This window comes from Aspergillus affinis, assembly GCF_023601865.1.
Source record: "Aspergillus affinis strain CMG 70 chromosome Unknown NODE_127_length_104248_cov_91_105759, whole genome shotgun sequence".
NCBI classification, from domain to species: domain Eukaryota; kingdom Fungi; phylum Ascomycota; class Eurotiomycetes; order Eurotiales; family Aspergillaceae; genus Aspergillus; species Aspergillus affinis.
The window spans coordinates 1-68,141 of record NW_026515908.1 but is presented as its reverse complement, the minus strand read 5'-3'; the positions used below and the strand labels follow the sequence as shown (position 1 = coordinate 68,141).

General features: G+C 48.5%; 19 protein-coding genes across 19 annotated transcripts; 12 read left to right on the top strand and 7 right to left on the bottom strand.

Annotated features, from left to right (window-relative positions):
* Positions 1–1,590: 1,590 nt before the first annotated feature.
* KD926_001348 (alpha-mannosyltransferase) lies at positions 1,591–3,054 on the bottom strand (the record flags this gene model as incomplete). Its single annotated transcript, XM_053105046.1, has 1 exon — positions 1,591–3,054. The coding sequence occupies one exon, from the start codon at positions 3,052–3,054 to the stop codon at positions 1,591–1,593; it is 1,464 nt and encodes a 487-aa protein (XP_052951751.1).
* Positions 3,055–5,314: 2,260 nt separating this feature from the next.
* Positions 5,315–16,363, bottom strand: KD926_001347 (polyketide synthase 3; the record flags this gene model as incomplete). The annotated part of the gene is made up of 2 exons (XM_053105045.1): positions 5,315–14,602; positions 14,663–16,363. 2 exons carry the CDS (start codon positions 16,361–16,363, stop codon positions 5,315–5,317), a joined length of 10,989 nt encoding a protein of 3,662 aa, XP_052951750.1.
* An 864-nt stretch (positions 16,364–17,227) lies between these two features.
* On the top strand, positions 17,228–18,046 carry KD926_001346 (thioesterase domain-containing protein; the record flags this gene model as incomplete). The annotated part of the gene is made up of 1 exon (XM_053105044.1): positions 17,228–18,046. The coding sequence occupies one exon, from the start codon at positions 17,228–17,230 to the stop codon at positions 18,044–18,046; it is 819 nt and encodes a 272-aa protein (XP_052951749.1).
* An 887-nt stretch (positions 18,047–18,933) lies between these two features.
* Positions 18,934–21,581, top strand: KD926_001345 (NAD(P)-binding protein; the record flags this gene model as incomplete). Its single annotated transcript, XM_053105043.1, has 4 exons — positions 18,934–18,962; positions 19,111–19,999; positions 20,404–21,395; positions 21,455–21,581. The coding sequence occupies 4 exons, from the start codon at positions 18,934–18,936 to the stop codon at positions 21,579–21,581; spliced, it is 2,037 nt and encodes a 678-aa protein (XP_052951748.1).
* A 1,653-nt stretch (positions 21,582–23,234) lies between these two features.
* KD926_001344 (EXPERA domain-containing protein) lies at positions 23,235–24,069 on the top strand (the record flags this gene model as incomplete). Its single annotated transcript, XM_053105042.1, has 3 exons — positions 23,235–23,439; positions 23,492–23,890; positions 23,969–24,069. The coding sequence occupies 3 exons, from the start codon at positions 23,235–23,237 to the stop codon at positions 24,067–24,069; spliced, it is 705 nt and encodes a 234-aa protein (XP_052951747.1).
* A 480-nt stretch (positions 24,070–24,549) lies between these two features.
* KD926_001343 (uncharacterized protein) lies at positions 24,550–25,005 on the top strand (the record flags this gene model as incomplete). Its single annotated transcript, XM_053105041.1, has 1 exon — positions 24,550–25,005. The coding sequence occupies one exon, from the start codon at positions 24,550–24,552 to the stop codon at positions 25,003–25,005; it is 456 nt and encodes a 151-aa protein (XP_052951746.1).
* A 1,288-nt stretch (positions 25,006–26,293) lies between these two features.
* On the top strand, positions 26,294–27,360 carry cyt19 (putative arsenic methyltransferase Cyt19; the record flags this gene model as incomplete). Its single annotated transcript, XM_053105040.1, has 5 exons — positions 26,294–26,494; positions 26,562–26,666; positions 26,727–27,069; positions 27,126–27,269; positions 27,329–27,360. 5 exons carry the CDS (start codon positions 26,294–26,296, stop codon positions 27,358–27,360), a joined length of 825 nt encoding a protein of 274 aa, XP_052951745.1.
* A 1,307-nt stretch (positions 27,361–28,667) lies between these two features.
* KD926_001341 (arsenic resistance protein ArsH) lies at positions 28,668–29,709 on the top strand (the record flags this gene model as incomplete). The annotated part of the gene is made up of 2 exons (XM_053105039.1): positions 28,668–29,237; positions 29,302–29,709. 2 exons carry the CDS (start codon positions 28,668–28,670, stop codon positions 29,707–29,709), a joined length of 978 nt encoding a protein of 325 aa, XP_052951744.1.
* A 561-nt stretch (positions 29,710–30,270) lies between these two features.
* Positions 30,271–31,613, top strand: KD926_001340 (arsenic resistance protein; the record flags this gene model as incomplete). Its single annotated transcript, XM_053105038.1, has 4 exons — positions 30,271–30,529; positions 30,589–30,731; positions 30,791–30,877; positions 30,963–31,613. The coding sequence occupies 4 exons, from the start codon at positions 30,271–30,273 to the stop codon at positions 31,611–31,613; spliced, it is 1,140 nt and encodes a 379-aa protein (XP_052951743.1).
* A 2,395-nt stretch (positions 31,614–34,008) lies between these two features.
* KD926_001339 (bZIP transcription factor) lies at positions 34,009–34,947 on the top strand (the record flags this gene model as incomplete). Its single annotated transcript, XM_053105036.1, has 3 exons — positions 34,009–34,035; positions 34,094–34,420; positions 34,483–34,947. 3 exons carry the CDS (start codon positions 34,009–34,011, stop codon positions 34,945–34,947), a joined length of 819 nt encoding a protein of 272 aa, XP_052951742.1.
* An 858-nt stretch (positions 34,948–35,805) lies between these two features.
* On the bottom strand, positions 35,806–36,963 carry KD926_001338 (uncharacterized protein; the record flags this gene model as incomplete). Its single annotated transcript, XM_053105035.1, has 2 exons — positions 35,806–36,432; positions 36,640–36,963. The coding sequence occupies 2 exons, from the start codon at positions 36,961–36,963 to the stop codon at positions 35,806–35,808; spliced, it is 951 nt and encodes a 316-aa protein (XP_052951741.1).
* A 185-nt stretch (positions 36,964–37,148) lies between these two features.
* On the bottom strand, positions 37,149–38,199 carry KD926_001337 (RTA1 domain-containing protein; the record flags this gene model as incomplete). The annotated part of the gene is made up of 2 exons (XM_053105034.1): positions 37,149–37,851; positions 37,910–38,199. The coding sequence occupies 2 exons, from the start codon at positions 38,197–38,199 to the stop codon at positions 37,149–37,151; spliced, it is 993 nt and encodes a 330-aa protein (XP_052951740.1).
* Positions 38,200–39,475: 1,276 nt separating this feature from the next.
* KD926_001336 (Zn(II)2Cys6 transcription factor) lies at positions 39,476–41,058 on the bottom strand (the record flags this gene model as incomplete). The annotated part of the gene is made up of 2 exons (XM_053105033.1): positions 39,476–40,946; positions 40,997–41,058. 2 exons carry the CDS (start codon positions 41,056–41,058, stop codon positions 39,476–39,478), a joined length of 1,533 nt encoding a protein of 510 aa, XP_052951739.1.
* A 10,623-nt stretch (positions 41,059–51,681) lies between these two features.
* KD926_001335 (putative amino acid transporter) lies at positions 51,682–53,165 on the top strand (the record flags this gene model as incomplete). Its single annotated transcript, XM_053105032.1, has 2 exons — positions 51,682–53,049; positions 53,106–53,165. 2 exons carry the CDS (start codon positions 51,682–51,684, stop codon positions 53,163–53,165), a joined length of 1,428 nt encoding a protein of 475 aa, XP_052951738.1.
* Positions 53,166–54,911: 1,746 nt separating this feature from the next.
* Positions 54,912–56,600, bottom strand: KD926_001334 (Zn(II)2Cys6 transcription factor domain-containing protein; the record flags this gene model as incomplete). Its single annotated transcript, XM_053105031.1, has 4 exons — positions 54,912–55,643; positions 55,720–55,854; positions 55,903–56,463; positions 56,544–56,600. The coding sequence occupies 4 exons, from the start codon at positions 56,598–56,600 to the stop codon at positions 54,912–54,914; spliced, it is 1,485 nt and encodes a 494-aa protein (XP_052951737.1).
* An 868-nt stretch (positions 56,601–57,468) lies between these two features.
* Positions 57,469–58,416, top strand: KD926_001333 (HSCARG dehydrogenase; the record flags this gene model as incomplete). The annotated part of the gene is made up of 1 exon (XM_053105030.1): positions 57,469–58,416. The coding sequence occupies one exon, from the start codon at positions 57,469–57,471 to the stop codon at positions 58,414–58,416; it is 948 nt and encodes a 315-aa protein (XP_052951736.1).
* A 507-nt stretch (positions 58,417–58,923) lies between these two features.
* Positions 58,924–59,823, top strand: KD926_001332 (uncharacterized protein; the record flags this gene model as incomplete). The annotated part of the gene is made up of 1 exon (XM_053105029.1): positions 58,924–59,823. One exon carries the CDS (start codon positions 58,924–58,926, stop codon positions 59,821–59,823), a length of 900 nt encoding a protein of 299 aa, XP_052951735.1.
* A 1,231-nt stretch (positions 59,824–61,054) lies between these two features.
* Positions 61,055–61,635, top strand: KD926_001331 (uncharacterized protein; the record flags this gene model as incomplete). The annotated part of the gene is made up of 4 exons (XM_053105028.1): positions 61,055–61,085; positions 61,138–61,292; positions 61,341–61,506; positions 61,559–61,635. The coding sequence occupies 4 exons, from the start codon at positions 61,055–61,057 to the stop codon at positions 61,633–61,635; spliced, it is 429 nt and encodes a 142-aa protein (XP_052951734.1).
* A 1,502-nt stretch (positions 61,636–63,137) lies between these two features.
* On the bottom strand, positions 63,138–63,833 carry KD926_001330 (uncharacterized protein; the record flags this gene model as incomplete). Its single annotated transcript, XM_053105027.1, has 1 exon — positions 63,138–63,833. One exon carries the CDS (start codon positions 63,831–63,833, stop codon positions 63,138–63,140), a length of 696 nt encoding a protein of 231 aa, XP_052951733.1.
* Between the last annotated feature and the right edge of the window lie 4,308 nt (positions 63,834–68,141).

Below are 68,141 nucleotides of genomic sequence, written 5' to 3'. Positions count from 1 at the left end.
ATTCTCAAACAAAGTAGAACGTCATGTTTCAAATCACTTTTCGCAATCAAAGAACTCCTGAAACACGTGAAGGCGCCCGATCTTTCATCCTGTCGGAACATGGGTTCTTCCCCTGTCCTTGGGTGCCGGGCCGCACAGCCTTAGTCAGCATCTCATTAGTATTTAGCCTGGCTTCCGGTGTGCATCCGCACCCCTGAATCCCGCCGGTCACATGGTCAGTACGCCGGAGTGCAGAGGCCACAAGTGCTGCTTCACCAGGTGTCAATATCACGTGCTCAGGCACCGACCTAAGGAATGTTGATGCTAGCTTTATAAGGTAGCAACTCAATAGAGGCAAGGGACTCTTGTCAATTCAACTCAGTTCGGTTAATTCTAGTGTTTTTGAGCGCTCGAGCTGAGCTAGTAAGTCACACCATCCCGGAATGCTCATGGTCTAATTTCCTTCCCAGCCTTGTCCTGCGCCGCCGCCATCAAGGGCTAAGATCATGTAGGATAGACGCCGGCTCTCAACGGCGCAGCCAGTGGTGGGTCATGATGTGTCTGGGCATGCATTGGAATCACCAATGATCGCACGTAGATTAATGGAGCCCATCTAATAGACCCACCTTTAATTTCAGGCACAGTCGCAATATCAAGCTGGGTTGACGGTTCGTGAGGGGTTAGTTAGATGACCAGGCCATGAGGGACACTGCCCCAAGCCCCCAATTAAACCATGCTTCTAGTTGTACTTTCAATGAAATGAATACAGAGTAGAATAGAATCCGATTTTAAACGTACACTCTGTAGGGATCTGAATATTGGGTTTCTATGCTCATGGACACCGTTTCAGGAAGGCCTGCTCATCGATGGATATGTGCTCGGGAAAGATGTGATTTTGTGACGTGAAGTCATAGAGTGTTCTGGGTTGGATATTCGGATCCGAAGCCAGCAACTGTATTAGATCTAGCTAAAATAAGGACCAATACAATCACACAAAATCAAGACCATCGGCGCAGGGCTAACGAAGGGTATTGACCCGTGAACCCTGTCATACATTATTCCTTACGTGTGGCCGAGTGTGGTAGACCTAACCGCCCAGATTACAAGGGCTCAGGACCTCAAGAACCCTGTAGGGCCCAAAAAAGGTTGACGTTGGAGTCTGGGACATATAGCTGGCGCATATGGCAGGAAAAATCTAACGAGGCACAAAATTTGAAGGACGTCTGGCTTTTCTCGAGCCCCGCAGCCTGATAGAGCGCAGGGCCATTGGTGCTGTCACATTGCTAACCGTAGATAATGTACAGGGACGGGGTTCTTGGCGACGGCGTAGTTCCGGCCCAGCAAGGCTATGATCAGCCCAATACTAAGGCCCACAGAAAGTCCTAGGGATGAGCCCGATAATCCTGGTGAGCTGTCTTAGATTTTCGGTTCTATTTGTGGGATAGAAAAAGTTTCTAAGTCATGTTTTCCAGAGGTTATCTCTGAGACCTACATAAATCGGTCGATTAGCCAAGGCACAGTCGCAATAAATAGGACTTCTAACAATTGAAAAAGATCAGGAACCAGCCTTTTATTTCATTTATATAGAACACCGAAAGATCCACCCATAAATCAGGTCATCGTAAACTTCGGAACCTCCGCCGATGCATCCTCAAAGACAGCGTCCCAATGGTTCTGAACACCCTCACAAAGTCCCGACTTCGACTTCCAAGCATCAAAAGCATGCTCCAAACTACAAGTAACCTTCTTCACCTCCTGCCATAACGTCCTCTCGGCATCGTATCCAAGACGTTCCAGCGTCTCCTTCGAACTCGTCCACAACCGACTCGGATCCCCATCTTTAGTCCGTGACTTCTCACTCGCCAACAACGCAGCAGCATTAAATTTGGGATTATAGGAATGAATGAAAAAGCCACGGGCAGGCTTTGCCACAGACGGGTCTCTCACCCGCCACTTACCGCGCTGCGTAAGCGCATAATCTTCCCTTGGATCAGCCTGCAACATAGCAGCGCCGATGATGCCCCGATTCCAGCGATCAGGATGACCGAGGTCTGCAACAGTCTCGCTGACGGTATGGTATTTGGCGCCAAGCGCAGTGGCTGCATGGAGGAACGTGTCCTTGTCGCCTTCTCCGGGGGCGCCTTGGTCGAGAAGGGGGTAGTAATAGGAGGGACCGTGGTAGTTGTAGTAGGCGGCCAAGATGAGGGTCATGTAGTGGGTCTTTTTCGAGACGAGGACTACACCTGCTTCTGTCGCTTGGCGGGCGTTGTTGGGGGGTTCAGGTTGACGAGATATGTTAAAGTAGAGGGGGGAGGCGGTGTTCTTCCAGAAATCAGGCCAAGTGAGGAGGCCAGACGAGGAGAAAGGTTCGCAGTCGAGAAGTCGAGCTGGGTCATCTAGAAGGAGAATATCGGCGTCTATCCAGATGACTCTCTCAAACGAAGAAAACAAGATGGCGAACGACTTGATTTGATATCCCTCTATTGGATAGCTGGAATCACCGCTGTCCAGACTGGACAATACTACTGACAAGACAACGCATTTGGCATTTAGTGGTGGTAGTACAATCTCGCAGATATACGGCTCGTACTCCGTCCAATCCTTCAAAAACAGCTCCACGGGAAGTTTTGATCCCGTCCGTCGGAGCAGGTGCAGTGACACCAGAAACGTGGGCAGGTATTTTCCTCCCGCTGCAGACACGATCCCTTTAGTTCGGGGATGGTATGCGCGAATGGCCTTGAGCGGTTGCATGTCGCGCACGAACCCGTCATGCGCTGCCCGCAGCGGCTGTTGAAGCTCGTCTGAGTTCACTATAAGGTCTATTCGAGGCGACTCGTCGTTTGCATCAAATCTAGGTATTCCTGCGGTGCGGCCGAGTAAATTCGGAGACGGGCACTGCGGCTCATGTTTCTCGAGCAAGGCGTGCAGGTTTTGCCAGAGGTTATCCTGAGAGACGGGAAGTGGAGCTTGAGCAATAGGGTTCAGCCATAATATATGGACAGTAAAGAGAAGAACGATTCCTAGTGATGGTAGTAGAAACCTCTGGCAAGAGCGATGTTGAGATTGTTTCCACATGTTGTGACTTGAAGGAAGACAGACTTTGGGGATTTCAGAACCAAAAAAAGTGGAAAGAGGTCCGCTACATATGAGCATATTGCTCTTACCGGGGTCGACAAGGGAACCGCTTTCCCAATAATCGATCAATTAGAGCTATACAAGAGATACATGGATCGACCACTATAGTTAAATTTCCATTGGCAGAGAGAGGGGCTGTAACCGCTGTAACTTGCATGTTGGGGGGCAGCGCTGGGTGAGGTCCTGACTCTAGCGCTTCGCTGGGGCTTGGGTCTTTCGTTAGTTCTATTTTTCCCGCTCTTGTTTGATTGGCTATTGGGCCCGTTCGAGTATCTGGGCGATTATCTGTCATGTGTACGACAAAAATTGGTCCATCAATCCGGCCGAGCCGCAGGGGGCATTGCTCCCGTCTACTACGCCGTATGTACCTCGGACACAGGGCGCAGCCAAAGCCTCTCTGGCTGGGTGCTGCCATCCATGCAGTTGAGATACTATATGTAAGGGCGTTTATTCTCCTGGCGGCGTCACAGCGTGCAGGCCTTGGCAGCGGAATGTCTTCGAGCACGCAAATGGTAGCAAAAGCTGCTCGAAAACCATTGGCCTCCTACTGAATCCTTCGATGATTGATAAACGTGGTCCTTAAGCTTGAACTTGAACTTTGTTCCCGCTTTAATCTAGGTCAATGGCCACTTCAGTAGTATATTATACTGGAGCCCTTGAACACAACCCTTTGTTTTTGGTTCCCTCCACATACAGCGATACACCGTAAACCCTACAACCAACATAGTTAATGATCGGCACTGGTAGGAGTACCCCTCTCCAGCCGGCTAACCGCCACTGAAATTAAAAATACCCAAGCGTCTTGGCAATCTCCAGGGCCGGAATCCTTTGACCGATGCGCAGTCACCTTACAGATTTAGCGTGAACTCGGGCGTTTGGCCTGCTCACACGGCTGTGCGACCCGCGGAACGTGCCGCCGGACCAGTAATTACGGCGTAGACACTGCGGCCTTAATTTTCGTTGCCCAGTTAACTAAAGGGGACTGGTTGACATATCCGGCCGGGGAGAGAAGCCTAGCAAGGCGGTTGAGGTCGACGTAAAAATAGAATTTATAAAAGTTATGCAACATGGAAGCGCCGTGCTTGGAGAACCTGTATATAAATAGAATTGCGGTTATGGGTGTGCTTGGGGTAGGCGACAGCAAATGTGATGTGATGAGGATCAATGGATGCCAAGAGACTGCATATCAAATTTCATGGATTCTCTTTTGGTCTAGACGGGTAACAAGCAGCCTCACGCTTAGTAAAAAGGTAAAACGAAATTAGAAGGGAGATATTAACTAGGATATATTTTCATTTCATGGCTGAAACACGGCGACGTTCAAAGTTCGAGTTAGACCTACTTGTCAGAAAGTATATAATCACGATGATCTGTGAAACACAGGAACCAGGGGCATCAAGGATTAGAGCAACTGGTTCATTGTTCTGCAATTTTACCCCCCTCCCTCTCTAGTTCATAGTTTCTGTGTTCCAATAAAATCTTCGAAGTCGTTGAGGACCGAATCCCCGAAGCAATCTGCTAAGGTTATGCGTTTTCCGACTGCTGCAGCGCCGGGCAAGACATTTGCCGTTTAAATAAATGATTTAATATTCTCGATGAGTTGAATTGAATAACGTTAATGTCTCAATATATGTTACCTGATTTGTACACCAACACAACATAAGAGGCGCCTTTTGCGAGTTAGTCCATTTCATCGGGCATTTGAAGAAGGTATTCTGTGGTATTGTGTACTGAATGAAATGTACTTCGTACGCAACGGAGTTAGGAAAAATATTAAAATTACCTATGAAAAGTCAAGGAGTGATGCAAGGGGCATTCACACAGGGATCTGGAATGATTGACTGGATGCCTTAGGCATTAAAGCACCAAGGGGGCCGGGCTATGGCATGTCAGGGATGTAAGAAGTGTTGCAAGGCGAGAAGAGCTCGTGCGAAGAATAAACAGATGCGCAATACTCTTTCTAAAGAAGTTGAGAGGTCAGCTCTGTAAATCAATTTTGTATACATCATATATCTTAAGTTATCGCGGGAAGGGCCGAAAGTATTATCAACTGCCTTTCAAAGGACTTCGGAGGCGGGCGAAAGCTACTGGGCATACAAGGTGAAAAAGACGTCTTAGAATATGCAAAGAGATCAAATTTAATCATGGAGAAACTATAGATAAACAACATGGTATCCATCGAGAAATCAACATAACCTCTTCAAACATTGAATTGACGCTCACTGCGCTTCCTCTCAATCAATGCCGCCATACCCCTTAGATCCGTTGACTGTCCCAGTTGGGAAAGAGGAACCTTGACCCCAATCACGCGGTTGATAGTATACTGCAGGTGAACCAAAAGAAAAGAGTTTCCTCCTACAGCCAGGAAGGAGGAGTGTGCATCAATATTGGCCGTATCTGCGACTACTCCAATGACGTCGATCCAAAGCGCGCGAAGCCTCTCTTCCATTAGGGTCAGTTTTTCTCCATTGAGGGCAGGGACTTGTGCTTGCGTTTGCGCCGATGAAACCTCAGGCGTTGGGAGAGGCAAGCTCCTCAGAAGCTCCAGATCTAACTTTCCGTTTGGCACCAGTGGTAGACGATCCAGCACCACAATAGTGGCTGGAATCATGTACCGGGGTAGGGGAAGAGTTTGTAGAAGATCCATGAGTTGTTGATGCTCCAGGTGCTTTCCGGGCTTGAAAGCCACATGGCACACAAGGAATTGTGGGTCGCCGCGGACCGTGACAGCTACGTCTGCTAAGTAGTCGAGTGCTGCCTCGAGAATCGCACCAGTCACCTCGTTCAGGTCGATTCGCAAACCACGAAGTTTAATGACCGTACTTCCGCGTTGAGTTCGCCCGAGGAAGATGATAGATCCGTCTTCATGAAGAAATCCCCTGTCTCCGGTCTTATACATGGCTGTACACCCGTGCTTGGAATCCTGGGGAGTAGCGAATGGGTTGTCGACAAACACGCCCTCGTTCAACTTCGAGTCAAGATAACCGTTGGCTACCATGCTGCCGGCGACGCTAATCTCACCTGGCATGCCTATAGGAAGCAAGCTTCCATCATCTGCACTGGTGATGTAAATCGAGTTGTTCGGGACGGTATGTCCAATGTTGGAGCCCATCTTGTCATTGCCTTGACCACGACTGTCATTAACACCATCATAGAAGGGGATATCTTGGCTCGTAGCAACAGTAACTTCGGTAGGTCCGTACCAGTTGCTCAGCATCAGATGGGGTAACTTTAAGTCGCGTAGACCTTCAATGACTCGGCCAGTGAGAATCTCTCCGCCCGCTCCGGCAAAGCGCCAATCAGTGCATTGTCGTAGACGATCTGGAGCATACGTGAGAAGAAGGTTGTATTCTGACGGAGTGCACATTGTAAACTCAACCCTCTCATCAAGAATGAGCCTGGAAAGCATGTCTGGGTCTCCTCGGCTCTCAAATGGAGCGACAACAAGGGTTCCTCCATTGGTGAAGGCGCTGTAGATTTGAGAAAACGATACATCGAATCCAATGGATGTTTGCTGCAATACCCTAATCTGTCGAAAGCCGCATCGTTCGCGCAAAATAGCAGCGAGATTCATGATGCCCCTCTGATGAAGCTTGATACCTTTAGGTACGCCAGTAGAGCCACTTGTGAAGAGAATATGGCTGTCAGACCCGGGATCAGAAGGAGCTTGCTCGAGGAGCGTAATGGTACCCCGTCGGTGGACACGGGCTAACTGAGTTATGTTGAGAGGCTTGATCTCGCTGCCTGGATTCAGATGGTTTTCCGCCACATCTTTGGCAGTAGCGGCGTGAAAGACCAACCCATAGGGCTTGCATGCTTTCATCATCTCATTTCGTCGGGCGGCGGGAACACTTATGTCCAGAGGAACAAAGACAGCCCTGATTCGGAAGACGGCCAGCATTGTCGCATAAAGGTCAATACTGGGTTTGCAGAAAACTGCAACTCGAGTTTGAGCTTTGACCTTCGCTTCCAGCAAAATACTGGCATAAAGCTCAACCTTTTCTCTCAGTTCTCTGTATGTGATCGCCTCGATCCCATCCTTGATTGCAACCGAATGTGGAAACTCAGCAGCGACCTGCTCAAATCTCTCAGGCAATGTGACCGGCCAGGAGCGATTGATGGCAGATGTGCGCGCAATAGTTCTCGCTTGGTCTAGTTGAGCATCACTGAACAGTGCGCAGTCCTTCACAGCAGTCAGGGGCTTTTGAACCAGACCGCCAAGAACACCAACAAATGTATCCAAGATAAGCTGCGTGGCTGACTGAGGGTAAAAATCATCGGTGCAGGTAATGCCAATAGCATGACCGCCTGAGGCTGATCGTCGCACGTCCAGGACAAAGTCGTACACGGTTGTGAAATCCGCTTCCTCCACTGCAATTGTACAGTCTCCTAGAGTGCTCGGGAGGCTGCCATCGACCGTGTAGTTATAAGCTACCTGAATAAGCGGCATGTTCCCTTCGCTCACCCCAGGTCGCACCTTTTCCACAATGAGAGCAAACGGAATATTTGCGTGGTTGAGGCTTTCCAGCAAGCTTTCGCGGGAGCTTGTCATGAGCTGGGGGAAAGTCTTATCCAATACCCCCTTGAATGGAATCGGCAAGATTGAGGCTAGATGGCCGACCGTTTCTCTAAACTCGCTTATGGCGTCACGACCGGTGTGTAAAACCCCAATGACCATGTCATTGATGTTCAACAAGCGGGAGAGAAAGACTTGCATGGCAGCAAGGTAGAATTGCATTGGAGCGACACCGTGAGCTTGACCGATCCTGGTAATGGTTTCCACGAAGTCGCTGCTCAGCTCCCTGGAGCTGTAGTGGTGACCGTATGCCCGACTGTTCTGTCTGGTTTGGACCTTTGCGACGGGCAATAATGGGAGAGCTTCTGGCATTGGGTCAAGATGTTTGATCCAGTACAGAATATCCTCATCAAAACGTCCCGCCTGCACGTCTTCTATCTGCTGATGGGTATAGTCGAGGTATGAGGTAGGCGTAGGATACCGAGACCACGGTTGAGATTTATAGATGTGAGCAATGTCACTCAAGATAAGTGAGATGCTAACAACATCAATAATGAGGTTGTGGAATCCTATGACCAAGGTATACCATTGTGCGTCATGTCGTACCAGGGTAGCCTGAAGTGTCTCCCCAGCCTCGAGGTCATACTCATGCTGCTTGAATCCGTCGAAAGCTGCCTGCACATCAGCATCGGCCGTTTTCGTGCTTGATTGCACCCGAGTAAGCGAAAATTCCCTGGTGCTAGTAACGTGCTGCTGAATCTCCGAGTTGTTGGAGGTTGCAAAGAAACAAGTACGCAGTGCCTCATGGCGATTCACAGTCTGCTGAAAAGCTCGATTGAGCCGCTCAACATCCAAGGGGCCATCGATTCTCCACCTTGTCGTGAGGTTGAGTGCTGTTCTGGTATCGGAGAACTTGTCGATATAGAACAGACCAGCTTGTGCAATGGACAGACGCTCTGATCGGATAATCTCTAGCCTAGGCTCCGGGGTTGGAGTGGAGATTGGTGATGAGCCAGGGGTAGTCTTGGATGACGACTGCGATGTCTTACTGTCACCAGAACTCCGAATGTTACGAATCTCTTCAGGCACGCGGCCCAGATCGTTGGTCGTGGCCTCCGTCGCTATTTTTGCTGACGTGCCATTCACTTGAGTGTTCGCTGGCTGTGGTCTTTCCTCGCTAGCTGCGGTATGCTGATTAGGAATTTTGGGTGGGGCTCCAGGTCTCTTCTCCAAGTATTGCGTGGCAATAGTCCGAATGATCGCAGCAGAAGGGTCTCGACCTAGAAGTTTCACCATGGAGATTTCGACTCTAAATCTCTCCCACAGCCACTTTCGGATCTCGATAGCGTTGATCGAATCAATTCCGAGACGCGAGAATGGTTCATCTGGATGAATTGAGTCCAAAGAGATGTGGATCATGGACTGAATCTTCTGGGATAGAAGCTCGTTGATCAAGGGGGCTGCCTCATCAACCGTGTTTGCAGTCTCCAACTCTGATTGCGGGCTTCCAGAAGAGGGTTCATCACCCTCCATGGCCTCGGAAGCGGGGCGCACCATATGTGAGAGTGTCGGGGTGTTTATCCACCTTGGCTTCGGGACTTGTCCTTTGTCATAATACGTCTCAACACCCATGATGACCTCGCAAGTAGGTGAATCCGGTTGTCCCGCGACGATCCCTTGGAGAATGACATGGTGAAAGTCCGCCTCGGATAACGCGATCAACCCATCGGTGCGAAGCCATTCCTCAACATTGGACCCAGCAGAGCGATCTGCCCTAGCCACATACCCGACGTCGACAAGCATTCCGAAGTTCAGAATCGAGCCTACCAGACCTCTTCGTTTGCGGTTTGCAACTAAGCTCATCATAAAAGCATTGCCGGCGTGGTAGATAGCATGACCTGGATTTCCGAACACAGTACCCAAAGAGCCAAAACACATGAAAAAATCTAGCGGATCGCTTTTGAACACCTCATCGAGATACGCCGTGCCGTGGATCTTGGGCATCATTTGTTTGGCGATACTTGCAGCAGAGAGATTGGCGAAGACGGCCGGCTCGAGAACTAGGGCTGCGTTGGTTACGCCCCCAATCTCGGGCATGGTTTGACGGAGGTGGCTGACAGTATCGCGCACTTGGACACGGTCGGTGACATCCATTTTGACAACGCGAATGTCTACCCCGTCTGCTCGAAGATCACGGAGCCAGTTCTGGTTGTCTTTCGGGTTCCGGCTGGATAAGACAATATAGCGTGCGCCACTGCGAACCAGGAAGTAGGCGAGTGATTGACCCAGCTCACTCGCCATACCGACAAGGAAGTATGTTTTATTCGGAGATATCAAATTGTGTGGGTTCAGGGGGTGGATAATGGCGCTAGTTGGTCTTTCTCGAGTCCAGTCTGTGACAACGGAGAGACGTTCAAAGTTGCCAGAACCCCTGTGGGACAGTTCCGACAGAGTGAGGACTCTAGGAGCCGACACTGGATCGAGGACACCTTGATACCGATCGTAAATGTTCAACGTGTCTTCGACATCTTCCTGCGAGAGCGAGCTCAAATCAAAGCTTTGTGGCTGGCAGCCCGAGGACAAACACGGGAGGATAGAAGCCGCCTTGGTTCCTGAAAAGTCAAACAAAGCAACCGCATCATTGGGCAACCTCTTTCTCATAGTCCGACTGGAACTTTGAGAGTGAAAGGATACAAATGCTGGACTACTGCCCTTCTGGGGCCTGTGGGTGATTGCGACGAACACAACCTTTCGAGCTTCCTCAGCGGCCAACTCAGAGATTGCTTTGGCGAGCCCGTCAGGTGCATCACATATCAGAGTTGTTCCAGATCTCGGCAGACTCGAGACTAGTTTGAATGCAAGGAGAAGAGCTGACACTTTCATGAGCGCCAGGGCGTCAAAGTCGCGAAGAACACGAGAGCTGAAGTCGCAGTGCCTGTCGATAGTGACAACAGAAGACTCTTTGTATGACAAGGCTAACCCTGCCACCTCATGGCGGCTACCATCTTTAGCCCGACCAAGGGACAGGTAGCGAGGAGTCTCGTCATTGACATGTAGGGGTACTGAAAGCTCGACATCCATTTCAACACTATCCTCTAGAGTCTCGAACGAACGACTAGAGGCAGGCACCACCCTCGATGACACTTCAACTGTGTCGTGAACAATTTCAAATTCATTCGTCGGCCCAAGAGGCTTGACAACCTGACGACGACCAGCATTGTAGACCTCGTTGGACTCAGGATCCAGGAGCACTCGCGGCGTTGCCATGTGCGAATTTTTGATCACGATTTCTGGCTCTTGCACCCAAAGTATCCCGTCCGTAATATATGGTGATGAATTAGAGAACATCAGGCGGAGGAACTGGGTCATGACAGTTTGAATATCCCATGGCTCTCCTTGATCAAAGTCGAGAAATTGAAGATTGAGATGGATGTGTTCATGCCTCAGCGACCGCCCAATGCCAACCATGATATTGGCATAAGGATCATCCACTAAGCGACCGGATGTGACCCACAAAACATTTTGAGCATTGGCTAATACGTCCTTGAGGTTCTTCAATTCGTTCACGGAAGGAGGAGAAGAGAACAGGGGCTTGTCAAGATCTTGGAGATTTATGACTGAGGACTCGGGAGGAATACAGGAGGAGTCGACTTGGTCAAAACGACTCCATGCTTGGATCTCGGACCCCAGGCCACGCAGAAGGCTCTTGCCCTGACGAATAAGCTTTGATACGCGGTTTGTTTCACCACCGATGAATATGATGGGGGATGGTGTGATCATGTGTAGCGAAGTCAGTGGACTTCGTAGGACTTCGGTCCGCTCGTCCATGGCTTGCGCGGAGAACACAGAGTAGCCATGCGTACTAACATCGGGTTGGTCGTGGAATATGCAGTCAATGCCGGAGAACCCGTTGTTAGATAGTAGATCGTCCCATTCCCCTGTCTTCATCCCGGGCGCTTCCACTTCGAGTCCGCCATTTGCCCACCAGTCTTCCAAAGCGCCCAGAATAGCCATTGGCCGAAGTGATATGCCTGTAAGCTCCATTGTGATCAAAAAGCCCCCCGGGCGCAGGAGGCTTCGCAAACTCTGGACACTCCGTGGAATGTCTTTCCTCGCACGGCAAACGTCCGTTACAATGACAACATCATAAAACTCTTGACTCGCCTTGGTATCAGGATCAAGCACTTCGAATGAGAGCCTCTTTTCTTTGGCAGATGTCAGACCGATCTCGTCTCTCAAGCCATCCACAATGTTCTGCGAGGGATTGGCACATGTATACGACCCGTACGCATCGTCAATAACATCTAATATCTCTGAGACGGTTTTGACAGAACTACCACACATATGGAGGATATTGGTTCTGGGGAATGTGTGGCTGATCTGAGCCATCAGCTGAGCGATATTGTTGGTGCAGGTTGATCCCCAGGTTGTCTGTTCGTACAGAGAAGTGTACAAATTCTCTTTGCTATCTCCTCTGAACGTCCCTTTTAGAACAGACATTGTCCTGTCTGCACTGGACGTCAGCAGCGACATGTTAATGTCATTAGGGTCTCGCTTGAGAATATCTGTGATCGTCTCGGTGCTATCATTCAGCCACTTGCGTTGTAGGAAAGACCGGTCATAAGTCTCGCGAGCCCACAACACAAGTGCGTTAATCGACCGAACAAGTCTCTGATGATGCAGCGGCAAAGCTTCCATTTCTTGCGCGCTGGTCGAATGACTGAGACGCTGTAGGTAAAATAAGGCAACACGTTCGTATTCCTCAGACATGTAACTTGGTAAGCCTAGCTGGTCCTTATTGTCCGTTGCAGATCCAGACACCAGACCATGTGCTGCATGATGACCCCAGACAGTCTTGGCCAGAATATTTCGATCCTCCGAGGGTTGCGGCTCCGAGATGGCCTTGAATGTTACCCCTTCTAATTGAATCTCACAGACACCCGTCTGATCGGTTGAGCTTTTGATGTTGATATCAGTTTCGATTAGCGGTCCCAAACCAACCGTGGGACTGGTCATATAAGCTTCGATCGCAACATTGGTCCTGAAATCCCAATTAGGGTCGATCACAGCCCGTTTGACCCCAACTGGTAGATAGGGACTATGCATCGATCTCTCTGCTGTAGAGAGGATGGTTGAAAGTCCAGTCTGAAAAGCGACATCCAAAATGGCTGGATGTACGGTACTAGCGATATTCATGCTGGGGTCATCCAGAGACCAAGACGCAACTGCCTTTGCGTGGCCCCAACATTTGTTGAGCGACTCCAACGCGCGGAACGCGCCTTCATACTGAAAGCCGATCTCCGACGCTGCGTGATAGAATCGATTCACGTTGCATGGGGTTAATTCCACGTCGGAAATATATGTCGGTGCCAGGTCTGTTGGCTCGGGTTCACCGAGATGAATGAGTAGCAGGCCCTCGCAATTCTTATCCGCCTCTAGATCATTTGGAGGATAGCTGTGACAGGTGAATTCAGCTTCCATGGCCGATTTTGAGTGGGTTTGGACTCCAGAACTTCCAGGTGAGACCCGGCTCCGGATTGTGAATAGAATTTCAACCTCGTCTCCCTCACCGACAGGCAATGCTTTTGGGACAGTCATGCTACGCACTTCGACGAGCTTGATGGATTCATTCTTGACAAACACCTTAGCCGCATCAACAGCGAGACTGATATACCCGGTCGCGGGAAAAAGGACTTGGTTCTGGAAGACATGCTCCCTGAGCCAGGGCATTTCGTTCAGCCGCAATGTATTCCGCCATGTGTGCTCGGACCCGGTATCGTTCCAGAGGCGACCAAGGATGTCATGCGGAGGCTGTGTACCGAGACGATAGTTACCAGCAACACGGGACTCTCGCCAGTGAACCTGGATGTGTTCCCATGCGTAGGGAGGCAAACCCTTAATCGGTGGCTTTGGGGCGTTGTTGCCAAGGGCTGAGCGCCATCCAGATAGTTGCACAGCGGTTGGGGCAAGGGTCCAGATGGTGGTGAGAGTCTCTAAGAAGGTGGTAACAGCGTCGCTGCCCCGGGTTAAACAAGCCGTATAGGTCATAGAGGGACTAGAGGAAGCCGATTGCTTCAAAGTCTGATTTACTGGGCCTCTCAGAGTGCCGTGTGGCCCAACCTCGATGGCGGCAGTAAATCCAGTAGTGTTGAACTCAACAGCAGAGCTCACGGCTTGGGAGAAGAGAACTGGATGTGTCAAGTTGTCAACCCAATACTGTCCCTCTAGCTCCGATCCGATTACACTGTCAAGAATATCGGTGTTCTGTCTGACACTGGAATACCAGCGACACTCTTGATCAGCCGACGGTGTTTGAACAGTCACGTCGAGCTCCTTGAGCCGTCGCAAATAGGGCCCAGCACAAGCACGCATATGATGAGAGTGATAAGCTGTGTCGACTTGAAGAGCTCGAGCTTGAATTTGCTTTTCAGCAAGGTACTCCTTCATCGCCGAAATCGCGTCCTTGTCACCGGATAGAGTCACGCTGGAAGGTGAATTGCTCGCTGCGACCGTGATCCGACCATTGAATTGTCGCTCAGAGCAAAACCCAACGGCTGTTGCAAAAGAGATAGAGGCAGCCAACATGGCTCCCGGTTGACCGTTGTCGCCTCGTGCAAGGTTCGTCACACACCCTCGATAGTACGAGATCCCCATGGCATCCCGTTTACTCAAGACTCCAGCAACGTACGCTGCAGCAATCTCTCCAGAAGAATGACCAACAACAGTGTGGAAGCGGACTCCACAGGCGCGTAGAAGATCAACAAGTGCTAGTTGAATGGCCGTGCACAGGGGCTGTGAGAATTGAGCCTCTGCTACGCGTGAATCTGTGGTGTCTGCAGCCAACTCTTTGATCAAGGACCATGTCGGCGGATCTGGAATCGATGCCAGGGCCGCTTCACAATCCAGAATGGACTCCCTAAAGCTCTTGCAGCCTTCTAACAAGGAGAAGCCCATCCGTGCGGCTTGTGCTCCCTAGGTAGGTAAAGATAATCAGCGTCAGGACCCACGTTGTTGCTATTTTGTCGAGCATACCTGGCCGGTGAATACCCCCAAAATGGATGCCCCTTCCCTACTGCTGGATCCAGGCGACTGTTGGAGAGGTCCGTCCATTGAAGTGCTGATTATGTTGATTTGATCTTCCAGTTTTTCCATAAGATCCTCGTGATCAACCACGGTCGGGATCGCAACTCGATAACGAAACACAGATCTCTTTGAATTTAGCGTATTGCTCAAAGCGTCGAGGTCCGCGAATTTGTTCACTCGCACATAGCTGAGTAGCTTCTTGAGCCAGTCAAGCAACGATGATTGGCTCCGAGCCGAGATCACCAGTGGTGCGACGGGACGTCCATCAAATTCATAGATGCCGCCGGTTCCCACATCCGACGGAGTTGATCTTGGGTAAAATTCTGTAATGGAAGGCTCATAGCTCTCGAGGATAGCATGAGCATTGGTGCCACCAAAACCAAAGCTGTTAACACTGGCTCTTCGAGGTCCATCGCCTGTCTCCGGCCACGGTAAGAGGGTTGTAGGCACTTCCAAGCCTCCGTAATATGGCTCAATCTTTGGGTTCAGGTTGTTGAAGTGCATGTTGGGAGGAATGGCCTTGTTCTGGATAGCCAGCGAGGCTTTAATCAACCCAGCCAATCCTGCACAGCCTTCTAGATGACCAATAACGGTTTTGATGGACCCACAATAAAGCGTGCTGTTGATGGGAGGGTCGCTCTCTTCGCGAAATGCGTCTTGAATTGCTTGAGCTTCTGCAGGATCACCAGCTTGGGTACCGGTGCCGTGACACTCAAAGTATTGGCATCGATCCGTGACGGGGTCTAGCCCAGCATCACGGTATGTCTGCTGGATCAAGGCAGTTTGTGCCGCGGGTGAGGGTATCGTAATACCGTTGCTGCTGCCTTGCCCGTCTGAATTGACACCGGTCCCACGGATAATGCATTCGATATGATCGTTATCGCGGATCGCCTGGGAGAGTGTCTTCACCACCACTGCAGCGCAGCCTTCACCTCTAGCATAGCCACTGGCATCCCTATCCCACATACGACATCGAGACTCCGGAGAAATCATATGCATAGAGGACCCCATGATGTACCAAGACGAGTCCATAAGCAAGTTGGTACCGGCTACAACTGCTTGAGTGGCCTCTCCCCGCTGAAGGCCCTGTACTGCCATGTGTAGGGCAACGAGTGAGCTGGAACATGCTGTATCCAGTGCCAAAGATGCCCCTTGCAGATTGAAGACGTAGGATACCCGATTTGCCAGAATAGAACGGGATATGCCGGTAGCGGCATGACCACCCAACGTATCAGGGTCTCGGCCCTGGATCAAATTATAGTCATCCGTCATTATGCCGACATGAACTGAAGTCTGAGAGCCATCAACATCGCCGAGTGACCATCCAGCTGCTTCAAAGGCTTCGTAGACGGTTTCTAGAAGAATCCTTTGTTGGGGATCCATATCGGCCGCCTCCTTTGGGTTGATGTTGAAGAAGGCATTGTCGAAATGACGGACATCTTCTTCCAGCAAATAGGACTTGTGAAGGACATGAGAGCGGCCGCGCATGTCGGCATTATCGTTGTAGAAACCGGTCGTGTTTAGCCTTTCTGGAGGAAATTCTCGGAGAACGTCTCTCGGCGCCTTCAAGAGATCCCAAAGTTTCGAGGGCGAACTCGCACCACCTGGCAGCCGACAGGCTGTTCCAACAATTGCTAGCGGCTCATACATGCTGCCTTTTTCACTTGAGAATTCCTAGCAGATGACTGATGTTTTTCGGCTTTGGTATTTAGAGAACGGACAGTCCACGATTGTATGATTTTGAGTTTTGGCTCAATACTAGAAGCGGCTTAGTAGAGTATTAGACTTCTTATGCTATAGGATATTTCTTATACTATAGAATAGTTCTTATACTATACAATATGGCTTTTGTAGGCTTCAACTCAACACTAATGTCTCCCTGTTTGGAGTATAAAGTACGATCTGGAACCACCCCAAAGGCTGGAACCCTAGCAAGATTATTCCACTAGAAGGAGCCGTATTAACTCTCAACAATCTGACACCGTGACATCTGATTGTGGTCTGATCTGCATCTATGTTATTCTAACAGATGGGTGGTCAGCCATTAATGGAGTGGTGAGCAGACACGCCAAGGTGCAGGGGTGACTATAATCTCACTAAGCTCATCATCCCCGCACGACAAGTCCACCCAAGCACGCTCATGCAGATATAGCGAAGACAGACGAAAGGGTCAGATTCATTTTCCGAAACATTCTGTCGCAGTAAGTCGTCCAGAGCTCAATCTGTGCCTTTCCAAGGAACCAATCGGCGTCCCATTGCACCCTCCATCAACATACGATCGATGACATCCAAGATCAGCATCAACACGTCAGCAAGATAGTTCATGCTAGCTGATGTGCGAATCCTTCTACTGCGACTTCTCGGTATCATCTTTCCCCCTCGAGATCTGCGGGGTTCTCCCTTATTTCCCCCCTCCGCTATTGCCAAATGATGTGAACAGTGCGAACTTCATATTGTTGATCTATTTTATCTGAGTTCACTTGAAATCACACCCTCAGCAACTTCATACATACCATGGCAAAGAATCCCGAAGTTATCCAGAATTTCGATCTGGGATGGGACGGCATACAGACCAGACCCCGCGTTCCTCTCTTCCTGATCCATGATGGCGGTGGTACAACTTTTGCATACCATTGTCTAGACTCTCTCGGACGCCCAACATACGGGATTTTCAATCCGCGCTATCACAGCGGCGGGAGTTTCGAAGGTGGAGTACGTGGGATGGGACGTCTTTACGCCGCAATGATCAGAAAAACCTGCGCTGCGCCTGACTTTCCGGGCAAACGCAACCCCGACGGAAGGATTGATATCCTTCTAGGTGGATGGAGTATGGGCGGCTTGCTCAGCCTCGAGATTGCAAAGGTGCTGACAGGTGATCGGGATGTGAACGTCATTGGTGTCTTGATGATGGAGAGCATGTGTCCGGTCAACTTGCTTAGTGGTGGAGGCTACCTCGAAACACTGGATCACCTAGTCATGGACAAGCCAAACAAGAACCTGGTTCTGTCGATACGAGCCATGAAGGAAGCACTACGGGCCATTCGGGAATGGAACCCCCCTATTTGGACAGGTCATCAATCTGGCCAACGACCGCGGTTCTCCCTCCTGCGAGCGGCCAATATTCTACCAACAAAAGGGAACCGACTGCATATACTAGACATTTACCGCCACGACCAGAATCTCGGGTGGGACAATTATGATCCCGATCTATTTACGGAGACATTGGAAGTCGAGGGCAATCATTTTGAAATGTTTTCCTTTCGGAATATTCCCGGGATCTCGGAAGCCATCCAGAGATGCTGTGACACATTGGAGAAGCTTAGCCAGTTGTAGTTTCTCCCGCGTCAGAATTTGTCCAGGTTGATGATTTTTGTCAAGGATGAACATCATGATGAGGCATTTTGTTCCACCTATTGGTCCCATATCCCTGTAACTAGTTCCAGAGTGATACGCCTATGGCTAAGCAGACATGCCTTGTCTATGTCTACTCGTAATGTAACTAGACTACTAGGTAGACCGTCGCTTTAGGTGGAACCCATTCTATATTAGACCACTTCCTCTAAACGATCAGCGGCTTATGTGAGACTAGAGGACTTACCCGCCTTTAAGTCTCGGCAAACGCGGAGAGTGGGGTTGACTCGGTGGCCTGAGCTGTATAGGCGATAAGAATTACCCTTTTTACCCGCTTGTAAGAGCTACTCTGTTGATCTTGACATTTTTGCAAGTGCTCACTTCATTGCAAGGATCTTGCGGGGAACCTAGAGGACCTTCTAGGCATGTGGTGCGATATTGAAACTTCGGCGAGGTAGGGTGATGATATCATGTCAATGGACGGGATAAGCTGTTTCATGCAGAATGTCAGACTATAGCGCCGCTGTTGCATCATGCAATAACACGATGCCTTATATCTGCACCTTAGGATGAGGTGAGACTGTCTTAGGTTCGAGGCCTCTCTATTCTAAATCCGGCATTGATCTCTGATCAGTCTTACTAGCATTCAGCCTGTGTGAGGGGTTGCAGCGTTTTATCCTGCAGGTTGTATATAATAGGAAAAATTATGATTCCGTACTCCGTTCCCAAGCGTGAGTCACACTCAGACTGCTGAATGAATCTTCCACCGCTAAAACAAATTCAGTTGGACTTGGGACACTCTTATGCGGTAACAGATTATCTACCTGGCCGATCAATATTCCACTGCCTTCACTCATCAACATACAAACATGGTAGACGAGAAACAAAAGGTAGTTTCGTCAATTTCATTTACATAGCGTTGATTTGAATTATTTAACTTTTTCCCTCGCAGACAGAAACCCCAAAACAAGTCGAACAAAATTCACAGTAACCAAGCCTTCCAGATTCTTCTACCAGTCTCAAATATTGTTACTAACATCAGCCAGATTCTACGAACATGGAACGAGCCTTATTGAGCATGTCTTCGGTAGCTTCATCCACGTGTTCCGCTTGACTCCTGGTGAAACTCTCTCCAACGCAGTCACCCGACATGAGCACTACCTAGCACTATGGTTGAAAGTGAACAAGGACCAAAAGGTCCTAGACGTCGGCTGTGGCAATGGGGGACCAACTCGGGAAATCGCGCGATTTCTTGACGTCAACGTTGTCGGGGTTGATCTGGAAGAACATCACGTTCAACATGCGAGGAAATTTACAGCAGCAGCCAAACTCGAAGATCGTGTCTCCTTTGTGGCGGCGGATTTTATGGACATGAAACTCGAAGAAGCCTCCTTTGACGGTGCTTATTCCATCGAGGCAACGGCCTATGCCCCCGACCTCCAGGCTGTCTACGCGCAGATCTTCAGAGTGCTTCGGCCAGGCGCCAGATTTGCTGTCTATGAGCCAGTCTTGGCCAGTAAGTATAGCGATGATGACCCGGCGCATCTGGAAACCCGACGTAAATATGAACAGGTGTTTGCCGCGCCACCGCTGCGGGAAGCATCAGCGGCCGTTGAAGCAATGAAAGCCGCTGGCTTCGAGATGGAGCTTGCGGAAGATTTGGCAGAGCGACCAGGTAGCATGCCATGGTATTACCCTATTGATGGGTCATATGGGATGATGGCATCGGTGTCAGATACGTTTGCCAAGAATTATTACTCGTTCCTTATGAACTCGTTCAGGTCTCGTGGGATCCTGTACTATATGGCCGGGACTCTGGAAAGGCTGAGGATCTTGCCACCTGGGACGCGAAACGAGGCAGTGCAGATAATGGACGCGATGGATTCTCTTTTAAAGGCGGGTGAGAAGGGGATTGTCACGCCGATGTTCCTGATGGTTGGGAGGAAACCTAAAGTCTAAACTCAGATCAACTCTTTCTGTGCTCCTTTTTGCGTATTCTTCGTACTCCAATCGACGCCATATCCGCATAGGGTAGAATACCTTCCAAATTCAAGTTAGAAGCGCGGCGTGTAAAAAGTAGTGGGTTAGAGCCTTCGGGCCATTATCAGAATTCATCTATCATGACTCCGGTACACATAAATAAGATGCCATAAATCAGTTATTCAGCGCAGGGCGACTGATCACCCCCGCTAGATTTGCATTATATAAGAAGGTTATGCCGCATCTTACGTCTTCTTACGTTGCTTATTATCCCCGCTTCTATTAACATTTTACCTCCGAGTCCCCGAGTTCCTACAGGGTTACTTCTTGTTCTCAATACTTCGGACTATCTGTTACAGTTTTTCCAACCCCCAAGCCGTGTTGATCGGTCGCCCATTATGGACGTGCATGCCCTTTATCACATGCTGCGGCTCGAGGTGCTGCATCCGAAACTATTAACCTTTGCAAGGGACGGACCGCTCCCGCTTATGTGGAACAACCTTACTACTCGGTCCAGTCCCCTTCAACGATCGGAGCTTGAAGCTCTCGCAGGTCGCACAGCACTGATCGCGGGTGCAACGTCCGGATGTGGACTGCAGCTGGCCAAGATTCTCGCAGCACATTGTAGCCAGCTTATCATCACCGCGCGCGACCCCCAGCGTGGCCAGCGGGCTCTGGAAGAAATCCGCGCAAGCCTCCCGAATGAAACTCAAACAAAGCCCAAAATCGATTTGTGGCCCCTTGAGATGGGATCCTTCCAGTCTATTCAGGATTTCAACGACCGGTTACTCTCACTCCCGTCACTCGATTTCGCAGTCCTCAACGCCGGGGTTTTCCATCTCCGCTTTGAGCAAACAGCCGACTCGTTCGAAACCCACCTGCAGGTGAACTACCTCGCATCTTGTCCGCTTTCACTGTCCCTACTCGCTACACTTGAACGCGGTCGGTCCCCGGACTCCCGCCCAGGAAGGCTTCTGAATGTTACATCCGAGGGACACGCGCTGGAGGACATCCCCCCTGGTAAAACTGCCGACGAGATCCTCGAGAGCTTCGGCGACCCGAAACTATCAACTTGCTATCAGCGTTACAGGCTTTCGAAACTGCTAACTATGATCTGGACGCACGAACTGGCTTCGTCTATTGATACTAGTGCCCACCGTGTTGAAATTGCTTCCTTTACGCCCGGAGCTAGTCAGACGCAGATTTGTCGGGACCTAGGAACCGGACCTATCGTGCGCACAGTCATGGGTCTGTTTTGTCAATCGGCTGAAGCCGGCGCCTGGACGTATGTCCGGGCTTTAACAGCAGAAGAATACCATGGCCGGTATTTCTTTCGGGAGCGCACTTACGAGTACGTCTTGAACCCTTCGCTCATCGAACGATCGCCAATTTGCTGACATTCCTATTTAGGCCTACGGACTGCGTCACTGCAGAAAAACACAAATTGTTTCGTGAAGATCTCGTCCGACAAACTCTCACGCTGCTGAAAGGTCAAATCTCAGTACCCTCAGAGTTGGACGACTGGTTGGCGATCTAGTCTGGTGGTGCGTTTGCGGCTTTTTTTTTTTTGTTTTTTTTCCCTCTCCTGATATGTTAACTAGACTAGCTAGTAACTAAAACTTACTAAGACAAGCTTTGTAGGAACCGTAGAACATGGGCTGTGCAACGTGGAGCACCACCGGGCCACTTTTCACGGTTTGGCATATTTATAGGGTCGTGTTAGACCGACACCCCCCCCCCCCGGTTATCCCGACACCCCCATTTCCTATTCGGTTTAGCATGGCCATGTGATATAGAAATTTGGCACTTAGTATAATTGTTTGAACAGAACATTTATCATTCTTTTAATCGTACAAAAAACGCTGCATTCATTAAGCAATCATAGGCCTTCATTCAGAGTTCGAATTCTGTCAGTTCTCGTCCCTCAACTACCGCGCTACCTTACTACGGCCAGCTCGCTGACTGCGTCGTAGTAACTCAACTTCTTCTTCCTCGCTGGTTTCCCCGTTCTCTTCGCTGGTTGGTGCCTCATTCTCATTATCCCTGTTTCTATCTTCTTTACTAACTTCAATCGTTTCAGTAGAGTTTTCTTTATTTCTAAAGCTCTATCTTCCGCGTTTTTTACGTCCTTGTTTTTCCTGATTATTCCGCTTTCGGCGTCTGACTGGTTGTTCTTGAGATAATTCGTATTCAAACGCGGATAGTTCTTACCGTATAAAGAAATTCTAAGTAACTCTATTCTGTATTATTTCTATCTCTGCCTCTGCTTCTGTTGCTCGATTTTCTGATCCGGCAGGACGCCTACGATAACGCTGTACAACTCGTAGCTCAAAAACCAGCGATCTCGGGTCAATAGGTAAGAGGTATTTATCCGTATAAAGATACTCGGAGATAGCTACATTTATAATGAAATAACGTATCAGATAGGCATTTAAGAATAAATCTATACGTATTCTCAGTCTCGTTGTGCATAAAGTCAAACGCTGCATAAAAAGTATCCCCTGTTACTGTTATCCTAACGATATCCAGTAAAGGCATCTGATATCGATTCGTTTTATAGATTGATTTTATGAAAAGGACTTTATAATTTATACGTAGCAGTTTAACGCAACTTTTATAAGTAATACATACAACTTTAACAATATCATCTTTATCGATATCTTAGACAAGGGTAAAGCTCCCTTCTGGACAGCCTTGAGAGCTGGGTCTTTCTAGGGCTTGGCGCCCTTAGGCCTCAGGCACCAGCCGTCGGTCAACCCCTTCAATGTCACCTGATTCCCCCGCAAAAAGGAGGTTCGATGGGCCGGAACTAGCCGTATCCAGAATGTACGGGGTAGAAACTGGAAACTATTGAAGCAAGGCAATATACGGAGTACTCAGGAACAAAACGATAAGGTCCAATGGGTAGTAATTCAATGATCACTCAGTGGTTTGGAGCTTCCAGCTCACGTGCCCTTTGTTTACCTCGAGCGGAGACCGCGGACCCCGAGCGCGTGTCGGTTCCGAGTCGTACGACCAGGCAGATGTCAGAATTTAGTCCCCTATTCGGGATTCCCCTATTTCTCTTGCCATCGGCGCTAGCGAGCAATCACCCGAGATTCTTTAAGATCCGAAGTCCCTAAAAGCATGCCTCGTCCTTCTAACACTCCACTCGGCAATTAATCACTCCACTCCTTCGTGAAAATCCATCATGACAGTTCCAGTTCCCCACCCTTACTATCCCTTGGACGCAGAGATCCCCAACTATGTCCCTAGGGAATTGAGTACCCCGGTGATACTTGCGACGTTCTCCGCTGCTTCCCTATTCGCTCTTACAACCGCCAAAATCATCGCGACTACTGTGAACCCCAGAATTAAAACTTCGGAGCTCTTAACGGTTCTCTGGTTTGCACTATGTATGTCTTTCCTTCCCCAATTCTATACACATCGAGTACTCACGAACGATAGGTGGTTGTATCCACCTCGTCCTCGAAGGCTACTATGCCCTTAACTGGTCCACGCTCCCGGGCTCCCAACACCTCCTCGCGCAACTCTGGAAAGAATATTCCTTGTCCGATTCGCGTTACCTTACGTCCGATGCCTTTATGATGATCATGGAGTCGATGACCGCATGGGCTTGGGGACCGTTGTCCTTCCTGATCGCCGCCCTTATCGTGACCGAGAACCCCTTCCGTCACCCGTTGCAGATCATTGTCTCTACTGGACAGCTTTACGGGAATATACTGTACTATGGGATTTGTGCGTTCGACTTTCTGGTACATGGAGTTGAGTACTCGAGGCCAGAGAACTACTACTTCTATGGATATTTTGTGTTTTTGAATTCGTTTTGGATTGTTATTCCTATTGGTATGTTGTCCTTGCCACGTCTCCCCCCTCCTTTCTCTCTTTCAAATCGGTGAGCGAAAGCTAACTGGATTTACATAGTTCTTATCGCAAGCAGTGTGAAGGCCTGCGCGGGAGCTTTTGCGGATGCCAAGAGGATGAGGACTGTCGGGACGAATGGAAGTTCTAAGAAAAGATCTTAAACAAGGCAATAATGTGCCATGGTTGACGGCACGTCATCCTCGGCCATGATTACGAAGAGTCTATGGGCCTTTCGCCTTGCGGTGAGAAGTAAATGTGGCAAATACGTATAAACTCACACTAATGTAAAAATAATGGGCAAATGCATGTTTGGATAAAGGAGGTGTATACTTTAGCAGGTTAGAGAAAATCAAAATGAGACAATTATTCCATCATTTTCGACAATTCTTGAGACTTTCAACAATTTCTAATTGCCAGGGATAATATTATCGTACGCCGCAAGAGAGAAACAAAAAGAAATATATAAACTCCTAGGATGCCGGTAGGCATTTTGGTTGCCTTGAGTGACGCGTCACCTCATAGTTGAAGGCGTATAAATTTTAGTGACTACTGGATGAAGCAAAGTTATAACGAGTGCACAATACTCAAGGATATAGCATTCAAGCAAAGCATTACCATTCATCTACCACTTTTCTTTCGTAATGGCTTCCCTCAACTATACTCTCCGACCCCCAAATCGCTCCGACGTCCCCGTTCTAAGCGACCTGTTATACAACTCAAAGCTCACATTAACCATTAATCGCCTTCTATTCAAGGATTGTCCAAACGAGCAAGCTCAGCGCAAGAATTACGCCTCTGTGTTTGATGGGCTTGAATCATCTCCTACTGAAACTGTTGCCGTGTGCGATGCCGCCTCCGGGGAGGTTGTAGGCCTCCTGGCATTCGCTCGAAAGAGACCTTCAGTTGATACCGATGAATCTGCTTCACCTTCGACTAAGGAACCCCAAAATAAACCGGATATTTTCAACCAAGAGGTGCTGGGGGCAGTCATGGAGACGGTGAAAACACTTTCGGAGAATACAAAGGGATTGGATCATTACGGTGGGCTTCCCGTTCTTGTCCTAAAATCCGGGGTTGAAACAGACAAAAGGAACTAACAAACTCTGTATAGCACTGATATTCATTGTTCTTCGACACGATTATCGTCATAAAGGCATTAGGAGAGAACTGGTGAAGCATGTTTTTCACAAAGCCAGGGCGGCCGGAGTTCCAGTGACGGTTTCCGCCGAACCTCAAGTATATAACTTTTTTGTCAACTGTGGGTTCAAACCCATAAAGCATGTGAATATTGATTTGGCGAAATTGGCTCCCCCATACTCGGGATATGGGACTTTCAGGCTGGCTAGCTTGATTTGGCATCGCGAGGATTGAAGTTGTGAGGAATATTTGGATAGCCACTTGCTGTGAAAAATCTTGTTTTCTCATTGCCTGAATGCAATCTTCAATCTGAACTATCTATTTACGCCCTGCCTGGGGCTGATCCATCCTACTATTCTTTTTTCTGTCTTTCCACTTCCTTGTTCTCATCTCTTCCCTCGACCGATCACTATATCTTGGAAGAGAAGATCAGCTGGCTGATTCAGATGATCAAATGATGTTCTGTCTAACGTTCCCCCAGTAACCATCCTCTTTTCAAAATTTCTGCCTATGACACTGGCTTCTCCTGACACCGATATCCCTGGGCCCACAAATCTATGGCAATCTGTATGTCACTGGGACACTATGACTGGTCGAAATTTTGGTGGGGAATTGCTGCATTTTCAAGCTGACAAATCACAAATCTAGAGCAATGGCAGTATGTCGTGGTTTCGCTATGATTGGTCAATATCAATCTGTCACTGATCACTTGTGATTGGCCGTCATAAAAATCACCTGCCTTGACGGTCAGAACCATAATACTGTACAGTTGCCGAGTTCGTGTGTCTGTTAAGATTCGTGGGGGTTAACTGACTTGCCTTTTAGTTATCCTTTACTATTTTACACCCTCAATCTACTGGTGCTAGCTATGACCACCACAAGAATCTCAGCCAGATCTTACGTTTCGTTGTATTGGTAAAACCACTTGCACCAGCGGGATCCACTCCGAGTGTGATGACATACACCCTTTCTCTTAGTCCGTGCCGAAGCCGGTGACATACCAGTTATAAACATTCACCCAGTCACGAGCCGGAGCATCAATTGTAGTGCTTAAGTGCTTACGTCCGGTCAAAAGTAACAAGAACGGACACTTATTCCTCCGTGTGTGAAGATAAAGCACACATACCTCCCGTCTGCACTCAAAAAACTTATCATCCCGCCAGTCTCAGCCACGAGAGACCCATTCGCTACATCAACAATACCCCCCTTGAGGCTTCATAAAGTTACCGAGTTGGAAACATCTACAAAATGTCCAACGATACTTACAATCTTGTCCAGTCCCGCTACGGTGACATCGCTAAGCAGAGTGGCACCACCCAGCAGCACGAGAAAGAAGAGCAGATCGCCAGGGCCTTTGGCTACAGTGCGGAAGATCTCAGTTCGCTTCCAGAGAAGACGAATCTCGGATTAAGCTGCGGAAACCCAGTAGGGTTTGCCAATATGAAAGAGGTGTGGTGCTTGATTGATCTCTTTGCATGAGGGTGACGAATGGAAAATGCTAACCTTCAATATGTAGGGTGAGACGATTCTGGACCTTGGCAGCGGCAGTGGAATTGACGTCCTCCTGGCGGCCCGAAAAGTCGGGGCCAACGGACAGGCAATCGGTGTTGACATGACAAAGGTGAGTGATTCGAGTTCGAGTTCTTGCCTCTGTATAGACTAGGATTGATAGTAGACACAGAGCATGATCGAACTCGCCGAGAAAAATACGCAGAAGGCGGGAGTCTCCAACGCCAGATTTATTGAAACAACTATCAATTCCGTGCCATTGCCAAGTTCCAGCGTCGACTGCATCATTAGTAACTGTGTCATCAACCTCGTCCCAGCCACCGACAAACCGGCCGTCTTTAAAGAGATTGCTCGCCTACTGAAGCCGGGCGGAAGGGTTGCCATCAGTGATATTCTGGCTCGAAAGCCGCTTCCGGATCACATGACTAAGAATATGGCGCTGTATGTTGGGTGTGTTGCCGGTGCGAGTGAGATTGCGAGGTATGAGGAGTATCTTGAGCAGGCCGGATTCGAGGGTACGTATACCGCCAACAAGGACACTTGAGGGTCTTATGTATTAACCTGCCGGTAGGTGTGCTCGTTATTGACACGAAGTCGGACCTGAATCTTTACAAGCAGTCATCGTATTTGCCTCAGAGCTCGTGCTGTGGCAGTGGGGGTTCGAGTAAGGAGACTACGAGTGACATTGCAGAGTTGGATTTCAATTTGTGGGTCGGTCAGTTATTACCATCCATCCTGACTCAAGCTTGATCGCGCTGTTGACAATTTTTCCAGGCTCGTTTCAAATCTACGCTATCAAGGCTTAGGTAATTTCGCTTAATAAATGTTATGGAGATGCTAGAATCCGGTTTGGTGAGAACGCTCTTGCCGTGCATGGCTCGGACAAGCGCAGTCCCATAGGTTCAGGATGAGTATTTACAAAGGGATGACCGTTAGAATTGGCCCAATTCGATGTCAATCAAATATTTCATCGTATGATCATTCATTTAGCAGCTGGAAAATGTCCACGTTCTTTACCATGCAGCTGGCACTGGACTGACACCCTAGTTCCGACCGCACATCCTGCATGTCGGAGTAGCTCCGCATAGATGAGATTATATCGGCTGCAGTTTCGCATGGGGTACATTGTCCAGATCGCCTGGAGTCCTGGCGCCGGTTGAGTGGTTGTAGCGTTGACGTATAAGGAGTGGAAGGGTCGAACGGAGCACTCAGCTCCGAGTTCCCGTCGGAAATTTGGCTGTCAGATGCAGCCATCTGTTGATAAGTAACTAGGCTCGAACTCGAGGTCGATGAAGTAGGCTCCGTAGCCTTTTTCTTGGGCGACGGATCGTTGCGCTCGTGATTTGATGGGCTCGGTCCCCCGGAATCCACTGTATTCGGTCTGAGGGATTGCCAAGAGTGCAATCGCGCCATTAGCACAGCTTCCGAGCGCGACGTGGGAAGAGAAATACGCGCTGTATGTGCTCTTAAATATTCTCGAACTTTCTGATCAGAAACACCATGCAGTATGAGCAGCGAGCGGAGAAGACTGTTCTCTATTGCCACCTTACGCACCGCCTCTTGCACCTCTCGTGTAGCGTTAATGCCCTCGATCTGAAATTTCTGCAGGCGTTGCTCAAGATCTTGGATATATTCTTTGCGCCGTGCACGCGCACGCCGTTGGTTATCGCGAATTCGTACTGATGACGAAATTTGATCAGTCTGGGATATTGTTAGTCCCCGAGAATGGCGCTGGATCGCACATATAACCTCTTGCAAGGTGGCCGACCTTGAGTTTTCTCGACTGTTTGTTTGGACTCTTGGTCCTCATCGTTGTTATTTTAAGATGGCCGTAAAGTGTGCTGTGGGATTGGGCAATTCGGAGGATCCAGATCCAGATCCAGTACGGGGAAGGAGAGTCAACGTCAATTAGTTACCTAGGCAAGGCTTACCAAGCCCACTTAGCCTGTTTGTGAATTTTCTTTTACTCAGCCAATCAGCACCCGCCAGTGACATCCTACTCGCCGCGTTTCGCCCCGATCTGGCGATCTAGAATATAAATAAGAGATCTGCTCTTCAGAATTGATTTCACCCAAACCGCATAAAGATCATATAAGAATAATAAGATCCCCTGATGATTGCTCGTTTTAGAATTCCCTTAGCACGCGAAATCACCCCGGTCATCGGCTCAGCGGCTAGTCTATCGCCTTACAGATATACTACCATGGCACATCCCGCGGTTGCCCAGTCGGTGCCAATTGTTCCCGACTCCGTCAATGGACATGAGAGCATACGATACCCCGAACACCCGTCTCTGGCTATACCCCAGAGCGAGGATGACGCCGAGATCCGTCAGAAATACCGCCCCTTCATTCTCGACGACGCGGCCGAGGACTGGGTTAGTGCCTTGGAGTTGACAACTGCCATGGACTTGGCAGCGCAGGAACTGCAAAAACCAAGCAACCGACTGAAGGTGCTGGTGTTGTACGGTAGCCTACGTCGACGATCATACTCTCGCCTGGTGGCGCTAGAAGCCAGCAGGATTCTCTCCCGTCTGGGGTGTGACGTGCGTGTGTTTAATCCCGAGGGGTTGCCGGTGAAGAATGACACCGAGCACGGCCATCCCAAGGTACAGGAGCTCCGAGATCTCAGCAAATGGAGCGACGGGCATGTTTGGGTATCCCCCGAACAACATGGGAATCTTGTGAGCACTTTTTTCCTGCCCTCCCCCTTCCAATGCATGATTTCTCATTACTGACCATCTACAGACCGCCGTCTTCAAAAATCAGATCGACTGGATACCGCTGTCTACCGGGAGTGTGCGTCCAACACAGGGCCGGACCCTCGCTATTGCGCAGGTGTGCGGAGGCTCGCAATCGTTCAACGCCGTTAACTCTCTACGTCTTCTCGGCCGGTGGATGCGTATGTTTACTATTCCGAATCAATCTTCGATCCCGAAAGCGTATACACAATTCCCCGATGAAGGTCAACCGGGAGATCAGAGGCTTATGCCTAGTGGTAACCGAGACCGACTGGTGGATTGCATGGAGGAGTTTGTAAAGTACACTTTTCTCATGCGGCCTCACTTGGAACTCTTTGGTGATCGGTTCAGTGAGCGGGAAGAGAAAAGGGCCAAGGAGGAGAAGCTGAGGCTGGCACGAGCGACACAACTTTAGCTTAATACCTGTGGGATGTGTCCGTTGTATATATAGTGTGGCATTGGAGAGGTCAGGCTATGTACTTTACTATATGTACTTTACTACATATGAATAAATTAGCCTTGTTGTACAAGATCCAGACGTCCTCCAACCCTCTTCTTCTAGCCTTGGATTCTAGCAGACAATATTCGCGGCAGTCTGTCAAAATCAGTGGAGATTTCTCTTTGCTGTCGCTCGCCCTTTCTAATACTAATGTTAATATGCTCTCCATCCGATGTTTAGATAGCAGTAACTACTAGACACTAGTAGTAACTACGAACTAGTGTAGACTTCGTTTCTAGTGAGTCACTGGCGCGTTCTAATTGGCTACCAATAGTCCCGAGGCCAGAATGAGGCGTTGACCAATCAGCATCGGCCGATGACATCCAGATGCGAACGAATCGCTTTGTCTTCTGTCAACTCAATGTTTATATAAACCTCCACCTCGAAGACTCCCTCCGAGATTTCACACGTCGCCCGAACCTCCAACGACCAGGCTATTTGCCTTCAATCGAATCAGGACCATCTCAACACCTGAAGATGACCGAAATTGACTCCCCATCGGGCGCGGCCGCCCAGGCTCCTTCCACTCCGAACGACATAGAAAAACAAGCAAGCCAGTCAGAACCACCGCAGAAAACAAAAAATTCTGCCTTCAAGAATCTCGGCCTTTTGGACAGATTTCTCGCGGTATGGATTTTCCTGGCCATGGCAATTGGTATTGTTTTGGGAAATTTTGTGCCAAGCACTGGACCTGCGCTACAAAGGGGGAAGTTTGTTGGTGTTTCGGTTCCTATAGGTAAGGGTCCATCGATTTCTCTGCACTGCCTGTTTCAACATGCTAATACAGATTCACAGCTGTTGGCCTGCTTGTAATGATGTATCCTATTCTCTGCAAAGTGCGCTTTGAGAGCTTGCATCATGTTTTCAAAACCCGTCAGATATGGATTCAGATTGCGTTCAGTATTGTTGTTAATTGGGTCATTGCCCCGTTTTTCATGGTAAGACTCCAAGGTTTCCACTTGCTCTCTGACTTGGCAGTTAACACGGAATACTCTAGTTGGCGTTATCCTGGGCTTTCCTTCCAGACGAACCCGAACTACGCCAGGGGCTGATTCTGGTCGGACTGGCACGATGCATCGCTATGGTAAAAACACCCCCCTTCCCCTGGCCCAACAGCAATTGCGGACAAACCTTTATTTTTGGACTCGACGATACTAACCGATCTTTAGGTTCTTATCTGGACCGGTCTGGCAGGCGGCGACAACGAATACTGCGCCATCCTCGTCGCCGTGAACTCCCTTCTGCAAATGGTCTTATTCGCACCCATGGGCGTCTTCTTCATCCAAGTCATCAGCGGCGATAGCATAGCCTTTCAATACTCCACCGCCGCGAAAAGCGTCGCCGTCTTTCTCGGCATTCCGCTGGGTGCAGCAATCCTCACGCGCTTCACTCTCCGCTGGGCGACAAGTCCGCGATGGTATGATGAGGTCTTTCTGAAATGGGCAAGTCCCTGGTCCCTCATTGGGCTTTTGTTCACGATATTGGTGTTGTTTGCATCTCAGGGTCGTCACGTTGTTCACCAGATTGTCTCTGTGATCCGGGTGGCCGCGCCGCTAATTGTTTATTTCGCGGTTATATTCTTCTTGACGTTGTTGGTTGCGTACAAGTTGGGCTTTGGGTATAAGCTCGCGGCGACGCAGAGTTTTACCGCTGCCAGTAATAATTTCGAGTTGGCGATTGCCGTCGCTGTTGCTACGTTTGGAGCAGACAGTAATCAGGCGCTTGCTTCGACTGTTGGGCCACTGATTGAGGTGCCAGTTTTGTTGGGGCTTGTCTATGCTGTTAAATTGATAGCGAAGAGACTGAACTGGAAGGATTAGTAAAATCCGTTTGCTGTCTCGGTCGGTCAATTGGGGCCAAGGTCGATGATTCATTTCCCTTATTTGAGCAAAATCCTGCCTGCGCAATAGATCTTAATATTATTAATTATTATAATAATCATGTATTTCTGTAAGGTTTCAATGTACATACAGTGTCTGGTGTGCGGTATCACTACAGCTAAATTGTAGCCGCGTAACGGGAATTTAACATTTGAAACGTCCACATAGAGCGATAGCCTGTAAATATAAAGTCCTATCCAGATCCATCCAAACAGAACTGTTCTTATCGCGCTCAAAATTGTGGATTTGCTTTTGATGGGGTGCGACTGATCGATCGGCGTCCGGAGGTTCGACATTGCACTATACAAGCCGACCGCGGACATGAACAACTAGGATCTCTTGTATCGAAGAGAATGGGCCTGCGCTTTTCTGTTCTTCTTTTCATTTGGGAGATCTTTGCAGAGACTCGGAATACATCTCGCGAACCGTGTCTTCCATGGACACAGCCTTTTTCTCTTGTAGAACCGAGCCGGTCTAGACGTGGTGTTGATGATTTCTCGCGGGCAAAATGCTTGATGTGACAAATTTAGCACTTAATCACCTCACAACCCTTGAGAAAGCCGTATGGCTTGAAATGTCATATTCCAAAATATCGCGTGTACTATGGTGTTTGGAGTCTACGGCCGTGTGGGCCACCCTACCAATCACTACGTTTCAATTTCCAAATATTTCAGCCGAAGAAACATGAAATTCAAAAAACTACTTAGTAGGACAACGGTTGATTTTTATTTTTTATGGCCAACACAATGACAGTAAAAACACTGCACGTAGGGACTGCACACGTTGGGCTGGTTGAGATGGAAAAATAGGCTGTTCAACCTGATCGGCCGGAGGGAGGTGGGTCGTTCAAGTGGTGGTACTGGCAGTGGTGGAAGAGGAGGGCCCTCACCGACCGTAAACCCCTGCTCAAATCGAACTAGGCGATTCATACGTGCTCGTTTTTATCATTTCTTCTCATTGCGGGATCGCAAATCAGTGTTTTTTGTACTAGTAGCGATGCGTTGTGTATCGAAAGATAGGCTGCTTTGATGATCTGATCTAGGGCGATCTTGATGGGTGTAAGCGGGGCCATCAGATCATTCCCTAGGTAACTTTTTGAAAGATCTTGCTTGGTTTTGTTGTTTGACTATTTTTGGTGTTGTTGGGCTGAACTGGCTAGGTCGGCTAGTAGGTCGGCTAAGTGGTCGTGTTGGTGTGCGGAGTGAGATATTGAGCTTTGAGAGTACACGCTCAGGAGCTATTTCTATGTAACCAACTGATACTGGTTTCATATGAAGTCAAACCATTAGGTGAAAACCCAATTCGCCGGTCGCTAGGGGGGCCTAGAAGCCGACTTTCGTTGTGATTCTTAGCCTTTAATAAGACAATTGGAGGTAGTGAAAAACCAGCCAGCCGCATTGATTGCTTCAATTGTAGACACTCATTCACAATTTCCAGGTTGTAAGATAGCTCGGCGGCCATGTAGATCTGCTCGTGTAACAACCATCGGTGATGAGATCAGTCCCATCGCGAAACTTGTCTCATCAAAGTTGTATATATCATCAGGTTGGATACCATTCTCGTTGATCGTTCCCCCCCCCTACTTTGAACCACTTATGTAGGACTCTTGGGTCTTCTTTTCTGCTGATTGGTAGTCATATCGTCTTGAAAAACGTGACTGTAGTTCATCCTGGCGTTTGATGAAGGTGTTTGCCCAGTTAACACCCACAGTTAATGGGGGGTCGCCTCCACGGTCGGCCAGCAGAATATTAGCCATATCTCTCACATGAGAGGACCTAGGTGCTGCACCACGAGAGTCAAGAGAGAGAATCCACTGTACTACTGCATCTTCTTCAAACTAGTCAGCTCATGACCACTGGGGCGTCATCAGCACGAGATTAAAAGTTGTGGAGGCGACGCGTGAGAGTTGAACGGGGCATCTGGTAACGCGTCGCAGCCGTTCGTATCGCCTTGATGGTGCCATTTTTGATCTCTCTAATAGCAAGTAGGATTCGACCTTCCTGCTCGATTGAACTTCAGTTTGATTGGGTAGGTCCTGGCACCATAGTGGATAGTCGAAGATGGAGAATACGCGTTGGAACGCTTTTGTTGATGGGGTGGTCCACGCGGAGGTTGATTACGTTAAGTGGTATGTCACCAGTTACAAATTAGAGCGTCTCCATCTCGCAAAAAGTGGAGTCAAGAATCAGACTGGATTAGCGCAGCTTTGTGCTGACATCAACTCGTTCTTCCACCCTCTACCCCGTCACGCGCAAAGAGACTCTGAAATGATCCTCCCCGGCAAAACTTTTTCGATGACTGCACTCTCCCTTAAAGTCTCGCTTTCCGTCTCAAAATGGCCCGTTTGAAAGTCAAAACTAAGGTGAATACTCTGCACAGACTGAATTACTGGCTTGGGAACTCTGACCGCCACCTTCTAGGCTGATGATCTTACCAGAGTGCGCAACAACCAGCGGAATTGTCGTGCGCGCCAAAAGGAGTATATTCGCGTATTAGAACAGAAAGTCCAATATTACGAGACTTCGCAAAAGCCTCGATTTGATGTTATGCAGAAAAAGATAGATCTCCTCTCGGTCGAAACTCAGCTCCTAAAGTACTTTGTTGAGTCCTTAACGTCTCTGGTAAATTTGGCGTCCGGTTCGCCTCTCCAACCATTCCACGAGGCCTATGGAGCGGGAATTGGATCATATAACACTGGTTCGCTTCTGTCTTCCGGCGACAGCACCACCCTCGGTTTCATGCCGAGCGTTAGTTCAATTCTGTACACGCGAAATGTGACGATGGCCATGTCCCCTAACAGCGCGTATAGGCAACCACCGAACTACCAGCCCCCACGTCCATAATGAGAGATAATGACTATCTGCGCGGAGGGGGTTTTAGTTTGTCGGAGACTTGCCTCCCCGAGGGCTCCCTTTCTGATGAAGTATTTCCATATATGCCACAGTCATCTATGAATATGACGGAAGATCTGGAATTGCTACACTACCCGCCAGTGGAGACAGAGCCTTACAGTTATTCGGGCTCGCAGTTCGAGCTGTCAGCTTTGGAAAGTCCCACGATGGACTGCAAATCTTACCACTCGGATCTCGCCTTCCAACCCACCATCTCTTGTGCGGAGGCTTGCGAGCTCTTGATCAGCTACGTCCGAAAAAAGCCGGATTTGATGAGCCTTCACCTTAAACTCCGAAATGGGTACAAAACTAGCCTTGTGCAGGGGGAGGGATGCCGCGTTGACTACCATCTGTTGCTTACCGTTCTTTCAGAGAGGCCATGACGGCCGGCCTCAGTAGAGCTGTGAGTCTCAAAACAAGAGTGTGGGACTGATTTTTAATAAATACTTAGTATGAAGGTTTAACGATGGGAACAAACATGGCTGAATCGGGGTGATCAGAAAAGTCGCTCATTATCGTGGGGCATATCATATATCACCCCTTCACTCTCTTTTTCTCCCTAGCCGATCTTAACGCAGAATTTATTTCGATGCCTTTTGGCTGCAATATATTGACGTTCTTGAATCGTGTCGCGACTCAATTGCGAAGTATACATCTTTGGTACCTGAAGTTCAATGAGAAGTGATGACGACCATAGACATCTCAATTTACACTGATGTAAGAAACAAATCCCTAGGGTGATAGCTGCGTCTGCGCTTTACCTAGCTAGCGTGACGATTTGGTTAGTTAGCATTCACTTTCTATCTTTACTGTTCTCCCCTTGCTCTTGTCAAAACCTTCCTTATGATTGTCCATCCTTAGTACTAGTTGAGTATTTCCTAAGCAGTAAAAGTGCCTGTACGACTTGAAATTGGCTGATTCGATTGCCCAGTTAAGTAGTAAATTGCAACAATACAGTCCATACCTGTAACGAGTAGTATCTTTGCATTTTCTCCGTCACTAGGTGCCTATGTTCACTATCACAACCAGCCCTCAGTTGGGAAATTAATATTCCTATTATTCCCCCAACATGGTTTAGCGTTATCTTGACATTAGGCTATCAGTGACAGTGAAAGAGCATAGGTAGTGATACCTTTTTTTGGAAATACTATCTTGTGCCAATTACTGTACTAATGAAACTCATGCCAAGAAATAAATGCCAGTGTAGGCCGTTTCTAATCACAGTACATAAAATATCTGGACTAAATGAGTATTTGGTTGCAAGCCATTTCTTTGCGTCGTTTCACCCAAAGGCCGATATCACGCACAAATCGCCGGGCGGCACCTACTTTCACGCCGTGCTTGACAAAGAAACCCGGGTCTTGACCCTCATAGATCTGCATGAGGTCGAGACAATTTTCGATGGTCACATCGTGTGCTTTGGTGATATTCTCCCGGAAAGTCTCGTTGCTCACCCGTGATTGCTGCCATTCGGTATATTCCTCCACGGCAACATCTAGCAGGCCGTCGATCATAATTGATTCAGTACAGCCGGGCGTAGTGGGCATGGTATCATTAGCAGGAGTATGCATCGGTTGTTGAAATGCTCCGGCTGGGAGGACATTGATATTGATTGGAGGACACATTGAACCCATTGTAGAATAATCCACAGCTTTCTTTTTTTTGTCCACTTGCTGGTTCTCTTCGTCATATAGCTGCTCGCGAACACTGTCAGGAACATAATTGTGCGTCTCGAGGACTCTGTTACCTCCTGAAATCAGGGAACTTTCCGGATTGTCACTTCCTGAGCTAAGGAACTTCTCGGTATGGAGAAACCTTCCTGGATGCATTCCTGCCTGAGGCAGAGCCTCAGGCAGTACATAGAGGCCCTAGATCCTCGCTCCTAGATAGCCTTTCCTCTCCATAGGAAAATTCCTTGACTACGAGTCATAAACAAACTTGTCTTTTACTAAGCTCCTTTGTAGACCGTCACAGACTCTACCTTGCTCTACATATTTCACGAGGGCCTTCAGATGGTGTGTTTCCAATCTATGATGCCTTTTCCCCTCTGGATCTTGCCAGCAATATTGTCCTACGTGGCGACATGGAGGCCCGGGGCATCGCATGACACGATACACATCGCGCCAGACGGAATGATGACCAGAGATCTGCTCTGCGTCAATCTGAGCATCTCGGTCAGCAATCATTCGTGTTGTCACCGATGACTTTCCTCTCTTCTCGGTTCTAGAAGGAGGCCCGCTATCCTCTATATAGTTGATCGATATCTGAAGCCGGATCTTCTTGCCACGACGAGCCAGATGGGCCCACGCTAGTTGCTGTTTCTCCACTGCTGTCCAATAAATATTAGTACCTTCAAAGTGTTTGTCAATGTCCCGTTGTGAATTCACCGATAACACCATCGGTGTGTAGCCGGAAAAGAAATAAGAAACCCTACCCAGGGAGCATCATCTTGCAGATAATCCTTGCACAGGGCTGTAAATGGCTTGACACATGAAACACCGAGTATCACGAAATGATAAACTTGAATGATAAGTGTGAATGACTCAATAAGAAATAACACATCATGCCTCCGATCAACTTCAAGTCAAGCATAAGAGGTATTGATCCTCTCTCTCGACTCCATCCGATAACTCTCGTCACTACCCTCAATCATAAGCCCCTTATAATTCGCCTCTTCCCCATTTTTCGATCGCACACTCCAAACCGCATCTCCCCATTGTCCCTTCCACACCCAGCCGGGATGGAACGCTGTCAGAGCAATAACTGCCGCGGCAATCATGGCTCCCTCCAGCACCATGAAAGTGATCTCATCATTCGCCAACTTCCCATCAAACCCCTCGCTGAGCTCCGCGCATCGGAAAGCCGACCGAATAATGATGGTCAACGTCGCGGTACCCAATCCCAACAGGAAACCTTTGAAAGCCTTTGTCTGTCGCAGGCCCTCAAATATGGGGTTGGATAAGTTCGCAGGGGCACGGCGGACCCGAAGCGCGAAGTCGGTGCAGAGTGCCACGAAGAGAAGGAGACTGAATACCTGCCACGAGACACCAGCAACCATGATGTTCGTGCCGATCTTCGTGGTATCTTTGTCGTCTGCAATGGAGGCGATGGCTCCGCCAGCGGCTTGCAGGACTAGGGCTATCAGGTCGCACGTGATGAAAAGAATGGTGTAGGTGCGGGCGCGGAAGAAGGGGATCTTTTCGCCGTATGCGATCACGATGCGGGAGAGACAGAGGTAGATAGCCGCAGAGAGGAAAGCGGGTCCAATGGTTAAGCAGACGAGGTACCTTGTCTTCTATTAGTATAGTTGTGGATGGGCGAGGTAGAGAGAGAAAGGATACATACATGAGGAAGGGGTCGAATTTGAAAGGGTTACTGTGCATCTGAATGCGAGCAACGTATCCAATAATTTCTAGTGCTAAGCCACAGACCATGGCTATCATGTAACTCCATGTCTTGTGTTTAATGCCGAAGAAAAGTTGGAAGACGATAATAAGTCCGAAGACTGCAGCAAAGAAGATGTTACCCGCAAGATTGGGGAGATATTCGATCATGGCTAGGTCCAGGGGACATGTGTCCAGAGTACAAAGCTCTGGATCCTGGATCAGGGTCATGTTTGTTGTGGGAGTGCCCATCTTTGCGGTTAGAGAGAAACTGTATGAATGAGAAAAGCGCAGTTGTTTTGCTTGGTGTTGATCAAACCTGACCCCTGGAATTTGGCACAGGCTTTATAGTTTTGCAACATCATCTTCCTTGTCTGCCTAACTATAAATTCATTTTGAGTAAAATTTAGCTCGAGCCTGGGGGAAGTGCTTCCTTCACGAAGGGACCAGTCAGGGACCACATACGCCATTGATCGAACACGACACAGCCATCTTCGTCTTTTTTTTTTTCAGTTTCAAACTATCTGACCCCATTTCACCAGATAAGCTTAGACGAGGCTCAGATTGGATGCCAAGGCCATGACCTTACTCCGGTGTATGTGCACGCTGGGGCAGGATCAGCCCAAGTCAGTCCGCCCCCGAATTGCGATAAACCTCTATATTTAGGGCTGATTGCCGCAGCCGTGATTGGTCAGTTCGTAAAGAAATTCCCCGAAACAGTAATGATCGTCAGGCATATAATTTCCTTTGGACAGCCTCGCCGCCCGCAAATGTTGGTGCCTAATCTATGCTCCGTCGGAGTACGGAGAAATGTTCTAAGCACATGGCATGGATGAACGAATATTTTCGAGATTCTGCGATGTTCATTCTCGGTCGGCTTTGGAGGTCATGAACGATGAACATCACAAGTCGCATTCAATTCTAGCTGTAACAGGAGCAGTCTGGCCCGCCTAAAACATGCATCGACCACTGCTGTGTTGTCCACTCCTTCGTATAATCCCTGGTCTGAACAGAGTCGATTCTTGGCAGCTTCCACTCGGAATCCATGCGTTTTCCCAATTCGGTGAACCTTGCGGCCGCACTAGGGAGCGGACAATCCAAGGCCGAGCTTAACGCCCTGTTCCTTCTAGGCCCCCTGCTAACTTGGGCCCAGCCTTACCCACTCAGGTCGGACGCCCAGTCCTCATCGCAACTTTTTAGCTTTATTAAGATAGTAATCTGACGTAGGCTGTCAATGCATAATAAATGGCCAACTTTAATATGTAATTTCTTCTAGGCCGCCCAATTCTTGTCGCAACGTTTTAGCTTTATTTAGATATTTTTAACATGCCCTTCTCGCAGGAAGCCCGCTAGATCCAACGTCCTATTCATTCTAGATCCACGATTCACTTTGGTCTAGTATACTTCGTTTCACCCGCCCAGTCGTTGTCGGAATTGTTCATCCTTAATAAGTCAGTATTATAATATGATTTTCTAACAGATATTGAATAAAGTTTAACATCACTGTCTTCCCAGGCCACCTGCTAACTCATATCCAGTACACCAACTTGGTTTCGCACGCCCAGTCCTTGTCCCAACCGTTTGGTTTCATTAGGGTAGTAATCTGGCAGGGGCTTGTATCCTTCACATCCTCCCCTATCGTCTCGTACACCCGTTGCTCATCGGCTGGCACTCTTTGCTCGATTGGTAATGACTGCATATCTTTCTCTTCTACGTCTATCACCATCTGCGCCACCTCTATGAATCTTCTTCTTCTCCACAATCCTTCTTGCTGCGGACTGCTAGCTATGACGTTCAAGGCTCTCCGTCGGATCAACGGGTCCCGACACTTCACCGCACACCAGTATAACATCGGAATGAGTCCAGCTTCGAGCGTGAATTGTGAATTCAAATGGTCCTCCACTGAGCCAACACCATTATTGATTTCGACGAGTTCCTCTGCCCCGCTAACAACGGCTTCGAATGTCTCGTTATATTCATCATAGATCACCTCGTCCATCGCTAGACATGTCTCCACCCATATTAGCGATACACGAAATTGGACCCATAAAAGGAGCGGTGCTCGAGGGTCAACGTGGTTCTGCTGCCCCCTATCAGTTGCTGTGAGCTTTTCGAAAGCAAGCTTCCATGCTCGAAGCTCTTGACTCAGTTGTTGTTGTCGTGGGAAGTACGAGTCTCTGGCCACAGCCTTCTTGTCCGTTGCTTCGCGAACGAAAACTAACCCTTTGTTCATGAGGCGGTCCAACGCATGTCTGGCTTCGGGTATGTCCGTCAACACAACCTCCTCAGCAGTTGGATGGTCTGATCCTGGCCCGTCCAAATCGAATACCATCATCTGTCGCCCGTGAAGAGACAGTTGAATGTTCAACCGCAAGCTCAGATGCGATAGTTCCCGGTCGATGTCGGTCATCACTGTCGAGGACTGACTCTCAGTGTCTCGGCCATGCAGGATTTTTATTCCCGACTCAAGGTGATTTAACGCTTGTGCATTCTCCCCTTTCAACATCTCCAGACACATGAAAAGGTAACACGTGATAAGTGTTAGGTTCATCGTCTGATTCGGCGAAGACAAATAGTCAATCAGATGTTTGATCGCTTTGTTGTACTGTCTCAGTGCAAAATCATTGTTCGCAATTACTGAGTCGGAGTCCCGACATAGAAATCTCTCATGCGCTGCACTCACTGCTACTACAGCGTGCCTCACGACCGGAATGGATTGACTAATCTGCGGAATTATCTTATCCCACAGCTCAGTTTGAAACACGCCTGACATGACACGCGTGGTTTGCGTGCAGAAGAAATGCACGTATTTCTGCTCCTCCCGCGTTCCTGGCAGCAGGACGACATGACTCGACGAAGGGATTTTGGGAGCCGGTCGCGCTACGACGCGATTGTCTGGTTTTTTTGGTGGTTGTTTGTCATATCCATCGCATTTTCTCCCCGTTTTTCGACACTGCGCGCATGCTGGCTTTTCCTCGTCGCATTTGACATGTCGGATCCTAGCCTCGTCAGTACGAGTTTCTGCTTGCAACCCGCCTCAGAAACATACTTGCACGTAGCACACCCCGTCCTAGACTTCGGCTTGCTCGCTCGTTTCCATATCCTCGCCATGTTGAGTTGTTTGTTATCGTCGATTGTCCAAACTGTGGGACAGAGGCGGCGACATAATCAAGAATATCTTCTTGGCCCCCAAGAGCCTCAGCTCTGTTTTTAGGTTTCAACATTAATTAGGCAATAATTCATGGGTAAGCAACACAGCCTCCACCAAGGCTGCCCGCCAAGCCAAGAGGACAGCCACCAAGGGTCAAAGATCAAAGATTGGAGCTTCCGCAGAGAGATTCATTTCGCCAGGGAATAGGCAGCCTTGAGACTTGTTTCGTGTCGCGTTTCGAAATCCCAACACGTGGTCGCAAGGCTGGATCCATTCCCCGTGCCCTCGTCACCACTTGATAAACAAGGGATCGACAGTCCCCGACGTAAAGTTGAGTTTAGTTCAGTTGCTGGCTGCGGGTTTCGGTCGTTTTCCGAGCCGGCCTGAGGGTCTTATTTCCATCGGACCGGAGTTAACTTAGCGTGTCGGATCGGAGTTAGCGTTATTGAAAATATTCTATTCTTGAACTTCATACAATAGGGAAGCCTAGTTTAGACCAAAGTTCTAGAAAAATAAAGATTTTGTAAAAGGTTTTCACTCCTTCTGTCCAGTTCTTTCCTCATGTTTGTCTCTGGGACGTCGCTGACAAAGACCTTTGTATTTAGTTAACCATCGTAATCCCAATATACTGTGGGGTCTACAAGTTGACTTCTTAGTCCCATAAACACCTGTTGGTCCTCGCTAAGCTCGATTGTGTATTGAATTCTTTGCAGCCTATTAATTTCTGCAAATTGCATTCTAGACATTTCATGGCCTATGCTGGAGCAAGTCTCATATGAGACAAGGCTCGAGTCGCAGAATGTCTCAATTCGTCAATTGGATATCCGAGGATGACATCTTGGTCTTGATCATCCAGGAACAGCTGACTCTTGGTGACTGGGATGACTTGATTTTGGCTGTTTGAGGGGGTGGGGAAAACAACTTATAGAACAATAATATTGCAGTCATAAGGTATCCAACCACAACACCTACTTGGGTTGGTTCCTGTCTTGTGGTCTTTCCATCGGTATCCAACATGTAAATTTCGACAAATCCACTCACGTGGTAGTTGTTATCATGAACTCGCCAAACAAGCAGGAAGGCAACTCTCGTGTGGCCACTACTGCCGAGAAGAAGCAACGGTACGTCGTTCTGCAATTCTGGTAGACTGTCAGGGGAGCCACTCTCCATCATTGAAAGTACCTGTAACTGCGCTATAGGTTTTCCTGAACCAAGCTGTCAGTGCCTGTCATTGATTTGGAGAAATAACGGAGCCGACCTGACATGTCTACACTCGTATTTCTCTTCAACAGAGTCCCAAGCGCGCTTCACCCACTCCTCACTTGGGCCATCATAAATGAGATGAAGATGGTCCTCGGCTGTCGTGAGATGTTCCGTTACGTGGGCGGGAAAGTCGGGATATTTAGGGATAATGAAGCGCTGAAGCGCATTGTAGAGCCCATCATTTTGATGATCGTACTGAAAATCGTAGCCTGGGGTTAGTTATGGGCGAGGAGAAAGAATTTCGGATGTCGGGTAGATGCCATAAAAGAGTCATAAAATGGTCATGTAACGGGCATACAAGCCCACGAAGGAAGTCATGCGATAAAGGACCTTTGCGTCATGTCTCTGACACTGCAGCTGAATTAGACTTTGCGTTTCAATAGATAAACTTTATCATACATCAAGAACCAAGACTGAAATTCGCCGTCCTACAAAGGCCTCACATAACTACCTACTCAAGAAGGCGATCCCGAGGTCTACACGCAACGGTGACGGGCGGATTCTAAAAAATAGGTAATGGCGATGGTGACAGTCGGTGTTGATTTGTTGTTGGTGTGGCTTCATCGCCCGGTTCTGCCGGGCAACTATTTTACTATATACCTGGGATTCAGCTGTTTTATATCGGAATATTTTCGGACTTGTGGTCAACTGGAGGGCGACCTTTATATGCCTTTATATGTTTCTAGTTTTGTGGGTGGATCCGGAAAAGGGGCGATTGAAAATTTCTTAAAAGCACGAGAGAGGACTGCGATTTTTTCTTCGTTGTCTAAAGTCTGGTCAGCCGCATCGGCCTTTGCGGTCGTATGAAAAGTGTGAGCGATGGCGAAATGAATTGATAATAGCGTGGCGCTAGGCAGCTCGTATGAAAGGCCATGCTGAGCTAATTTGACTGAAGGAGAAAGATTCCGTAGAAAGCCTTGATGAGGCTTGTAATTCACGATATTATAACGGTTGGACTAAAGTGGGTAATGAATGATTCGCTCCAAACGTTCTCAAAGACCTTTTTGACGCTGTGATGTTGTCCATGCTTTCTATGATTATTCTTTGATTGTGTTTTGACGTAACCGCGTATGAGATACTGTGTGAGATTGTCGACAAATTTCCTCAATATGTCACAGACACGAGCATGCCTAGTGCCTTTCGATTGATCTGAGTAGTGCCAGCCGAGGGTATGATCAGTGGGTTCTTTGGAAGCAAAGACTCATTTTCATTCGAATTCCAAACCAATCTGTCTCGCAGCCATGTTAGGCGGCTATTGCCTGCATGCATCAGGATGTTGGCCTTCTTGTTGGTTTTTATCCAGAAGTCCGAGTATTTTCTTGGCCAATTGCATGCGTAGGCCGCCACATGTGAACGCATTGTAGGATGCCTTCGTGAATTTGGAACGAAAGTAAAATCCATGCACAATCTGGTCGTCTGTTATATGTTTATCCCTTCTCAAAACTCTCCGCCAAATTGAGGCATGCTATTGCTCTTCTGTTGCTACCATCCTTTCGCTTTTGGGCCCCGATCCACATGGTCTCAACCGGAGACAAATGAAAATCGCGTCAAACAAAAGAAAAGAAGAGAAGACAACGGCAGTCCCACCAATATATCTGTTGCCATTCCTCGTCCTGTTCAAACTTTATATCCTCAGTGTGGTTTTCGGCGTTGGCGTTGTCGGCGTCACCATCGTCACCCTCGTCAGTTTCTTTCTCCTTGATAGTCGGCGAAATTATGGGCGCCGCTTCCAGTTTTCTAGCTTGATCGGACAGATCGCATTCGCCATTACCGCGTTTTCGACGGTGGCACGGGTGGTCCCATCGAGCCAACGCAGGGAGTCGAAGAAAAGCACAGCTCTGCGAAAACGTCCCATTCCCAAACGCGTCACACTGGGGCCCAGGCGGCCCATTCCGCGTTAAAGGTCTCCTCGAATTCGCGGAAGGCCTGATCGTATTGAAGGATCAGTACGAGATATCTGCGTTTCTTTCCTCCACAGTCCGCTTCACCTTCCGTGCTTCCTCCCACTGTTGGTTGAAAGCGGCTCTGTTGATGTGTTGGACATATATTCTTGAGGTCACCGCGTATATGTAAAGTGAGGCGATATTTCGTTCATGTCGCTCTTTCTTTTCGAGTAGCGTGTGCATCAGCTGTACCTGAACTTGGTACTGGTCAATCACAGGAAGTGCTGCTATCAATGCGATTGCCTCCTCGATACTATGACACGTATGGCCATTGATTGTTACTATCACTTCTGCCCGGCTGTCGGTTGGGATTAATTGGATTTGCGGCGTGACGGGGCTGCAGGTGGAGCTGCAGTTGAATCCCTCCCTTGGAGAGCCGTGCGAGATGAAAATTATGACCCGACACTTTGACGTTTGCCCAATGGGTTTGAAAAACTCAGCCCACAGTACACCACCCTAGTATGTTTCTTGTGCTTCATCTAGGGATAGATAAGCATTCTCGTCGATTGATGTATCATCCCTGACACCCGTCTGCTTTCTTAAGTATTGTAACCATTACCTCTTTCGTACAAGGTCCTCTTCTCAACCGGACAGAACATAGATCGAGCTGGTAGCATTTGGGTCGCCAAGTAAATTATTGACTATAAGTCTCATCAGAACGGTTTTGCCTGAGGTAGAAGTACCCCTTATCCTAGCAAGACGGTACCAATCCAGACGCGCTAAATCCTCTTCGACCAGATTTCTGCGATCTGCGGTGGGCACGGAAGCATCTATAGACATAAGATTCATTCTAGAACATATCAAAATGTACCACTACTCACACATATGCTTTCGTTGCTTTGTCGCCAGATCTTTTTTCTCCGAGTTTTGTGTAGTTGACAAGACAGCAGGCTTCTCTGGCACAACGGGGCTCAACGTGAGACGCAGCCAACGTTGACGGTAAAAGCAACTTACCAGATTCATAGTGGTCACTCGTTAGATGTCCACACGCATTACATATTCCAGTTTATACAAATGACATTACAGCACATGAGCCTTCAAGTGAGCTGTTTAACGGCCACTTACATTCCCCCATGACCATAAGGACGCGCAAGGCTCTCGTATCAGAGCCAGAGACAGTAAAGTGAGAGGGGCCTCCAAATAAGAGGCGTTCTGAGAACAGCTCTGTGGCGATTTAGTGTCTGGTCGAAACCTACATGATTTCGGCTTCATCTGGTTTAGTTTTGCGGAACTTGTCGGCCGCATCTGGTTTCTGTCGCTTGGTCCAGATAGAGCGATGTGAGAGTAATGTCGAAATTAAGCTTGGTAGGCAACTCAGCGCTCACAGGAGTAAGTCCGGTCATCCTCAACTCGCAGAGGCGAATCCAAAGCTTCATGCATGGCCCTGCCGTTCTGTACGACAAAAAAAGGGAACGAACAATCTGGCCCGCCTGGGCCAATAGCCCATTCGCAGACTGTGAAGTCTGTATACCCTCCCGGGTTTCTAGACTGAGGCTCGATTGCGTAATTGGCGACGGGAAACGTCGCAGACAGTTTCACACGGGATCAGGCCAGTTTTCTTTCATAGGACGTCCTCCAAGTTGAGGGTAATCGATTGTTTTTTCATGGCTTATGGGAACTGGGTACAGTGTCTAAATCCGTATTAGCACTGTGTAGAACGAAGGTTATGCATTAGAATTACCTTTCCGTCGGCTCTTCTCTTCCGTTTTTTGGAGATAGGGTCTTACTCATGGGCCTCAAAAAAGCCAGACTTGAGGTCGACATCACCCTGACTGCGTCTCTCAATTTCACAAGAATCAAGGCGTATGTTTTTCCTTCTGACCCTTCTAGGAGGACGCACCGCCCGAAGGGGGATTATTCAGGAGTCATGGACATTGGCAGTGATAGTGCGAAGAGAAACCTCATTTGAGTCAAGAAACTTCAACCGTCTACATTCTCCTCCACGAAGAAACGTGCTGCTTGCTCCCGCAAAGTAGGTAGATAGCAAAAGCGGACCACGGGAATAAACAAGCGACCTTTGTTTTCAGGTGTCCTCTTTCGCACACTGTTCGCGTCAAAATCGAAATGGTATTCAGTCTTGGAATCACACTTTCCTTCAATGTTGTATTGAAATGCTCCCAGCGCCTTGCAAGATGTGGCGTCGCCGTCATAGTTGTGGGACCAGCTCTGTCGCCAGCTCTTTCCCTTGGGCTTGAGCGAGTAAACAATATCTCTCCCTCCTCCGACAGGTGGATGACCCTCCATTCGAAGAGTTCGTCGTCGATAAGCCGACCGAGTCGGGCATGGCGTTCTGCTAAAGCAACGAAGAGGATTTGCGCTCTGTGTTATGGGTTCGGCACCTGAGCCACCTCTGCGAGAGCCCGTGCTAGATGTTGGGATTCATCGTTGACTCTTCTGAACCAGTCTTGTCGGGCCGGCTCCGGGTCTTGGTTGCTAAAAGTAGGCATCTACAAGCTAGATGGAAACGATGAAGGGGCTTTGCGAAAGTCCGAGCATGTGAGCTCCAGATATGGCAAAGGAACTTTTTATACAGTCATGACATCGGCATGGCAGAAAGTCTGGAAATGATCACCACAGTGCCTTGCGGAGCTATTCTAGCGGTGGTTCGAAATATAACTTTGCTGCACTCCATCGCACGAAGTTGCTCTTCGGGATTCTCTTCTTCAACTTTCTGATCATCTTCGACAGAGCGACTCGTCTTCCGTTTCTTTATTCAACGATCGAGGAGGCTGTCGTGAGGTTTTGGCTTCGTAGGTCTATGTTGTGGACTGTAGATGAAAACTCATCTTGGAAAAAAATCAACCATGCAATATCAATGGCGGTGCCTGGACTGCTTTGTTGGTTTCTTGAATTCCGACAACATATGCGATTTAGCCATTGATCTTCACAGTCGTCGCTAACATTTTTCCGTTGACCAACCAAATTCTAGCACTTGTTCGTTCAACAGGCGTGTCGTTTACCAGATTTCTGGCGATGAAAGCGCCCGATTTTACAGGAATGCCTTGAAATTGTAGATCCAAGGACAGTATTGGTGTTTATATTTGTCATTTGATCCATATAGGAAATGCGTCGCTGTCATATCCGTAGATTTCGCTCTCACTCCATCCGCTTTCGCCGGAGGATGGGTTATCAAGGAACCCGGGGCCAATGGGTCTTGATCTCCCCCGCCATTTTCAGGTCTCCCGTGGTTGTCATGCACACTGATTTCGGAATGGGAACCCCGATCGACCGATCTGATGTTGCCCGGTAGTCGCCGAACACTATGTCAAGCCCGAAGGCCCGACAAGCATCGGACACGGCCTGGCCGATGTTGTTCGCGAATCTGCCCTACATGCCCGTTCCATCCCCTACCTAGACGTGTTCGTTGAAGAGGCTATGGACAGGAACGGTACGGTATCTCTTGGCCATGCGCGAGCACGTCTGCGTGGTTTGCACCATTGGCGTTTTGGCTGTGATGCCAGACCTCGCCCGCAAAACTGAGCTAGACCGGTAGTATCTGGGATTGATCTCGGTGCGCGAAATTGAGTTTATGTTCTCCAAGCAGAAAATTGACAAACTTCGGCCATTGAAGCCTTCCTAGTCACGCCATGATCCGCTCTGAAGTCCCACGGGTGCTTTGGCTCTGGATTTGTCAACTCGAGCAGCCGTGGTAGGTAGCAGTCACTAACGGAAAGTGTATGTGTCTTTTGAAGTTGTTTGACTGGGAGATTCTCGTTAGACAGAGAGACGTTCATCCCATAATTGTATGTCCTTAATGTCACTATCTTCAGCAGGATTGGGAGAAACGTAGGCCATGAGTCTGGCCTAGCTCATTTGAATCGAGCAATGTTTAGACGTCTGCTGCTCTTGTACCATTTCTGTTTACGGCGGTTGTTTCATGGCCTCAGCATATGACAAAATGTTGTGGTATTGGGCAAGACGTATTGCAAGGGTTGAATCTGCAGACGATGCGGGAGAACATGATGATTGGAGATGGATGAGGAAGAAGAGATTGGTCCGGTGACTCGTGAGCGCGGGATATATATCTGAGATAGTGAATCAGTGAAATTGTTTCAAGAGATATATAGGTGAATTTCTACGTAGAGCAATCAACTAAGGTCTTCACTCCCTAGATAATTTTCAAGGAGACTGTCACTCTTGCTAAACAGTTCTGTAGGATGGCAGGGAGTGAATCCGGATTAACGCACCCGGCATCAAAACGTTTCCTCGGTAGGGAGTTCCCAAGCTACTGCTAGATACGAAATTTACTTTGTTAGTCACTCAAGCCAGCCCCAATTATTGAATCCTCCGCTCAGCTCAACATTCTCGCAGCCCCACAGCATAGGCGTGGATTTTTGTTGAATATGCCAACATGCTCCGACAAAACATCAGTAGAATTGGGCCCGGATATCGAATGATGTAACGTATGCAAAGATGGCGTGACAGGCATCCCCTCAACATAATACTCTCGGTCGCATGGAGGATGAACTTGCGTTATCACCGAGAGGCGTAGTATCAAGACAGGATGAGCCCATTCCGCCATGTAGAGCCGTCTCTTACTACCCCTTGTCCAGGATGCAACGCCGGGTACTTGTACCCGGGCTCAGCCGAATCTGGCCAGATTGGAGGCTGATTCCAGTGATTCAAATCCCACCGAAACAAAAGGAAAACCCCCCTTTGTGATCAGTGGTGAATGCGGAAGTCGGCGTAATTTCAACAAACCGATCGGTTGGGAATCGCAGGACGAGGATCAGACACGAAGTCGGCTATACTCGGAAATAACAGCCACGCTGCAAGACCTCTGCCCTGCGAAACAGGGGTTGAAAGCTGAAAGGCACAAGCACACTCGGCGACGCAGCATCATGCCGCCAGCACGATCACTGCATCACTAATAACCGAAATATTCGGGTATGTGATGCATCCACGACCCATCGACAGGGCCACCGGGACGACTGACTGGTCCAAGAGGCACAACCCCATAAAATCCCTCCACAAATTGGCGCGTCCAACGCGGCCGCACGACGGAGGAGCATCAGGCCTCTCCAACGCTCCTCGGGCCTAAAATGGCCTATTATTCATAGAAACTCAGGCAAGGCCCCCAGACGACGACGGGACCCACTCGGGCAGGTCAGACTCCGGAGTAAACGGGCCTTCCCCAGAAATCCCCATACTCGTGCTCCAAACAGAAGGGGAGTGGTTTGGATGATCGGCCCAGAAGGGAAAATGCGATGCGTTCCGTGGACAATGTCGAGTCAGCCCATCATCTCCGCGCTGACGTCGTATTCGTGCCGCCGAACGTGAAATACCTCACCGACCGGGGGTGCGGACGGTGATCGATGGGATTCTGCCACCCCGAAGACCCGAGGAGGAAGAAGTCACGATGACGGGCCATGGAGATGCTATTACCTAACAGATAATCAACCGGCCTCAAGTGGGAAATGACAGTCTTGGAGATGCATACACCGTACGCGGGTGGGCGAGACACTCTAGACTCGGATCCAGTCTAGACTTCATCTCCGGATTTGGACTCCCATGCTGCATTCCCCGGGATGGCGATCCGTGGTATACCGATGGTGAGGTAGTATTTACTACTGAGTATGTCCAGGTGCGGCCACAGGACTTGTCAGGTCCTCTCAACTCCGCCCGAGCATCGATGGTCCGGATCGCATTTAAGAATGCGGCTACAGAGAAAAAGCAACAGACTGGCATCTGGGCCCGACCGAGGGCTCCGGAGGTATGACGGAGAAAAAGAGGACAGAGGAAGCTGGAGAACAATGCTCCGGTTTCACCGGACTGCGACCGACGAACCCTCTGAGTCTTGGGCGGAGGACGATCCCGCTTTAGGCTTTGGGCTTGACTGCGGCGGGTTCACTCGGCGGGTCTCGGTCCTGGTCGGTCATCCAATCACCCCCTCGAAGAGGGACTTTTAGGTAATGCCAAGATCCTCAGGCGAGTGACCTACTGCAGGGAAGGACCGCCCGGTGTGTGGTTAAAATTATAAATATAATCCTATTACTCAATCGTTGTTCTCTTATCTCGAGTCCCGCTAAATAAGGTGATTTCATCTGGTAATAGCAATTCATGATGGAGAGATTCAGAGAAGACATCCATAATCCTAAATCCAGCACGAGTCACGGTGGAAGTCGGTCGAGTCCGGGGAACCCAGGGACGATTCAATCGTGCAGCGAGCCCAACGGTGGAAGCTTCGGAGGGTTAAATTCTATTTGCAATTTGGCTATAACTCAATTCCCCAAGGTCGAGAGTTGGAGACTTGCTCGACGCTCATTTGGAGTACTTTCTGCCGGACACGATGTACTCCGGACCGCATGGGAGCAAAGGATCGTGATAGCCCCGGGGATTACCCGTTTCGCCGACACATTGGAGATTGACCTCATGCGCAACGCGATACGCAGGTGGCACGTTGGGACTCGTGCTGACCTGCTCTTGCCCTTCTCCTCGGTTCCGCCGTACCCGCTCTAGGAAGGATCGGGCTGCTATCTCCGCGCCACGTCCTGTTCATGTAAGGGGTGGGATGACAAGCTGTTCTTCTTTATCTCTGTGTCTACTCAGCGTACAGTAAAATCCAGTACAATGACCAGATCAGTCCGGGAGGCAATTGACAACCGACTGTTCGTGTGCCGCTCTCCGACCGACTCGAACAAGGTGGCAATTTTTATCGAACCCCGCACGACTTTTGCGGGGGCTTTTTATCTCTTTTTCTTTTTTCTTTTTTCTTTTTTTACTTTTTTTACTTTTTTTTTTTGTCAGATGAAGACGGGGACAATCCGAGCTTGCCACCCCAACCGGGTCCACCGTCACACCGCGAACAAAATGTCGTACCACCAATTGCCCCCTGCTGATTGGGCGAGGGCGGTTAAGCCTTTGCCATTCTGCACTAGGCCCGAGGCAGTAGTCCAGGCCCCACCGGGTGCCTGGCTGGGCTTGGCTGGGCTTGGCCGGGTCTTGATCCATGTGGTTCATCGCCCAAGATAACGCCACGGGATCTTATTAGTCAAGGAAAATCTCTGGATTACACGAGTCCCTGTGGGTGTCCACCGCTGAGCCGGTTCTGCACGCTAACATTAGGGCTACTGCCTTCTTCTTCCTTCTTCGCCTTCTACTGCTCAGTGTGCCCACTCGCTGTGCCTTGGTACTTGCTCGCCCATTTTTATATGTAACCTGCTCTTCGCCCTCCCCCGGATCCCTGGTTTTCTTCTTCTCTTCACTGCTCTTTTTGTCGACTTGTCGCTCCTCCTCGACTTCCTTCCTCCCAGGAACCCGACTCGACTCGACTGGGGAGTAGCCGACCTCCTTCCTCTTCCGCTTTCGTCCACAACCCCACCACGCCTAACTCTTTTTTTTTTTCTCTCTCTCCTCCCTCTCCTCCCTTCTTTCACCATGACCGACATCTCTGAGTATCCGGGTCACAATACCAAGTCCATGGATTTGGATGGCGAGAAGAATGAGAAATTCTCGAATGGACTTCCTCACTATGAGGGTGTCGCCGAGGGCGAGATGAAGATGACCGATGAGGAGCGGAATGTCTACGAGCACGGTGTCCAGAAATTCAACCGTCTCGGCTGGAAACGCCTGACGATCGTCCTCATCGTCGAGGCCATCGCGCTGGGCAGTCTGTCCATTCCCTCCTCCTTCGCCACCCTCGGTATGGTCGCCGGTATCATCTGTACCGTCGGTCTCGGTCTCATCGCCATCTACACCAGTCACGTTATCGGACAGGTGAAGCTGAAATTCCCCCACATCGCCCACTACCCCGACGCCGGTCGCTTGCTCTTTGGCCGCTTCGGCTACATCCTCGTGTACATCATGCTGGGTCTCGAACTCACCTTCCTGACCGGTTCGCACGCCCTCACCGGTACCATCGCCTTCAACACCATCACTGAAAGCGGCGTCTGCTCGGTCGTGTTTGCCGTCGTCTCCGCCATCATCCTCCTGCTGCTCGCCATCCCGCCCAGTTTCACCGAAATGGCCATCCTGGGTTACATTGATTTCGGCTCGATCATCATCGCCATCGGCATCACCATCATCGGCACCGGCATCAACAGCACGAACCAGCCCGGCGGTCTCGCAGCCGTCGACTGGTCCGCCTGGCCCCGGGAAGGTACCACCTTCACCGACGCCTTCATCGCCCTCTCCAACATCATCTTTGCCTACAGTTTCGCCCTCTGCCAGTTCTCCTTCATGGACGAGATGCACACGCCGAAGGACTACGTCAAGTCTATCTGGGCGCTGGGTGTCACCGAGATTGTCATCTACACTCTGACCGGAGCTCTCATCTACGCCTTCGTCGGCCAGGACGTCGGCAGCCCAGCTCTGCTGTCTGCCGGTCACACCCTGAGCAAGGTTGCCTTCGGCCTCGCTCTCCCCGTCATCTTCATTTCCGGATCGATCAACACCGTGGTTTGCGCGCGCATGATCCACGGCAAGATCTACGAGAACTCGCCCATCCGATTTATCAACACCAAGATGGGCTGGCTGACGTGGCTGATTGCCATCACTGTTATCACCATCGTTGCGTTCATCATCGCCGAAGTGATTCCCTTCTTCTCCGACTTGCTCTCCATCTGCTCGTCTCTGTTCGTCTCCGGCTTCACCTTCTACTTCCCCGCCATCATGTGGTTCAAGCTCATCCGCGAGGGCTCCTGGACTTCGCCCAAGAACCTGCTTCTGGGCGCGATGAACCTTCTCGCGTTGGCCATTGGTCTCATCACGCTGGTCGGAGGTACCTACGCCAGTATTGACGATATTGTAAGTTTGGCATTTATTCCCGCGTGGATTGATCCGTTTGCTAACTGCCGTTCCAGATTATGAACTACAATGCCGGCACTGTCCGCGGCGTTTTCAGCTGCCAGAACCCCTCATAATGGCATGATCGCATTTCAAGGTGTTTGAGTATTTTAATGGTTACGACATGTGTGGGACTTTTCGAGGTATTGAAGTCTGAGACTTTCCCGCCCACCTGATGATTTGATTTTCCTCCTGTAGATAGAGCTTGTCACATTCAGCGACATTGTATAGATCAATTGACTGCGCATACTTTCATCTACTTCTCTCCCTTTTCTGTATAAACCACGGAGTATCCTTGGAATTAAGTAGTGGATTCCGGGCCCTTGCATTACGCTGTCTCCGTACGGAGTCCGCACCACCTACCTTACTTACCTAGTGGATGACCGACCGGTAGAATCCAACGGATAGAAAGTCGAAACCCACATCGTCAAAATCTCCCAAGTTAGCATGGCCCGGCTAGCCTGAACTGGTAAAGACCTGGATGAAACGAGGCGAGGTAGGTTTGCGCTAGAAAATTCCACCCGATGGGATCCATGGATTGAGGCGGTTATTAAATTCGATTACGGGTTTCTTGCTGTCAGTTCCGATGCCGAACCAGAAGTAGGGGACTGGAATTTGAGAATTTTGAAACGGGGTTGTCAGGTAGTTGAAGTTTTACTAGTGAAACAAACGAATAGTAGGGATGTTTATTTCATGATCACTGGAGAAAAAAGTTAGATGTGCACTTAGTAAGTTGGTACTTACTGTGGTGTGGCACATCGCGTGATGATAATCCTATTTGGTCAAGTTATTAGGTCTCCGAGTTTCGTCCTACAGTTTATGGTATATTGTTGCTGGTGGTGCTGGTGTCGGTTAGCTTGTTTGGTGATAAGATAGATAATCGAATAATGAGACAGCTAGAAAAATGTTCCGATGCTAGTGCAAGCGACCCGATGTCAAGATAAAAATATTATCAATAGATGTGTGTAACGACTAACGGCGTGGTGGATACGGGATCATGCCACGGACCATCTTGTCTTAACTTCTATTCCGTGTTTTATTCGTTGGTTGAGAGAGGTTCGGGTGTGATGGTCAGATATGAGTGTGAGGGATTGGCGATAGGGAATAATGTTTTGGTACTGTGGGTTGGAGATATAGATAAGGTACGTAGGAATTGGCTTTTTGTAATTTTCTGTATAAAATGTTTTTAGCTTCTGTCTTGTGATAGGTAGAGGGGATTGAGATCTTGTTGTGTATGCAAGGGGCTTGTTTGCTGCGTGTTTCTGTGGGCAACGTGGCCGACGATCTTTTCGAGATAACAGAGGCCGAGAGGATTCCGGTTAGTTTTTTCTTTTCAAAAAGTAGAGGGGGGTTGGCAACTGGGATTCTTTGCATTAGGCCAAATTTGGGGTAGGTTTGGGATATTGTCGGTTTGTCGCGTTTATATATTTCGGATCTCGTTCAATGAGTTGCGTCACTGAGGTTGAACATGGTCAATATATATGAGGAATATGACATGAAAATGGTAAATGTTTTCTTTCGCTGATTGCTATACATGTGTAGTGACTGGTTATTCCATATTCTAAAAGTACCAAAGGTAGAGAGAGATATATTGATACCTAGAGGCCGATGAAAGGAAATGAACAAGATAGGTCCCTTGACACTTAGAGGAAGGTTCTATTAACCATGTCATTTATCACGCGAGGTCCGAGTTATATGAATACGGACTTCTTCGATCAATCAAAGAAACCAAAGTTAGTATATATACCAAACCAAAAACAACCCATCCAACTCCATCGCACCCAACCCCAAAAGACGCTCCAAATCAAATTCAAAACAATCAACTAATCAACAGCAACCAACCCCCTACCCCCCCTCGACACCAAAACAACCTCATGTCCCCCGTCCATCTTCCTCCGAAACCTCTCAAACTGCCATCTCGTCTGCATCCCCCTGGCCCGCCACGCCTGCATCAACCCGTCCGACGAACAATACTCTCTCGCCAACGCCTCAATCTCCTTCTTCCTCCCCTCTACCTCCTTCTCATTTCCCTCCTCCTCAAATCCAACAGCCGCCCACGCCGCGCTCAACGACATCGGCATATAATGCGACCCGAGCGGTCTAAGCACCAGTCCCCGTCTCCCTAGGGCAACGATCTCATCACACAACACATCCAACTCACCCTGGAGATGTCTTCTTGACGAATCCGCTACGAAGCACAAGCGATTCAGCATCGTCGCAACAGAGAGAAACAGTCCGTACGCCGTCTGGTAGTTAATCTGCGAGCGGATCGTTTCCAAGGATGCGGTCGGACTTGCTTGCAGGGTCGGCGAGACGGCGATGGCGCGGAGTTTGGGGAAGTCGGACTGCATTTGGGCGTAGAGGGAGGTGAGTTGAGTGAGGTGGTCTTCCGGGTGGTGGATGAGGCGCGGGATGCGGGCGAAGTTGGGTACCGTGAGCGTGTCGAAGGGCGAGGCGAGTTGGTTGGAGGGTGGGAATCGGGGACCGTGGACGAGGAAGCGGTTGATCACGAGAGTGTCCAGGTGGACGCGGGGGTCGAAGACGCTGTGGACGAGCTGGTGGGAGAAAGAGAGAGGGGAATGGTAAGTTAAATGATTGACTGATTGACAAGGAGGGCTGGGTTGTATGTACCACGGCCATGCAGAGCGTGCGGAGCAGGTGGGTTTGGAAGGTGTCGATGTCGGTTCGACGGGCGACGCTTTTAAGAAGTAAGGCAATAACGTGCGTGTGCATGAGATGACCTTCAGAGTTGCCGGTGATCCAGTCCTGATATTCACTATCACATTAACAGTTCTGTCGATGCGCATGGCTGACGAAGTATGTAGATGGGTCCCAACCGACCTCGGAAATCCACAACAGATAGATCGTGCACAGCGTCTCGATCGCTAGATCCACCGCGCCATCGTGCAGCGACAGACGGAGCATGTACAGCGCCCGTCCGTACTTCTCCAGCGCCAGCGACGAGCTCTCCTGCTTGAACAAACACGGCGCCGAATGTGTCACCGCCGCGACGGCCGCATCCAGCGCCGGATGAACCCCCAGGCGACAGGGCAGGAGCGCAAAGAACGGGCCATAGTAGCCCAGGTTATACCGGGCATCTTTGACCTCGAGCATGGAGATCAGCGAGGCGCGCAGCCTGACTGTCTCGCTGCACAGGGCCCGCGCGGGTGCGCCATGGATGGCCGTAGCCGCGCGTCTCACGATGGCGCGCTGCGGCGGCGCATCACGTGGCGGCGGCGCAGCCTGTGCGACCCAGATCCCTGACACATCGTCTGGCGTGCGATTCTCCGTGAACTTGAATCGTCGAGCGCCACCGCCGACGCAGGGGATCCCCAGACGGAGGCACCGACCGCAGGCAGGTTGTTCCTGGTCGCACTGCCGATGACCGTTAGCGCAAGTCCGCCTTGCCTCGTGTCTTTGTCTACAAAGCCACAACTCCGTTCAACTCGACATACTCGTTTCTTCTGCTTACGACAGGCCTCGCAGCCTCGACTAGTCGGGACTCCGGGCATGGTGATCTTCCTGGTGGTGAGTCATTTGGGCCAGGGAGGTTGCGAAGGTTGAGATCTTGTGGATTTTCTCCCCCCCCTTTGTGAGGAAGGAATTGGCGTTGGAATAAGTGTCTAGGCTGTGGCCCCGACTCCGCTTGGCGTTGGCAGTCTGGCTCGGCCCCCGCTTTGGCTTCGTCGAAGATACTGCTTCTATCCAAGTGTGGCGGAAGTTTCGCCTCATGATTCAGGCTTTCATTTATCGGCAGGTCAGCCCGAGTCGCTGTTGTGATAGATCGACTGGCCTTCAAATTCAACTCTTCTGAATATTGATTGCCTCTGTTGAGGGCACTCTTCCCGAAAGGCTCCCAGATCCCAACTCCCTCTGAGACATGTTGACAAAAGAAGGATTCGCATGATCTCCACACGAGTCATGAAAGTTAAGCTCACGATAGGCTGATTCGCAGGCTTATCGGAGATAACTCCCCCCTGGACCCCGCCGGGGAGGGCCCGGAAATCCCCCTTCGTGGATGCCTGAGGCAATAAGGATCACCGTCACTGGTAGTAGTCACTACTCCGTGAGGAGTACCGAGTACTTGAATACAATTCGATCAACAATCACTGACAGATATACTGATCGGATCGCATTACACAGTATAGGCGCCCACCCGGCGGCTACTGTTGGTTCTAGACCTGCATTCGCATCGGTCCGAAGAATTATCTCCGTGAGCGGACGCCGGTCGGAGTTAAACGTGATGTCACCAAATCCTTCATCTCGTATGGGAAGATGGAACTATAAATACCTCCATGATCGCAGCGAGATCAAGTCAAAACAAACACTACAATCAATTCTGCTCAATTGACTTCCTCATTCCATTCCTCTCAAACCAAAATGTCCAACCGTCCCAAAATCGTCATCTTCGGCGCCACCGGCCAACAAGGCCGCTCGATCGTCAACGCCCTACACACTCATCCTCTCGTATCCCAGCAATATTTTTTGCGTGCCATAACCCGTAACACAAACAGCCCTTCTGCGCTCTCCATCGCCTCACAAGGCATCGAGACCGTCTCCGCGGACATGAACGACCCGTCTACTCTCCCCGCGGCCCTGGAAAACGCTCACACCGTCATCCTCATAACCCTAACCGTCTACACTCCAGACCTAAAGGCACTTGAATATAAGCAGACCAAAGACGTCGCAGACGCTGCCGTCGCAGCCGGCGCAAAACATATCATTTACAGCGCGGCCGTGGACAGCTTGAACATATGGACTGCGAATGCCCGCGCGGGCATGAAACCCCGGCCCGTGGACGCATTCGACTCGAAAGCCGAAGCGGAGGATTATCTGCGCACATTACCAATTAAATCTACATATTTCGCGCCGGGGGGTTTCATGCAGAACTTCGTGACATTTTTTGCGCCCAGGAAACAAGACGATGGGAGCTATATGATTGCGAACGTGATGGACAAGGATGCTAAGATCCCGTTGATTGATATTGATGGTGATTCGGGGACTTACGTGTCGAAATTGCTGGTGGATGGCAGCGCAGGAGAGACGCTGTATGCTGCCGGGGGCTTGTATAGTTTCGAGGAGATCGTGGGGATTATATCCCGTGTGTCGGGCAAGAATGTCAAGTATGTGCAGGTGCCGGAGGACGTGTTTGCTGGGTTCATGCAGCCGGAACAAGGGATGAGGACGGTGAATATGATGAAATTCGTTGAGGAGGTGGGGTATTTTGGACCTAGGACGGAGGCGTTGGTTGAGGAGGGTCAGAAGAGAGTGGATGGGAAGGTGACGAGGTTTGAGGAGTTTGCAGAGAAGTATTTGGTTGATATTTAGGGTATGGGTGGTGATGCTTGATAGTAATGTTTTCTAGTTGCTGTTTTGAGATTGTGCAGAACAGATTAGGGAAAAGATCTAGAGTCAGCCTTCAATGTACATAGCTTTCACTTTTTCCTGCCGATAGATGAGTATAATTTGATCAAACGTGATAGGAAATTATATTAATAAAAGGACCGTCTATAGCCTGACTAAGGTCTTGGTTCTCGTGTTGAATCATAAATGCTGGATTAATCAGAAGTCAAGTGCGGAGGAACTACAACCAAGAATGTCGCCGAGTCTCTACGTCACCCGGCATTCCGCGATTTGTCAGCGGGGCGATTTTTGGCTTTCGATAAAGGCCGATGCAATCACCGACGCAATCACCGATCAACTTCGCACCTATTTATAATACGACACTCTGCTCTGCTTCTTTCTCCCAATTCTATGTCGCATATAATTAAACGCATTCCAGTCCTGACATCTGCAGTTCGTTCCCCTCGCCCAGCATCTGTATTAACTCGCACAATGACGACCGGCACCTTCAAATACATTGACCCCGCCTCCTACGATCCCCATGCCACCGAGCCATTCAAAAAGCCATGGGGCAAGGTCGACGGGCCAGGCTCTTCCTTCAAACTGCTAGACAAGTCCCGGTCCGTGGAGAACCTCCGCGGTCAAGAGAGTCAATTCTCGACCGACAACAGCGGATTCGCCGTCTATAACAGCCCCGCACAAGAGAAACAGTTCACAGACCTGTCCGTCGTAACGACGAAATACTACCATGAAGTGGAGGAGCTCCTCCGATCCAAGCTCCCGGGTATCAAGAAAGTCGTCATCTTCGACCACACGATCCGGCGACGACAAGAAGGGTCCGCGCGCGCTCCCGTGCAGCTCGTCCACGTAGACCAAACGCCGTCTGCGGCGGAAGTGCGCGTGCGTCGACACGTCCCCTCCGACGAGGCAGAGGATCTGTTGAAGGGACGCTATCAAATCATCAACGTCTGGCGACCCATCCAGAACCTGGCGTCCGATTTCCCGCTGGCGGTCATCGATTGGCGATCTTCTGATGCGTCCGATTTCGTAAAAGTCGATCTACTCTATCCCAACGAGACCGCCGATGCAGCAGCGGGAGAGGAACGAGCGCAGAAGCCGGACTCGGGAGACTCGACGGAGGGCTACACGGTCAAGGGCGAGACGTATTCGATCGCGCCGAATGAGAAACATCGCTTTTACTATATGAAGGATATGACGCCTGAGGAGGTCATGTTTATCAAGTGTTTCGACTCGAGGAGCAGTCTTATGACTGAGGGGAAGACGGATATTGCGCACGGGGCGGCTCATACGGCGTTTGTGGATCCTCAGACACCGAAGGAGGCGCCGCCGAGGCAGAGTATCGAGGTTAGATGTTTGGTTTTCTATGAGTAGGAGAAGGGGTTGACTATCCGTAATTATTCTTGAATTTGAAACGATGTGTATCGGTAAGGATGTTCGCAGTAGATAATGGTAAAAAATCTATCGGGCCATGGAATGATTCGTGCAGAAGACGGTGCAAGTTAAAGGTAGTATTTCTTTAGGGAAGTGGTTTGCTTCGGGTTAACTTGAGACCCTTGCGGCTGAGTGTGGTTTATATAACGTTATTATAAGAATAAAAATCAGTTTATTGACTATATAATTCTACTTCCTGGGGCAACCTTTTTAGTGCCTGATTTATTTTACTTGTCAACACTTTCCCTCTTAGCTATTATAGAATTTAAATGCTTAATCAAGGTCTCATAGTGATATCTTATAAAAATATAAAAGATTATATAAAGAAAAAAATGTTTAATATTGACTTTTAAGGTATTTCCGCGAATGCCAGGATTCGAAAATGAGCAATATTATGACGCGTAGCTGCGATCTCGCATGGCGACTTCAAAGCTTGGATATTACTCGCTTGGGTGTCACAGATAATGTTGTCTCAATTGCTGTTTTACCTAATTACAACGCATCCTAGTTCTCAGTGTTTCGTAACGTTAATCTCATCTCTCAAATGAGTAATATCGTTTCGGCAGCAGATGTGTTCCGCTGAATCTCGGTCTCATTCGTAGAGAGATCTGCACCAACTGCATGCTTGCCTCTGACCTGTTATCATATCACCTTAAAAGCTACACTGACGTCTTTAGTACATACCGTGCGATAACATCATTCTGATAGTGTTGGATATCGAGTTCAGCATACTATCCAAAGCGGGGCACTCGTTACACCATGATTCTGCTAAATGTGATACAGTCAGCGGAAAGTTTGTTTCTCGACTGCTGATCTTCCGCATATTTATCATTCGCATGGCAGTCTTCCTTGTGGCTTTCAGATGCAGTAGATGACTTATTAACGGTGACCGTTTCTGACTAACCCAGTCTATACTCTTTGTCCGCCTCTAGTCGAGAATAAAACCTGAAGGTAGTAATTTTTACAATGAGAACCCGAACGGGGAGCAAAGCCTGGTCGACAACAAAATTTCTAGGTAATACATTTTATTATAAAGATAACAGCCCAAGCTCGTCCACACAACTTGGTATAAGAAATAGTTACTCGCAAGTTATTCTTTGTGGCCTTCCAATCACTGAAACACTTTACCCTATCTACAACTGCCTTAATACCCATATTACAAACGCTCATCATGGCTTCTGATCACGATCAAGTCCGCGCAGGTATTTTGATCCACCAATTTTATATAGCCAAACCGGGACTGATTCTTCTCAGGTTTCGTTGTTGCTATATCCGAAGAGGAAAGCAAAGAAAGTGAACAAAGAGTATTACTTATAAAACAGCTTGAAAATGTCTATTCCTTGCCTGATGATGTCTCCGTACGACCGGAAGCATTCCCACCGATTCATTGGGGATTCGGACCAGTCAGAGTACGTTGAAACTGTTCCTTCAAAGTAGCCAAAATTGATTCTTAACAGGTGAATGGTTACGTCAATCCGTCGAAATTGTCAATTCGTGTCGAAGTATCTGTCTTTGGAGCGAAGCTTGTCAATATCACAGCTGACCTGAAGCGTGGTGTATGCGCAAAAATAAATTTGAAACTTGCAAACGGGAGCATTTGCTTTAACCTCAAAAACGGCAAAGGTAATATGGCGCTGAAACTAGTTGTACTCTGTTACTAACTACTGCCAAACAGAGGTGTGGGTTAAGCTGCAGTTGCATGTCAAGTTTGACGGTAATTTCAACAAAGAAGAAAAGCTCTTGACCATATAATGGGGTCTATGAATAGCAATTATAGTCGGGCTGCAATTACCCGGCTACATTAAGCAATATTCAAGTGGCATAGGGGTTCAACACCTCGCTATTCTCGGGTTTCCTTGAAGTCATACTATTGATACGCAAAAAAATGATAGAATAACTTCTACATAGAATTTATTCAAATAAGCCCGAAGGTACCAGTGTTTATTCACTGGTTGAAGGTGTGTGTGTGTGTGTGTGTGTGTGAAGCTAGCGCTATAAATCAACTATCAATAGTTGAGCTATTGTCCTTAGTAGCAGCACGGATGACTCCATTAAACGGCATGGTGGCATACACCGAAATTCAATTTTGCGTAGCGCTATGCCTCGCTTTCGCTACATCAACTTGGGATAAACTATCTGCGCTGGTGTCAAGGCCGGCCCAGTATTTTTGCTTTAGTATGAACTTTTCCCTCCACCGTAACTCTCTAGTGTGGCAATTTTTGGCCGTTGATGGGCGGATATATCCTGGCTTGTCTTGGTTATGCCCTGCAGGGCTGTTCCCGGTTTGCCGGTTTGCCGATTTTGACGATACTATATCGGCAAACATTGACGATATCGTCAAACCGTCAAGATTATGTGTTCAGTATTTTGCTATCGTGCAGTGTAACGAACGGCTACGCAGGCAATAAGGAATCGCGAGAATGTAGGGTATGCATTCAACGAAGAAACTAAGCTAGGTTGTGAAGCTATTCAGGAGCTGGTCACAGTATGTGTGGAACGGCTCTGAAGCTAGTTGTTACCTCCTGAAGCCAGGGGGCTTTCCTGTACGGGAGAACGTTCCGGAGGATCAAGGGATCCTCTGCGGCAGGCATCCAGGAACATTCCTAGGGATCCTGCAGGCATTCCTGCCTGAGGCAAGCTCCAGGCAGTATATAGAGTCCCTGGGTTCTCTCTCCTAGATAGCCTTTTCCTCCCTATGGGAAAATTCTTTGACTACGAGTCATAAACAAACTTGTCTTTTACTAAGCTCCTTTGTAGACCGTCACACTAGTCCCCATCGGGTAGTTAGGTTATAGGGTATCACGAAGGAAGGTCTTCGGAGGCTGGTCACAGTCCGTGACATATTCATTATACGACTAGATTAGGCAAAGATCAGCATGGGAAAGTGAGATCATGTGATATTTAACGATAATAGTATCGGCACCTGAGGACTTTGACGATACTATTTGATAGGGGTCGGCAAGAATAACGAATAAATTCGCATTCGTAACGAATATTCGTATTCGCAGAAATTTTGCACTACGAATGCGAATGCAAATAATTTTTTTTATTATTCGTCGAATATTCGAAATTTTAGTCACGTGGTAGGCACATGACTCTTAAAGACTTTTAAACAATGTTTACTGACCTCTAAACGAATCTATTTATATGGTTTGAGGGAATCTCCGACTATCCGCTGAAATAATCACTGTAGAATCTCTTGAACTCATTAGATACCTTACAAAGCAAGTTCTTGCTCACTGCTAAATGGGCTGTTACTTACTCTTCTCAAGGTTCTGTTGCTTGGCACCCTGGTCTATTTTTGTGGCCGGCAAGCCTAGTGAGTGCTTCAACGGGTAGTGCGTATGTAAAGTCTTCTTGACTGTCTGAATGACCTTTGATGCTGTCATATGTCCAAGTTCCTTTTCCAGCAACAGTATCTTAAAACGCGGATCAAGCATAAGCGCTATATAATATGCATCTTGCGAGTCCATAAGCTCATAATATTTCTTGTACTTCTTCACGCCTACAGATACAGCAGCGGCTATATCTGAACTAATGCCTGCAAATTCGCCTTGTGCAGAAGCTGCCTCTTCAAGTATATCATGCAATTCATAATAAATCGAAATCGCTAGACTAATTTGTGATTGTCGCCGGGAAACGAGCTGGGTAAACTCATCAAATTTGGATAGAACCAGCTCAAGCTGTTGCAGCTGAGACCAGTCTTCCGAAGAAAACGGTGAGAACTGGTTCTGATGTTCTATCCACTTCTTGATCTGTGGCCTGGCCTGGAAGGCGTCTTGGATCATGCGGTATGTAGAGTTCCAGCGGGTTTCAACATCATATTCAATGAACTTGTCCCTTAAGTCATTTGATCGACATACTACTTTCCATTGCTGTCGTCGCTGCGGCGTTCTAGATATCCAGAGTGCCATGATGCGAAACCGAGCTAGTGCAGAGTGTCGTCCCATTTTCTTGTTTTCATGCAATAGGTTACAGGCTTCTGCAGCAGATCTGTAGTCTCCGGATTTTATTGCTGAGAGAATATCACTCACAATAAGATTGAGAACATGCGCTAGACAACGGATATAGCTATTAATGCCTAGAAATCTTAGACATCTACTGTATGAGGCGTCGAAGCTATCTGAAGGATATTTCTCTGAGAGGTTGAAATAGAGTTCAGATGCCAGTGCTTCATTATTCGAGGCATTATCGGCAGTAATAGTGAGCAACTTATCCTCCAGTTAAAGCTCAGAAAGCATATTCCGAAGCATTTCTACCATGTTCTCTTCACTATATGACCTAGAAATCTCATTGAACTCTAGGACTCGTTCTCGATATTCAAAGTTTTGAGTCAACCAGTGACCAATAACTCCTAATATAGATTTATGATTCTTGCTGGTCCATATATCCAGAGAAAGAGCAATTGTTGAGCAAATTTGCGCAAGTTCATCAATTAGTTGAGCCCGATACTAGTCGAAATCCGAGTTAATACGTCGGGCAATGGTACGAGATAAGCTGAATGGGAGCGGAACATCTGGCAAATCCGTAAATATCTGTTAAAATGCAGGAGATTCAATTGCTGTAAAAGCTATATTATCTCTTACAATCTACTGAAGAATATTCTGTTCTAAAAGATCTCTTATATCCTGTTCAACTCTGTTTCGGAATATGGAAGCGAAAGAAGGCTATTTTGTTGTACAGGACTCTCTATCTTGATCTCGCTCGCCGGTTTTTTTTTTACCAATATTGTGCTTGGCTAGGTAGGCCTTCATGTTGGTTGTAAAAATTGCTCTTGCAGAGACTGTTGTTTTCCAATCACACCGTGTACATTGGATTTTTCGGTCCTCTAGTAGCTGTTTGCTTCGTTTGGGCCGCCATAGTTTTCCTGGAAGTGACTTGATATCGAATTGGCTCCAGAGCCATTGATTTGTAGTTTAATGCTGGATTTGCTGACTGACTTATAGGACTGTAGAGCCTCGGAGAAGTTTCTTGTAGAATTCCCTTGCGGGAAGGATTCTGATGGAGTAGGCAAATTTAGATAAACTTAGCTAGCGGACTCTTCTGGATCTACTGACTCCGAGTGATCAGATAGTAGATTAAGTCGTGATTTCTTTATGACGCGATCTTCGACGTCTGCCTCCTCGTCGCTTCCATCGTTCAAAAGGTGGTAGTCTATTCTCTGAGAGCGTTGCGGACGTAACAGTATATTTGCAGATAAGTAACTGGAACTGTCACTTCTGGGAGTATCAGATTCGTTTTCAGACATGTTAAAGGACCCAATAATCTAATTCACGAAGAGTATGCGGACAAGGTAAACATCACTTCGTCGCGTCCTGAAGATATAAACAAATGAGACGCGATGCAGGCCTGTCATTGGTTGTATTGATTACTAATATTGTTTTGGCAAATTTACGAATATATTCGTACGAATATGGGTCCTGAGAATTCAAATATTCGTAGAGATTTGCAAATTACGAATGCGAATGCGAATATCTCAAAATCCTACGGATTTGTATTCGTGCCGACCCCTACTATTTGACGATCAAGATAGTCAAGCTTTGAATTTGACGGTACTACTGGCGATATTCGAAAATCATGACTATATAGTATCGTGAACAGCCCTAATGCCCTGATCATGTCGTCTCTTAGATTGTTCATAGATGTTCTCGCACTCACCGAAGCTGTATTACCTTTACCCGCGTTCAGCTACACTTGAGGCTTTCCCTCCTCTATGTTAGCTTCTTCATCTCCCTCCTTTGAAACTTCCACTAATAACAGTCCCTAGAGCCATAGACCTTGGTAGACGTTTCCTTCGTAATCTCTCGGGTAGTGCTATTTATTAGGCTACGTCACACATCTTCCATCGTGCTACCTAGTTCATCTTGTTTAATATGTCTATTCTAGGGCCTCGTATGCATACGATATCATCCCATCCAGACTCTGTCAGCTAGTTACTAAGACACACTAGGAAGCCCACATCAGGTGTCACATTACAATGCTTTCCCTCCTGAATGATGGTCATTATAACAGAGATCCCTACAAAGTAGAAGTGTTACAGTAGAATGCAAGTGTATTCATTCCGTTAACCCGTCGTACGAAGCGCATAATAATGCATTCCAAAAAAAAAAGAAAGAAAGAAAACGGGCATGTTGCAGAAGATAACATGCCTTGTAGTACCTGGGTTCGAAATCAACCGTGACGGCATACTTATGAGAAGATCCAATCACTGCAACAGGAGGTCCACCTAGAGCTATACAAGTATGAATCATAAACTGGACTGATCTAGTATTTACGTTACACAGTTGCTGTCATCGCATGTCGTATCAACTAATTCCTGGAGCTTTTTGTCTGCCTGGTTCGAAGCTCCCACCGAGTACGAGAGCTCCGTCCTTGACTCGCCCCTCACCCTGTAACACAAACCCTAGAATACGAGGCTTCAGCTCCCTGCTAGATATTAATGCCGCCATATTTCTTAGACATTGAATCTCATCATCATCATTCCCCTTGCATCAGATCACTACGAGATCGAGAAAGTTTGAACCCAACTAAGCAATTGCCACACCAATCTATACATTCAAATTTGTCAATAATGTCTCCATTCACCCTCGGCAATTCCCGAAGCTCATTAACCATTCCACTATTGACATATGCTACAATTGTCGTAGCATTGTTTGCTGTTAGTCCTCTTGCGTCGCCATTATCTGTCGACGTGTCTATTTCCCTCGATGGTGAGAACCCAGAAAACCACCCGATCCCCATAAGTGTGTCTACGGGAACAGAAGACGCGCTTTTGTCGAATATAGACCACCCATCGATGCAACACGACTTGCAGCTCCCCTGGATATTCGACACCTATGCTGCAAATCAAGTGTGTTTGCCGTCGAACGATCCACATTATCAAAAAGGGCAAGTACACCAGACAGGCACTCATGAGAGTCATTGCGGGGGTATTACCGGAACTCCGAATAGATTCTCATTTACTGGTAACGGAATATGGAGGCTACAATTGTTTTGGGACTATGTCTGTCACGGGCATAAGGTGGAAATAGACCACACCGTGAATTGCATCCCACTCAATTCAAGACCACTTACTTATCGGGTAGTATCGCAGTGGAGTGATAGCAATTCAGACACGGCCTTTGGAGAATGTATGGAGCTATAGTTTATGTTGTAGTTGCTACCTCTCATGATTGATATTCTAGTCCCGTCTTTGCATTTTTCAATGTTTCTTTTTTTGGGCCCAATGAAGAGAGAGCTGGATGTGATCATGCTGCATACTGTGACTGCAAGACTCTCATGATGGCTCAACTCGTTTGATTGTTTGTTCCGTCTGTTACTGATTTCGCGCGGGTTATCAAATTTACTGTTTCTTCACCTTCCCTCATGCTTTAAATTTGTTCTCGATAGCACCAAATTGAATCAAATTCATTCGTTTACTTGGCTTTGGCTTTGAGACTGTTATTAGTGCGAGGAGAATTGAAAAAGTCGCATTTTGCCGAATTAGATTCTTCCCCCTATTCGTGAATCGTCCATAGTGTTCCATTGATGAACCCCGGGCGTCTCCTTTATTACATATAACGGGCGTTGGCTGGGTCAGTCGTGGCTTCTCCCATTACAAATATACCATGGTCTGTACCTTCTGTACAGAGCCTGCATTGTCTGGTGGCGGACAGAACTGCTTTGATACAATACAAAGCTTTAAGCATAACCTCGTTACCGTCCATGTAGTCAAAGAAATATTCGTCCATTCGCACGGGACACAGGATATCGAGACGTCATCCTTTCCCTTGGTGTGGACTGCAGAACTCCATTGTGATGCACATATCAACGATGCGACCGACAAATGTTCTATGTGCACGGAACATATTAATAACGCCCAGGACCTTAATGAGCACATAAATGTGCGTCTTGTGCAGGTGGTACGCACCCGCGAGGCGCTTGTCAGGAACCTCAATGCTGAAACTCTAATTCGTGGTGAAGAATGATTGTATTGTCACTGAAAAAAGCTCTCTGTGTTGCGTTGAAAAGTTCATAGGTTATTTAGTATACTTTGATCTGCTTCATTCAGCCTTAATATGTTAAGTAAAGTAGATCCCTATTAAATTTTTTATAGATTTTTCTTTTGATGTCAGAAGTATGGTTAGAATAGTATCACGGTACCGGGCCACTGATGATAGCCGCGAATTTGATGGACCCAAATCCTGTTCAACACCCCCCTTATTCGCGCCCTGCTTATCGACGGTATCGAGGCCCTTCGGATCCAGCCACCCCTCCTG